Here is a 72,089-nt window from a genome sequence, read left to right as displayed (position 1 = left end):
TAAATATATATCATACCTAATGTATACTTAATTATAAAGTATATAGTATACTTAAGTATAATGTATACTTAATTATATAAAGTATACTTAATTATAATATATATGTATTTACTATATATTATACTTAATGTATATATATATATTTAGAAAACAAAGCCCTTATTATACTCCATGTATAATTTTGTGCCTAGCCTTTTCAGATTATTTTATTGCAAGCATTACCTCATGTCCTTAACTATTCTCTGAGTACATAATTCCAGTGTCTGCCTATTATCAACTTTTGGATGGGTCGTAATTTATCACACTGATCCCTAACCATTGGAAATGTAAATTGTGGGACACCTCAGTGGCTCAATGGTTGAGCATCTGCTTTCAGCTCAGGTCGTGAACCTGGGGTCCTGGGATCGAGTCCCACATTGGGCTCCCTCCATGGAGCCTGCTTCTCCCTCTGCCTGTGTCTCTGCCTCTCTCTCTGGGTCTCTCATGAATGAATAAATAAAATCTTAAAAAAAAAAAAAAGGAAATTTAAGTTGTTTTTGGCTCCTTAGCATTATGAGTGAATATATTTTCTATGTTGACGGTATTAACCCTTTACCTATCATAAATATTCTATTATTTCCAACATTGGACATTGCCATGTACTTTTATAGTGGTTTTGATGTCTTTCATATATACCCAAACTAATTTTTTTCATTGTTCTTTGCCTCGAATATTTTTACTTGAGAATTACTTTGGTCTTAGATGTTACTTTCTTTTTGCCGTTACAATTTTTTTTTCTCTCAAGTATTTGATCTATTTGGTATTTATCTTCTTGGTGCTATTTTGCTGTTCGTGATATAACTGATTTTTATAACAGCCAAGTTTTCCAGTAATATTTACTAATGAGTGCATCATTTCTCCAATTATTTGAAGGTTACTTCTATCATATATACTGTGGTTGCTATCTGTTCTCTTCCATTGCTCCATCTTGTGACACCACCACATTGCTTTGATTATTGGAATTTTATAAGCATTTTATCAAGTCTCCACATTGCCCTTTTTAAATAAAGTTGTCCATCCTTTTTCCTGTTATGTTTTCAAGTAATCTCCAGAATCACTTTTTCATGTTACAAATTAGTATCATTGTGAAATTTACTGGATATACTCCAAACTTACCTGTTATGTGGGGAGGAATTACATTTATTTATATATGTATTTATTTATTTATTCATTATTTATTTATTTTTGGGGGGGAATTACATTTAGAAAATAATGTCTCCTTCCAGGAATGAAGTTCCTTTCTCTAATATATCTTGATAAAATTGTGCAGTATTTATTTATTTATTTATTTATTTATTTATTTATTTATTTATTTATTTTTGCAAAGACCCTGAATGTTTCTGTTTCAAGGTATTCCTAGCTATTTTGTATATTTTTTCTTCACTTGATAAATTTCTTCTTTAAAAAGAATGTGCTGTTTGGCTTTTTGAAGGAATCACTGAGGCTTTTGTGGTAGTGGTAGTTGGTGCTTGTTTATTTTGTTTTAGCCAGTGTTCTGTGTAATTTATGAGTTTGAATGGATTTTTAGTGGCATCTCTTGGTTTTCCGAAGAAAAAAATCATCCACCACCTGAAAATGACAAAATGACAACTTTGTCTTATTGCTATTAATTATCCCTCTTTTTTCAGGTTTTTTTTTTTTTTTTTTGCTTTGGATAGAACTTCAAAATATAGTATAACTGTGGTGATGACAGGTGAATACCCAAGCCCGGTGAAAATTCTCTCATTACACAATTGTATGGAATCTTCACTGGGTTAAAATGTGTTCTTTCTTCTAATGTTAAGAACCCCCTTTTTTTGCGGCACCTGAGTGGCTCAGTCAATTAAGTATCTGCCTTCATCTCAGGTCATGATCCGAGGGTCCTGGGATTGAGTCCTGCATCGAGCTCCCTGTTCAGTGGGGAGTCTGCTTCTCTCTCTCCTTCTGCCTGCTGTTCGCCCTGCTTGTGCTCAGTCTCACTCTTTCTCTGTCAAATAAATAAATAATTAAAAAAAAAAAGAATCACCTTTTTTCTTCAGTTTGCTAATAGTGATATTTGATTTTATCTAATACATTTTTTATGATGATGCTTACATGATTTTTGTCCTCCTGGCTGTTCATGGAATAGATTTTCATTTCCTAATATCAACACATTCCTTCATTCTTTGGAAAACAATGCAACTTAGCCATGGAGCATGATTTGTTGACATCATATCATATTCAAATTCCTAATATTTTCTCTCTGGTTGGACAATGGGAAAGCAGTTTTTTTTTTTTCTCTTGTGCTGTGGTTGTTAAGTTTTAAAACCAGGGTTATGATAGCTTTATAAAACTAATTAGGAAGCTTTGGATGTTCTTCTATCCTTTCAAACAGTTTACAGAGTAGAAGAATTATCTGTTCTTCAAAGTTGGAAAAAAATTGTTCATGAAAACATTTGAGCCAGTGCCTTTTTTGGAGGTAAGTCTTTGACAACACTTTCAATTTCTTCTTCCCTAGTTATGTTTTCTATTCAGCCTGTCTGCTTCATCCTGAGTCAATTTTGCTCATTTATATTTTCCCAAAAAATTACCCATTTCATTGAGATTTTCACATTTATTAGCCTAGAGCAGCACATGATATTCTCTTATAATGCTTTTAAACTCTCTCTAACTCTGGGAAACGAACTAGGGGTGGTAGAAGGGGAGGAGGGCGGGGGGTGGGAGTGAATGGGTGACGGGCACTGGGTGTTATTCTGTATGTTAGTAAATTGAACACCAAAAAATAAAAAAATAAAAAAAATAAAATAAAAAAAAATAAAAAATAAAAAAAAATAAACTCTCTCTTAACTACAGCATCATTCCCTTGTAACCAACTTTGTAACCAATTTTGTACATTTGTGTTTTCTTTTATTTGTAATTAGTTTGTTTATATTTTTGATTCAGTTATGATTCTAATAAGATTCAAATATCAGACTTTTTGAAATAAATGTTTTCATTTTCTTCTCTTTCCTAATGAATGTTTGCTTCTTTATTAATTTTTTCCTTTCTGCTTTCCTTAAAGCACATTTTGCTATTCTTTTCACATATCTTAGTTGAGTGCTTAATTATCTTATACTCATCTCTTTTTGATAACAATGCAAATATTTAAGACTCTGCAGTTGCCCTGAGTGTAAATGGGGCAGAATTAGATTTCCCCTTTATAACTACAGACGTTATTTATATAGCATTTTGTCTTAATTTTATGAGTTTGGGTTTGTTTTATTTAAACTGGCATTAGTTGGGGTGCCTGGCTGGCTGAGCCAGTGTAATGTGTGACTCTTGATCTCAGAGTCATGAGTTCAAGCCCCACATCAGGCATAAAGATTACTTAATAAAAAATTTTTAAGATTTTATTTATTTGAGAGAGAGAGAGAATGAGTGATGTGAAGGACAGAGGTAGAAGGAGACTCCCCACAGAGCAAGGAGCCCAATGTAGCGCTCAATGACCAGACTCTAAGATCACAACCAGAGGACTTAGATGCAGATGTTTAACCCACTAAGCCACCCAGGTGCCCCAATAAAAAATGTTTTTAAATAGAAATAAATAAACTGGCATTAGTAGTTTATAGATTTTTGTTGTTTCCTTTATAGTATGTTTAAATCATGCTGTTATAAAATTTCTGCTTTGGGCAATATATATCCTAAGGTTTATTTGTAGGTAAATAAATGGCCAGTTTATATTAACATGTGATGGCATTTTAAAGTAAAGCGAATTCCATTTTTTAAGGGTTCAAATTTGGTATATGTGTATTATTCTCATTAGCTTTTATGCATAAATGCATTATTATCTTAAATATTTATGACTTCTTGCATTTATTAAAGAACAGAATGATTTATTAAAGTATTGTGGTTCTGTTCACTTCTCCCTGTATTTGTAGTTGGTAGTCTTTTATGGAATTTGATATAATATTAATTAGTCTTTATATTTTTATGGTGGACACCTTTTGAGATCTAGTGTGACATAATATTGACCATTGTTTTTTCTGTGTAAATTATTGTGTCTTTCATCTTTACTTCAACAGAAATATTTTCACTCATCTTTCTTTGATTATCTGTTTGTGGGTAAATCTTTATCAATTTTACTTTTAACTTTATGAGTTATTTCAGATGTATTGTCTTTAAAGAAACAAACAAAGAAACAGACTAAGAATACTTACTTTGTACAGGTGTTTTAAGGATTAAATGAGATAATACAATGAAAATGATCCCTGTAGTATTTGACACATAGAAAATGCTTATTAAGTACTAAGAAATAGTAATAGTAAACAGCATGCTTTAAATTTTTTAAACAAAATTATAATTTAAGATTGTACTTAAGACAGTAAAGAGCCTAATTGCTTTTATTGTCAAATGTCTTATTTGGGGCATATTTCTTGACATCTTGTTTCGTACTTTCTAGTTTTTGTATGCCCTTTGCTTTTTCCTTATTTGTTCATTACTTTCTCTCCAGTGAGTCAGGCACTATGATAAGTGCTGGGACGCTGTTGTGAGCACAGGTGCATCTAGCCTGACCTCAGAGGCTTGCATTCTAGCAGGCACACGTGAATCAAATCAACACTCAAATGACATGTACACACTACAACCACAGCAAGTGTTTGGAGGTTTGTTGTAAAAGTATAATCACAACTACCACCTTGGATTCATATAAATGTTGTCAAAGCCCTCTCCATACCTGATGTACAATGAGGACAAGATGGTGGCCTCATAGGTGTACAACAGTAGCATACGATTAAAGGGTAAATGGTTAATTCCTTTATAACCAAAATTTTCTGCATGAAGCGTCCCAGATGGCCCACACTGGAATCTCTCAGACTGGAAGACAAATAAATGTTGTTCTCTGATGTGATTCAATATTTCCAGGAGGAAAATCAACAGGACATTCCATTCCTTAGGTAAAAAATGTAAGGTTCCAGGCTGTACATCAAAGAGGAATAAAACCCCATGGAGTCACTAGGTATTTAATAACATGTGTGTCTTCTTTGTGCTAAGTACTGAGCTAAGCACTCCAAGTGCAATGAAAATAAGGCATGATTCCTACCTCAAGGAACTGCCAGCTGTAGGAGAGGCACGAAGAAGCATGGACAACAGAGGACTCAGGAATTGGACATCATGTTGGGGGCAGTCATAACCCTCTCCAAATATTGGAATGCAGGGAAACTGCAGCATCTTTGTCCCCCCAGTCAGAGCTGTGTAAAGATGGAATGAATTTCCTCAAGAGGAACAATGTTCTCCCGTGGGTTCTGTGAGCTGTTCCTCCAACTTCTTTATCTCATCTCACCTGTCAATTCAAGATGCCCTATATGTATGACTCTTGAATTTTTTTTTTTACGCTAGGAGTTCCCCAAGATGCAGAGAGGTACTGCAAAATATAGTACTTATCCATGTACCTAATATCTAATTTTATTAAATGTTAACATTTTTGCAAATCTACCTTGAAACTCTTTTTTTTTTTAATTTTTTAAAAGATTATATTTTGAGAGAGACAGAGAACAGGAGCAGGAGGAGAGGCAGAGGAAGAAACAGACTCCCCGCTGAGCAGGGAGCCTGACATGGGGCTCGATCCTAGGACCCCTGAGATCATGACCTGAGCTGAAGGCAGACACTTAACTGACTGAGCCCCCCAGATGCCCCTACCTTAAAGAACTCTTTAATTAAGGGGTAAAATTTTAAAGATCCAGTTGAAGCCACCTGTGTCCCCCTATTGATCCCATTTCCCTTTCCTCTGAGCTCAGAACCATCAACTGAAGCTAATGTGGTCTTTGCCATCAACATTCCTATATATTTCCTGAATCATACACCTGATTTTTTTTCCTAAAACTTTTCCCCGAAGCCTCCTACTTGCTCACAACTCTTCAGCAGCTCCCCAGCGGGAACCCCAATGTTCCAATGGCTTCTCAAATCACATTAGTCTTCTGGAATCCCCTTGAGAATTTCCAAATTATATAAAAAGATTCCAGGCTTGTCCTTGGGGACTTTACAATGTTCCAAGGATTCTCGACCTTGGCTCTGTTGTCGCTTGGGGCAGCACAGTTCCTTGCTGTGGGGCTGTCCTGTGTGTTGTAGAACATTTAGTGGCATCCCTGGCCTCTCCCCACTAGATGCCAATGGCACCCACCCCCGCCTCAGCGGTAACAGTCAAAGATGTCTCTGGGTATTGCCATAGTAACCCTGTCTTTTATTTTCTGTAGTTCTGATGCTCTGACATCTGGGGCCTTACTGCCCCTGGAGGGACTGGTCCTCCCAAGGGTTGACCATTCCCTAGAGATAATAAACAACTTGCCCACAAGTGTGCTTTTCAAGTACGAACCAACCAAACCAGAGCCTGCACCCCAACCACCTCCTCTGTGGAGCTCCCACACTCCAGGCTAGCTCCCAACTGCTCTAATCTCTCCAGGGCCAGGTGCCAGACAACTAGGGACAGCCCTGTGCCCCAGAGCCCACTGAAATCATTCAACTAGCCAATCCTAAATTGCTGGCTGGTTTTACCCCATGAAAACCACAACAGAAGCTCAGGTCTCGGGTTCCCTCTATCTAGTAATTCCCCATGTGGCCCTCCGGGTGTGACATGCCCTCTTCCCTTGGGACCTGAGAGTAATAAACTGTCTTTTCTACGGCAGTTGTTGCCTGACCTGTTGGCCTTACCATACCGCATATTTTCTATTAATGCACTTTATTTTCAAGCCATTTGCCAAGTGACTCCTGCTGCAAAACTGTCCCAGATGGAGAATGACTGGGTTAACCTAAAATCCGGATGTCTGTATATATTTTTTAAATTATCTGGGTGAATTGAGATCATCAAGATTGGGGAACCCTAACCTTTAGACTTCATGTACAAAGATTTGAGCCTGGCATTCAAGGCCTCATGCAGTCCGACGCCCTCTGGCTCAAATTCCTTCCTCTCTCCTGCCTAACACTTCTCCTGCTCTGGTCCTCTGGTCCTGCAGCCTGACCCTTGGCTACATGCTGATCCCTCTCACTTCCCAACTTTTGTTCCAAATGCAGACTCGAGCTTTTCTGAGGACCTCTCAGACTTCTAATCTCATATGTATTTTTTAAAATAATAAATGTTTATTTCTTGAAGGAATTAACTCACCACTTGTTAGACACATCGGAAACTGCTGAAACACTGCCCTGGTGCCAAACGCTTGACAACCCCTCATGCAAATATGAGGCAGTGATTGCAAATTGACTCTTGGTAACAAACGTCAAAGGACTTCTCATTGTTTAATTTTCTATGTTTCGGTCGGTGTTTGATTCCTGTCTCTCTGTCTTGAATTAGACTGAAGGCTTACAAGGTCAAAGACAAAGTCTATTTTTGCTTATCCTACTGTCCTCATTACTTCACAAAGTATCTGACAGTAAACATTTGGTGAATAAATGAATAATTGATTACTTAATTAACCAATTAATTACTGTGTTATCTTGTCTTTTCAACTTGATATCAGGCTCCTGCAGATTATTTGTTTCCATGTTTCCTTCCAGCCTCATGAATATAGTTATGTTTAAACAGCACATATTGAAACAATAAATGATAAGTATTATCTGAACTACATTAGCGTTATCAGTTGTGCAGTACAGAGACTGGGCAACAGATGCCAAGTACTCATTTGTTTTATTTTTAAAAATGGGCAGACTCCTTTTGAACAAGAAAAAAAAAAAAAAAACAAACACCAACCAACCAATTGCATTTGAAAAGAAATATGATGTTATTTGTGGCAATTATGTCATTGCTTACCCAGGAAGGACAGATTTCATTAAAACTGAGCACTGGTTCCTAAAACCAAAACCACCTCTGCAACTGATAAATGTCATGGTTCTCAGGAGGCTTCCAGAAATTGGAAAGAATTAGCAGAGAGTGCTTGCTGCCATTTTTATTTCTGTCCCTTATACCCAGATGCCCTGCAGCCTGGAAAGAAACAAATCATGTTTTCCAATGTCAATGTTTTCCCACTTTGGCATCCTAATTTCTCACAGACGAAAAAAAAAAAATCCTTTCTAATGCTAGTTTTTTGTGGGGTTTGTTTTTGTTTTTGTTTTTGTTTTTTTATTTCTGAGTGATAATTCGGTGCATGCTCATGGAATGCTAGCTTGACAGTTCACTGTGAAAATGACCAACCCCAGCCAGACTCCTTGCAGACCTTGTACCACCCAGAGGGGGCCTCTGAGGGTCAAGAGCAGGAGTAGTCAACAGGTTTGTGCCCCAAAACCTTCTCACCGTGCTTTCCACCACCACCGTACTCATGCAATTAAGATCTAATTGGTTCCCCAATTTGGGATTTAGTCTGTATCTAAAGGGCCTGAATACCCAAAATAAAATGCTGAATTATGAAGGTAGCCTACTGATGTGATGGAATGAGTCAGACCTCCTCTCTCAAAGAATAAATAGAAGACACCCTGACGGCTCTTGAGTGTCAAGGGGATTTTTTGACCATAGTTTGTATAATAACTGCCAGCGCCGAGATCCCGAGAAAACTCTCTGTTCTTTCTGTAATGTACAAACCTTCGAACTTCCTTGAGAAAATAAATCTGTACCTCAAAATTTATATTCCAAGGTTGGAAAACAAAAGCACAGTCGCCGTTGCTCAAAGCAGGATGGGCATGTTTGAAATGGGCCAAGGTAATGGCTGTCCTAAGAACCAGGAGCAAAACCGACTTTGCTGCCTCACCGTCTATGCAGGGGAGCTGCTTACTCCAGAGAGCAAGATTCACCTCAGGGCCACGCAGGGTTCCTGGCCCTGTCCTCTCCTGCTTCTTCCTCTGTGGCCCCTCCATCCTCACCTCTGCCCCAAATGGCTCTTCCCCTTCTTGCCTGTGATGCCACCTATCTCCTTACCTTGTGTCCCTGGCTCTCTCCCTTTCTCCCCTTTTATTTTTTTAAGATTTTATTTATTTATTCATGAGAAAGAGGCAGAGACACAGGCAGAGGGAGAAGCAGGCTCCCTGCGGGGAGCCCAACGTGGGACTCGATCCCGGGTCTCCAGGATCACACCCTGGGCTGAAGGCAGTGCTAAACCACTGAGCCACCTGGGCTGCCCTCCCTTCCCCCCCTTTGCCCCGCCCCCTCTTCTCTGAGCCCTGCAGTGAATCCTTTTCTGGCCTTTCCTCCTTCCTTAGAACTCTCTGCACCCCTTTTTATGATGTGAATCTGCCATAGATCCCTATAAATTAGATGCGCTAAGAACAGATGCATAGAGGCACCTCCAAGCCAAAGTCAGAGGAACCCAAGAACCTTGTCTCTGTCACGATACTCAAGCCTTCTTCAATGTTAACAATGGCTGCTTACACACCTAGGAATGGATGTACCATAGTTGGAGAACCATTCTGATAATGGGACTTCTCAGGCTCTAGGAATCCAAGATGCAACCACCCCGTCCACCCTCTGGTCTTTGATGAATTCATATCCATGCTACGATGGGAACTGGTCTCTCCAGAGAATACGGGAGGCAAGCAAGCTGCATCCCTGCAAAGAGATTCTCTAGCAGGGGCACCTGGGTGGCTCCATCAGTTAAGAGTCTGCCTTTGGCTCAGATCATGATCCCAGGGTCCTGGAATCAAGCCTCACGTTGGGCTCCCGGCTCAGCGGGGAGTCTGCTTCCTCTCCCTCTGCCCTTCTCTCCTGCTCATGTTCTCTCTCTCTCTGTCTCAAATAAATAAAATCTTTTTTCAAAAGACAGAGAGAGAAATTTTCTAGTAGTGGAGCAGAAATGGCTGCCCAAACACCTGGTTTGGTTTAAAAAGCAATGCGTTAACTGGAGAAAGAGTGAGCAGAAAGAGCCAGAAGTAGGGTTTCAAGCTCAGGCTTTCAGCCAAGAAGAAGTGAGCCATATCACCCAGTTGTTCCACCAATGAATGGAAGCCCTGTTTTCCCAAGGCTCTCCAGTCCCCAGGGCCCTGTCTGCCTGGCCCCTCGGGACCCTATATCCAGGACCCAGTTTGGTCTTCTCTGCTGCATGACTGCTGGCTAGACAGGCTCGTGGCTGTAGTCCTTTCTCCTGTCCTCGTCTCTTTAGAACTCAAGTCCCAGGAGTGCATAGACGTTTTGAAAAGGACAACACCTTCACTAGCCTTTATCAGTCCTTCCGTGCTGACCAGCCACCAGCTGGAGAGGCAGGGCTTCTGTGTCTAGTTAAGGCAACTGATGCCTAACAGAGAGACAAGTGGGAATTAACTAATCCTGTAAATTAAAAAAAAAAAATCATAGCTCTAAGTCATACCAGACTCTATAAAGGATCATTTCACTTTCTCTTGGCTTACTCCTGTTTTCTTTTGTGTGTTTCTATACCGAAATTTATGGGTCAGAGGCATTCCTCTGTTTTTCCTGGTGGAAAAATGCTACTGAAACCAGAGACCCTTCAACAGAATCTGATAATTATTTTATTATGGAAGAAGGAAAAAAAAAAAAAAGAATGCACAGAGATTCTGGTTTACATATAATTCACAATCGTTAAGGTCCCAGAATGTGGTGCTAGGTAAGATACATATGCCTGTTGTTAGGGATGCATTTTGTGGTATTTCCAAGATAGCTGACATCCAACGATCTGTTTATGAAAATCTCATAAATGAACACATGTATACATGTGTTGTGATGACAGATCACTTAATAAAACAGCTTTGAGGTATAATTGAAATATAATAAACTGTCAATATTTCAAGTGTCCAATTGAGTAAGTTTTGACATGTGTATACAATGTAAAACAACATCATAATGAGGATAATGAACATATCAGCCATCAAGTTTTTACTTGTCTTTTTTTTTTTAAGAGATTTTATTTTTGAGAGCAAGAAAAATGGAGAAGATACAGAGCTTTCTCATACACCATCTATCCCCACATAGGCACAGCCTCCCCCGTGATCAATATTCCCCCAGAGTAGTACATTTGTTACAACGATTGATCTACATTGACACATCATTATCTTCCAAAGATCATGGTTTACCTTAGAGTTTGCTCTTGGTGGTATAGAATTAATGGATTTGGACACATGTCTGATGACATGTATCCATGGTTATAGTATCATACGGAGTAGTTTCACTAAGCTAAAAATCCTCTCTGTGGACGAATAGATGAAGCACAGATCACTTTTAAAAAATTGTTTTATTCTGATTTGGCAAAGTGAGCACCAATATCGTTGGGTAGAATGTAAAAATCGAAAAGAGAAGACCTGGCTCCAAATCTCTTTCCTTCTGAAGTTAATGGTGATTCGTGAGCTCCTCCCATTCTCTCTTGCTCTCTTAATAAAGTTTTTGCTTTCTCCTGTGCAGTTAGAACATACAGGTTTTGTTTTGTTTTCGTTTTGCTAGCAGTGCACTGCATAATGCGGGAGAAATACCGTTATTTTCAAAGTCATCTATTTTACATCTGTAGACTATCATCAACAGAATATTTTTTGGCAGTATGAATTCAACGCATTTTCTTCTTTCAAGGCCTATACAATTCTTTTCCCCTCGGTTTTAGGTTCTTTTATTCCCCACTCTTTGCCTGGATATGTTTTTCTTATCTTCTAGATCTTAAGAAAATATAATGCCTGTCTTGCAACCATCCTGACTTGTGTTTTTCCCTCTAGATTTGTGCTGTCCAATAAGCAGCCACTAGCTGCAAGTGGGTATTTACATTTAAATGAATTAGATTTAAATAAAATGTAAAATTCAGCCCATCAGCACATTACCCACCTTTAAAGTATTCAGAGACCACATATAGCCAGGGGTGACTATTATATAAACAGTTCAGGTAGAGAATACGTCCATCATCACAGATGTTTCCAATGAGGGTACTTAATCTAGATCACCTCTAATTTCTAATTTTATGTTAATCTGCAAAGAATTTTTTAATCAGTCATTTGATGTTTGTCTCCTCTGGGCTGTATGCATTATGTGTACAAGAATTGCAAAATATTGGCCAGCGCTCTGGCCCCAAGTAGGAACTCAATATTTTTTGAATGAAAGAAGGCAGGAGTCAAAAATATGGTGCTGGAGCATGTGAGTGCAGGGCATTTTTTGGGCACTGGGAACAGCCTGAAGTCTCATTCCATGCTAGACTATGGCAGAGGAGCTGGGACTGAGACATATATTGCACAGACCCATTAGTTTGGAGGAAAGCCAGTGGCCTGGATGGCCAGATGAGAGAGCTAGCAATCACCATTAAGTGAAATGAAATGCACTTTAAATCTCTTCCCAAATTTATCACACACACAACAGGTGAAATATGAGGTCATTCTTGGTGGGAAGGGGGGAAAATGATTTTGAAACAGAGACCCACTCTAGAGCTTGGGGAAAAGCACTCATGCCCCCTGTATCATGTCCTGTATTCCTCATCCAATTCTTTAGCAAATGCTTGGCCCAGAAAAAAACTGCCCCCATTTAGAGACACATAATAATCAGAAATAAACATAGAAGGATAAAACCTACCAAACCCAAACAACAGAGAATATACATCAGAAGAATTACTTTGCAAAGCTGAACAACAGTAAAAATAAACATCTATCCACAGAGGCAAAGAACTTTTTAATGGTGTCGGTGCAACACAGAGCTCAAAGAAGAAATACAGGGATGGAACAAGACATGGTAAGACAATAGGAAGAAATAATAGAAGCTGAAAGAGCTCCAGGGAAAAAACAGAAGAGAGGGAAAAATCATTTAAAAACCCCAACCACACTGGAATGAACAAAAATTAAAATAAATATTGTTGAGAGAGAGAGACATGGAGGACAGACCCAGGGGAAAAAATGAGCAAAATATGGGAAAAGGAGCAAAAGCTACAGAGAAAATGAGACAGTGGATAAACATGCATGTCATTGGTGAATCCTCAAGAGGAGACTAAGCAAATGAAGTAGATAAAAAGTATTCAAATATACAAGAGGAGAAACATTTTATAAAACAAGGGTGGGGGTTTGTCTTTCGAAAGAGCCCACTGTGTCCCACAAAAAATTGGCATAGAATAATCAACCATAATATACACATTAAATTTGCTGGTCTTTAACAACTACAGATTATACTCCTGCAACACCTAGCTCTTGGTATCTCCCTGTCACCCTCCCTCATAAAAAAACTAAATAATAAAACACAAATTTTAAGAATTTTGAAAAAATTCAAACTGAGTTCAAAATTGTCTTAAGCAACATATGTCTGCATCCCCTCAGATAAGAAATGAGACCAAATGTTTTTTATACCACGACAGACATGTTCAAATATGCAAAACTAAAATAAACATAGGCTCCGTAAACCCTTCTGGAAAAAAACAAGTATTTGATAAAACCGAGATGAGATTTGCAAGAGATGAATGGGAGAAATGTGATAAAAACACGAGAAAGTGTTCATTAAATCAACCTAAACAAAAACTTGGCAAATTACCCCCGGGGTGGGGGAGCAAAATTTTCAGTAATGTTGAAAAAGTAGAAAGCCTAATAAAATGTTCTACTTGGAGGGTACTCTTTTGTAAGGTGAATTAGCAAAATAAAAACAAAGGTCTAGTTGCAATAGATGGCAGTGGGCACTCCATTCAGTAACAAGTAAAATGTATCTGCTTAACGCTGGAGTAACTGAGTCTTTATTTTTTAAAATTATTTTTTGAGTCTTTAATTTACAAAAGAAGAAATGATAAAGAAAAGCAATGCAAATAATGCAGGGATTATCACTACTGTGAACCAGCAGATTGTGGATGTAGGAAGAGGAGGATTTATTATATAGCCTGTGTCAATTGGAGAGGTTGTCTGCAGGGTGGCCCTCAGTGAAGATGTGGACGCGAGAAGATGCCTCACGGCAGGATGTCTTGTGTATCAGCCTTCCTGTAAGCCACGTGGAAACATCTTGTGGCAAAACTCTGTAAATGACAAAATCAGCTAGAGGTGAGCAGGAGAGAAGCTTAGGAGCCGTCTCTTTGATTTTCTCACCTTTCATGGAATTGATAGCTCCAGCCTGCAGGTGATAAAGAAACAGACTTATGTATGTAGTTAAGTGACCGTATAAACATTCCTCGCTGTCAAATGGGAAATGTACACAACAAAATAAACAGATATTGCAAAGTAAGGGGGAGGAAGGAAGTATTTATAAGGTGACATCTTTTATATATATAAATATATTTATATATATTTTTTATTGAAGTTCAATTTGCCAACATATAGTATAACACCCAGTGCTCATCCCATCAAGTGCCCTCCTCTCAGTGCCCGTCACCCAGACAGTGACCTCTTCTCACCAAGATTTCCCTGCTATCCCCAGAATAAATAGCACCGCTTCTACCCATTACCGGGCTCCTGACTCCCTGTTACTCTGTTGTTTGCCCGACACTTATCACGACCAATTACATGTGCACCTGCTGTTGTTACTGTTACCCTGGTTATTATCTGCTGCTCCTAAGTAGAAATTAGTTCCGTGAGGGCAGGAATCCCATCTTGTTCACTGCTCTAATTTCAGCATCTAAAATTGTACTTGGAATATAGTAAATGCTCAATAAATATTTTTAATGTACAAATTAAAATAGAAAATGTAATTAAAAATAGAATAAAAAAATAGAATCACAGAAATAAACCAAGCATGACAATACACGTGAATGAAATTAAATCATTTATTAGAAGGGGGAAAAAAATCCCAGATTGAGTCAAAAACGTAAACCCAATAAAACATAGTAGTTAAAATATACAGACTCTGGGGTGCCTGGGTGGGTCAGTGGTTGAGCATCTGCCTTTGGCTCAGGGCATAATCCTGGGGTCCTGGGATCGAGTCCTGTATTGGACTCCCCGCAGGGAGCCTGCTTCTCCCTCTGCCTTTCTTTCTGTGTCTCTCATGAGTAAATAAATAAAATCTTAAAAAAAAAAAATACAGGCTCTGAAGTAAAAATGCACATGTGATTTCCAAATCAAGAATCCATCAATTGCCTAGCTTAGGTAAATTAATCCATTCCCTTTTAAAGCCACATTTCCCCCTCAGAGGATTATTTTGAGGCTGTAAGCAGATAATCCATGTAAACTATGACTTTGAAAAGTGCCTGGTACATGGTGCACAGACCAGCCGTCAGCAGGGAACAGTACAAGTGGAGGTGACCTTGGTTTTAACAGAGTGACCACCCAAAACCAAGTGACTCAGAAGGGTAGCCACGGAATGGATTGATGTCCTGAGAGTCTAAAAGCCGGGGCTCATGTGGACTGCAGAGTGAGAGCAGTATTCTCCAAGAACTGGTATGTAAGCTGAGACCCAAAGGATACATAGGAACTAACCAAGTAAAGAGCCAGGCAGTGAGCGGCAGATAGAAACCGGGTTGTGCAAGCGGGTGAGGGAACACGAATAGTGTTCTAGGTGGCGGGGCAGCAGCAGGTGTGAGCAGATCATAAAATAGAGAAACACCAAGTAACACAACCTCGGAGAAAGCTATTATGCATCGCTATTGCAGACACTGGAGTCAACAAACACTGTAAAAGGGACTTTTTATTATTCGTTCATTCGGTTCACTTAACAGATACTTAATCTAAACTTTTATGTGCCAAGTACTATGTCAGGTGCAAGGGACAGGATCTCATTGGGCAGAGCCCTTCACCTCGTGGAGCTTAAGGCAGAGGGGGAGGTTTTGAAAAACTAATCATAAATACTGGTTTTGCTATAAAAAATGTCAGTCTGCTACAGAGCATATGATTCCTAATTTAATTTGGGGTCAAAAAAAAAAAACCTTCCTAGAGAAAGTATATTTTGGGAGATAACTTGAAAGAAAATTAATGGCTCTTTAGGTGTGTGAGGGGGAATGGTCAAGGCATCTGTGAAGGTACTGAAGGAACAAACATGTTGCATTTGAGCATCCAAAAGAAATGGAGTGTGTCTGAAACAGAGAAAACCAGAGAGAGAGAGAGAGAGAGAAAGAGAGAGAGAGGGAGAGAAGCTGGAGAAGTAGACAGGGAACAGTGACCCATGGTAAGGATTTTGTGATTTCCTCAAGTCCATAGGGAATCATCAAAAGGCGATTGACTAATGCATTTTATGTGTTTTAAAAGATTGTTCTGGTTATTGTGTGGAAAATTGTTTGAAGCAGCCAAAAACGAAAGTTGAGGACACCAAGTGTGTTTGTCAGTACAGGCTAAGTTGTCTTATAGTAACAAACAACCCCACATCTCAGTGGCTTAAAAAATAAATATGCTGCGGCCTGCACATCTTTTACGGACTGCCCCAGCATTCTGCTCAACATCGCCCTCACTCAGGAATGCAGACTGACAAAATTTCCACCATGGAGCTTTATTTGCCATGGTAGGGAGAAGGAAACAGGGCAAATCACTCTCCGGCTCTTCCCACAACAGAACACACCATATGATTTCTGCTGACATTTAATTGGCCAGAGCGCATACATACTTCATGCCAAGGGGCCGAGAGGTCCAATCCTACCATTCGCCTAGAGGAAGTAGAATAAGATCGTTGCAAACATCTTACAGACTATCACACCAATGAGAAAGATGCAACAGTATTCTAGGTAGCAAGTGACACATGAACAGTTAAGAGGAGATTTTAAAATTAGAATTACTGGGGCACCTGGATGGCTAGGTTGTTAAGCATAACCACTCTTGATTTTGGCTCAGGTCATGATCTCAGGGTCCTGGGATCAAGCCCCATGTCGTGATCCCTGCTCATCTAAGAGTATGCTTGTCCCTCTCTCTCCCCCACTTTTGTTTTCTCTCTCTCTCTCTTAAATAAATAAATAAAATCGTAAAATAAAATAAAATTAGAATTACTAAAATTTATCAATCAGTTGGTTGTGGGGGTTTGAGGGAGAGGGCTCATTTCCCTGTGAGGGATAGGGCAGCTGGATAGATGTTGGTGAGGTATTCCAAGTTAGTGACCACAGAAGCATATGTTGAATGAGAGGAAACATCCAGAAACGCATTTAACATCTAGCTAACACTTGAAGCCAATGGAACAAAAAGATTTTCAGAGTAGGGTAAGTAACTTATCCTACTTTGGGATTTTCTCAATTTTAGCACTGTTCTGTGTGATAGGAATGTCTTGTGGCCTGGACAGACTAACAGCTGGTTGCCCTAAGAGAAGGTGTAAATATGAGAGACACTTAAGATAGATTCTTGGGGAAGACAACATGTACTGGGTGGCAAGAAGAGAGCTGTCAGATGATAACTAAGAAAAGGAGCCATGAAGATAAAAGGCAAGTCACAGGAGTGTGAGTTCAGAAACAAGGGAAGGAGGTGTTTCAAGGAGAGAATGAGTGGTCAGCAGAGGCAAATAGTGCCACAAAGTCAGGTAGGACACAGGTGGAAAGTGCCCATCACTGTGAGATTGGAAAAGAGCTGAAATCGGAGTCCATGGTGTTGGGACACCTGGTCACTCAGTGGTTGAGCATCTGCCTTTGGCTCAGGTCCTGATCCCAGGGTCCTGGATCGAATCTTGCAACAGGCTCCTTTCTCCCTCTGCCCATGTCTCTGCCTCTCTCTGTGTGTGTCTCATGAATAAATAAATAAAATCTTAAAAAAAAAAAAGTCAATGGTGTTTATGCCTCCAAGCCAAAACCAACAAGGAGTAGAGAGCTCATCCAGACACAGGAGGCGTCTGGACTTGTCCCTGTGTAGTGACCAGATGGAGGAGATAACATGTCATTTTCTCACACAGCACAGAGAGTTGAAATGAGTTTCTTTTACACACCAGAGTTGGGCCTTTTGTAGTTCTTTTTGTTGTTTTGCTTGTTTATTCTTGTTTTCATCTTCACTGTCTTTAATTGTGTGCTTAGATCATTTACATTTAACATAATTTTAACTATTGATATGCTAAGGCTTAAGTCTGCTGTCTCATTTTTATGTTTTCTGTTTATCCATATTTCTTCATTTTTCTGTTTTCTTTTCTCTGCCTCCCTATGAAGTACTTGAACATTTTTTTAGAATTCCATTTAGAATTACCTATGATATTTTTAAATGTATATTTTTATACAGCTTTTATCATGATTTCTTTAGGTGTTACATTAGTTATGCACTACTTACACAGCTTAATGCATCATCCTTTTACCAATTCTAGCAAAGTGTAGAAACTTGACCTCTCTTTACATTTCTTTACTCTCCCTTATTTATAATATAATTGTTTTTTGAATATCCCCTGTACACACAAGGAAACCCACACAAGACAATGTTATAGCTTTTGGCTTCAACTATCAAATATAATTTAGAAAACTTATGAGAAGAAGGAAAATGTATTGTATTTACTTATACTTTTTTCTCCTGTAGTCTTTCTCTCTTTCTGATGTGCTCAGCATCCTTTTATTTTCTGTTTAGATGACTTCCTTGAGCCATTAATTTAGGGTAAATCTGCTGGTGACAAATTCTCTTAGTTCTTCTTTATCTATAATGTCTCAGTTTTCTCTTTATTCCTGAAGAATAGTTTCTCTGGATACAGACAGGTTTTTTTCCTTTTTTTTTTTTTTTCCAATACCTGAGAAATATTGTGCCATGTCTTTTTAACCTCTCTGGCTTCTGATATGAAATCAACTGTCATCCAAATTACTTTTCCCCTATAGCTAATATGTCATTTTCTCTGTCTGCATTTAAGAATTTTTTGTCTTTAGTTTTTATAAGTTTGATGATATGTCTTGCAGTGGATTTCTTGCATCTACACATTTATTCTTTTTTTTTTTTTTTTTTTACCAATTTGGATATTTTTCAGCCATTATTATTTCAAATCCTTTTTCAGCCCCGCCTCCTTTCTCCGTTTCTTCTGAGGTTTACTTACATCTTTTGTTCTAGAACCACATGTCTCTGAGGCTGTATTCTTTTGATATTTGTAAGTTTGTTTTCTCTCTGGTCATTCAGTCAGGATAATTTCTCTCGTTCTGTCTTCAAGTTCTCTGACTCCTTCTTCTCTCTTTCCAGTTTTGCCATTGAGCCCATCTGTTCATTGTTCCTTTTGGGTTATTGTTTATTTTAGTTGAAATTTCCATTTGGTTCTTTCTTATATCTTATATTTATTTTCTGTAGTGTTCTGTCATTTTGATGAAATTTTCTATGTTCTTGATATGATGAGTAAGTCTTTATTGAAACCAGACATTTGGCATATCATGCTATACAATTAAATCCTTCTCTGATACTACTCTGGTGAATGAAGGGGGGGTACCACCTCATTTCTGCCAGACAAGTAAGCTTGGAAGGCCTAGATTCTCTACTAGGCTTCTACTGACATGTGGGGGTTGGAGGGAAAATTTCCTTGTCATCGCTGGGTTGAGGTTGGGGTTGAGGTTCCCATTAAGTGTTCTTTTTCTAAATTGAGGGTGATAAACAAATCACAATAAATGCCACATTTTGTTTTGTTTTGTTTTTAAGAGACGAAGACAGCACACATGCATGAAGAGGGTAGGGGGAGCAGAAGGAGAAGGCAAGAGAATCTTAAGCAGGCTTCCTGCCCAGCATGGAGCCCAATGCAGAGTTTAATCTCACGACCCTGAGATTATGACTTGAGTCAAAATCAAGAGTTGGTGGCTTAACTAACTGAACTACCCAGGTGCTCCCATTACATTTTCTTTATCTCAGCAAAAAGGGGGTAGAATGCCATTACTGCTTCCCATGTGGTCTCTACCGACATCATAGTGGGGAGAGTGATGTCTTGTTACTACTGAGTGAGTATAAGCATTCGGACTCTCCACTAGGCCTCTTCTGACACCATCTGGCAGGGTTATTAGGACATCTCATTATAGACTGGCAATTATAGTCTGGCCTCCCCACTTGGTCTTTGCTGGAGGGTGGCAGGAATACTTTGTCTGTGGTGTTTGGGCTGGAGTAAGCCATTATGGTCTGAAAGTTTCCTATCTTGCAGGATTGTACCTTTCCTGATCCTTGGTTGGAAAGAACAGGCTTTTGTTAGGGTCTTTTCTTGTCTGTGCCTATTGGTGTTTATGGGTACAGGTCTTTTCAGTTCCTAGTCTGAAGTATATGAGGAAAAAAGAGAACCCAGAGGACTCAGCACCACGTTGTTCCTTGGATCAAGGAACCTAGCCAATTCATCTGCTCACCACCTTTGAGAGTCTTCTTATGCTTCTTTTGTATAGAATAGCCAAAATTTTTAGTTGTACTTAGAAGGAAGAATAGAAAAATGTATGTCTACTCGATCTTCCTGGAAGTGGATGTCCACGCTTTAATAATTTAAAAGTGTAAAATGTGAAAGTGTTCAATTTTGTAAAAGGAATGGACAGAAGAGTGAAATAAGAAAAAAAAAAAAACTTTAAAAAATCAGTAAGAATCCTCAACAAATGTTGAGGAATTCCTGGCTAACCTCCGAGAAGGCAGAATTAGATCTCCATATATATAATACTCCAAAATAAATTCTAGATAGATTAATTATATAGTTAGTTTTAAAAATAAAAATATAGAGCAGAATATACATAAGTGCATTGTGTAATCAGGATAGGAATAAATTTGAGACATTCTCTCCACAAATGATAGCTGTCTTTAAAATATGAATAATTCCTATAAATTAAGAGAAATCCAAGTACTATAAGTAAATAGAGAAAGGCCCAAAGAGATAATTTGCATAAAATACAAGTAATGCTAAAAAGTGCTAAATAACTAAGGATCCTAACAATGAAGAATTGGTTCAATAAATATTGGCCTATCCAGAGAATAGAATACCACGGGGCTCTGATAAACCGTGTCATGCAGGGATATTTAATTCCATGGGGAAAAGCTCGTAATTCGTCCTTAAGTACAAAACAAAAGGCAAATTACAAAGCAATTTAGACACCAATGCTATTTTAATAGGTTAAAATGGTCAGAGAAATAGCGTATTAGAAAAAATAGTATCAGTACTGAAAATTAGATATTGGAATTATGATTACTTTGTATTTTTACCGTTGTATTTTCCTATTTTCAAAATACATTTTTAAAAAGCACACTTTGATATTTAAGATCAAACACTAATTGTATATTAGGGGATTTCTGGGTCTTGGGGATGACTTTGACTGCTTGATGTTGTCATCTGAGACAGGCCATTTGTGGGTTTTCATTCTGCCCCTTAGCTTGTTGATTTTCATTTTCATGCTTGTTGCTTCATTGTTACAAGAAGGCTGGTGTGCCTTCAGGCATCACATCAACACTCCACGTGGGTAGAGGGAGGAAGAGAACCCACTTCCTGCATCATCACCTCCATCTCATCAGTACTATTTTCCAGAAAACCCCTTCAACAGACTTGCTTACATCTCACCCGGCCGACCAACAGGAAGCTGAGGAATAAGTAGGCAATTTTCCAGACATCACAGATGATGCATGAAAGAAGGGGCTACGAATAGATGCCAAGTGAGCCCACTGTGATTCTTGCATAGTATTTTTATATAGAAAATTAAAAGCATATTTCGTAGAGTGTAATCAATCGAATGTAGTGACATCCAAAATATGCAAGAAGTATGTTTTGCAAGGCCTTGTAAAAAGCGTTTGTGACATCTGACCATTAAAAGGAGTTAGGGGATGTACTTACAAACTATTCGGGCTCCGATCCCTGCATTGCAGGGGTGAGACATTATAAATTACATGTCTCTACACTGAGAAAAGATGAGAAGGTTGATGTTGGGTGCATGTATCTCTACCATAAACTCTTTTACAGGCACTTCGTTATATGCGGCAGGCAAGAGTGCTTTCAAGCTGTGTTTGCTTACATGAAATCTGAGTCTGAGTCAGCCATCCAGCAACTGCAAAAAAATCATCAAAAAGGAGGATTGGTCATACAACTGAAGGCAGCAAGCTGTCGAACAGAGAGCAAAGGCTGGGCGGGTGTGGGGGTGGTCAGAAGATCTGAAGGTTCCATCACACTCTTCTGCTAAGCAGCTGTGTGCCCTTGGACACATCATTAACATTGACCAACTTGAGTTTCCTAATCTATAAGATCAGGGGTGTGCAGATGAGACCGCTTAAGCACTTGGAGCATGAGATGACTGTATCCTATTATAATTGATATCTTCTGAAAATTAATAACCACAAAGGTAATGAATCACACTGACCCTCTCACTGTGAGCCGACAGGAAGGAACACAGAGAGAACGGGAGGAACAGAGATGTGGGGAGGCTTTGGCTCTGTGTCAACTGCCATCATTCATGATAGATGGTACAATCCACAGGGGAAATGCAGCAGCCATAAACCCTGAGAACCCAAAGATACTCTAGCGACATTATTTTTGTACAATTTTTGTACAATCGGAGAAATGGCCTAGCAACAAGGCTGAGTCCGCACTCCAGCTCATGCCTTGGAGTCCTTGTTGATCTCATTTCACAAACTAGAAAGAATAATACACCTCGAGGGTGAAATGAATCACAATGCTCAGGAAGTGGTCACTGGTAGTTACTGGAAATCTTTCAGCCCAGAGATCAGAGGCTACACAAGGGACCCTATATGGGTACCATCAGATTGTATCAACAACCTCCCTATGGGTTGAGATGTAAGCGATGCCTGTCAGCTCCAGCTCTGATGCACCACCCATAGCTCTGTGACATTCATCAAGCTACTTAACCTCTCTGTGCCTCCGTTTCTCATCCGTAAAATAGGAGACAGTAATTGCATCTGCTCCTTAGAATTGGGTGAAATTGAAAAAGTGTAGGCCAATGCCTGGTCTCAAGATAGTTATTATCAGAGGTAGGTTTTCATTCTTTAAGTGAGTCAGTGAATTTGCAACTAAGCTTAAAAGTTGTGATATATTAGTGCCTCGTGGTGGATTTCTTAGTTTTGGGAATAGATTCTTTATTGCAGAAAAGGCAAAAAGTAGGGAGTTTGCCATAAAACTTGGCAAAACTTTTAAATACACATTCCAAACGATGGGTGCGGCTTTGCAAACAGTTGCTGCCTAAAGTCCAGAGCTGCTCCCTAGGACATGCAGCTCAGGCACCTGTAGTCCTGGGGAGAAGGCATAGAATGAGGGAGGATAAGGTCTGGGGGTCAGACAGGAATAGAGATAGTATGTTTGAGTTTGGCATGGACTATGTCTTTCAGCAGAAACTGACGATGTAACTGGAAGTGGTCATGGAAACAGAACTGGAAGCATTTTCAGCTATCCTCTCCTCCTATTTCTCTGATTGAAAACCTCTCCTGGACTCTTAACAGGTGGTCCACTTGCAATATCTTAATATGGGCTGTTAGAAGAGGCTTTCAAATCCGTGGGGAAAAAAGCTGGGTTGTTCATTAAATGGTATTGAGACAGCTGGCTAACCATTTGGAAAAACAAAGTGAGAACCCTATCTCAAACCAAAATAAACCACAAAGGGGTTAAATATTTAAAGAAACACGGAGACGTGCAAGCCTCCGAAGAAAATACAGGTGAATAGCAGCAGAACTAGATTACGGGAAAAGATTCCAATGATACCTAGAGCCGAAATTATAATAGGAAACGCAATTGGTGATTGCATAAACAATTGTAAATGTCCTTTTATATTAAAACAAATACCATAGACAAAATAAGGAGAGTAGTAACTTAAGAGAAATAGCTCATCAGGCGAAAGAAAGGGTTATTATCCTCAATACAGAGAAAGCTCTTATAAATAAATTAGGAAAAAGATGACCTGTCCCCATTTCTTTCCCCTACCATTATATGGTAATGGCCATAAACAAGACATTAAAAAAAAAGATTTTATTTATTCATGAGAGACACACAGAGAGAGGCAGAGACACAGGCAGAGGGAGAAGCAGGCTCCCTGCGGGGAGCCCGATGTGGGACTTGATCCCAGGACCCCGGGATCACACCCTGGGCCAAAGACAGATGCTCAACCACTGAGCCACTCAGGTGCCCTAAAAGGACATTTTAAAAACAAGAAAGACATATGGCGAATAGAACATAAAGCAAAGCTACTTACACAGTCTTTCATGTAAGCAGCTACTTGTGATCCATCAAGTTGTCAAAGATGAAGAGCAGCCATACTCTGTGTCCATGTCAGAGGAAGCATTGGTCAGACCATAGGCAGTTGCAAGTTGCAAACATACAAAAACTTCTTGGAGAGCTCATGGGCCATGTGGGTAATTTTTTTTTTTTTAATGAAAAGTCTTTGACAGCCTCCAATATTTATCCTTAAAAAATGATCATCACCATGCCTGGAGACTTATACCAAGGGTGTCCATTGAGTGGATGTGGGAATCTCAATGTAGAAAATTAAGGAGACATCTGCCATCTGAGGCTGGTTAATAATTAAGATTGAGTTTCCACAGTGGGATACTGTGGAGTTGTTTCTTCAAAAAGGAATGTTCCTCAAAATTGTGGTACATTTGTCAAAACCAAGAAACCAATACTGATACGTTGTTCTTAACTAAACTCTATAGACTATTCAGGATTTTATCAGTTTCCCATTAATGTCTTGTTTCTGATCCAGGATCCAATCCAGGATAGGTTGCATTTAATGTTCACATCTCCCCAGAATTCTCCTCAGTCATTCCTAGTTTCTTATGACTGTGACACTTCCGAGGAATACTGGCCTGAGGGGCCAGTTGTTCTTCACCACTCACTAATATTTTTCCATGTATGTGTGTTCACATGCTAAACATAGTAAGGTATAGAATTTTAATATAAATATACTATACTCCCATTTTATGATTGTTTTAATGTCAATGTCATTCTGCATCATATTGTAAGGTGCAAACAATGAGGAAAGCTGGGTGAGGGGCATATGGCAAGGCCCCATATGATCTTTGCAGCTTTTATGAAATTCCAAAATTATTCCAAAATATAAAATGTATTAAAAATATCAGGACATTTTAATCATTTTTTAATAGGCTCCACGCCCAGTGTGGAGCCCAACACAGGGCTTGAACTCACGACTCTGAGGTCAAGACCTAAGCCAAGATCAAGCATCAGATTCCCAACTGACTGAGGCACCCATTGCATATGAATGCAATGAAGGATGAGCTGACTTAAAAACAGAATATTATAGGAGTATATTTGTGAACATAGAGTAATAATAGGAAAAAACAAATTAAAATATGGCATGCTCCTATTTTAAATGTTTTAAAAGTCCGTGATTTGTTTGCTTCCTATTTGAATAATAAGAACAAATACATGTTACCTGTAAGAGAAAAGTAATTATGGTTTAAAAACATCCCTGAAGGTGGGCATGGGAAGCTGCAATTCTCAAATCTCCAGTCTTACAAGTTGGAATCAGAGGTTTCCCAGCCATGTGCCTGCTCCTTGATACCTTGAGGCCACAGAACCTTTGTCCCTTTCTTCTAGCAATAAATTCAAGTAAATATTTATTCCTTTACACTTATTATGATCCAGCATATCTTGTCTCTGTTCAGTTCAGACCATTCAAGACAGAAGGATAAAGATGAGAGTCTCCATATAGATAAAAAAGAGGGAGAGAGAGAGAACAGTTTCACGCCATGAAATACTTTCCACAGGGCTGGTTATTTAAAATACAATTTTCAGAGAAAACGACAGCCAGCTGACAAGAAAAAAAATACAAAATCGCTCAACTTCAGCGCTGCCGTTGGAAAACGGAAGACAAAATATAAACAACCATTTTGCCTATATTACGTTCATCCCATAATCACAGCACTTCCATATTTGGAATAAAGAGCTTACCATTTGAATGCACATACAACTGATACTTATTGTAATATTTTGGACATGTGCCCACATACTGCAATCTTTTCGTGGGCTTGTCTTACCCAGAAATGAATTCGCTGGATGCTTTCCAAGCTGGAATTTGGGTTTCTAAGAATGTAAATACCACATTATAATCGACTTCCCAGTAACTTTTAAATTCATGGAGATTAAACAGTAGCAGGCAAAAGTGGCTTCAGAAGCCCTGGAGACAAATCTGCCTACGTCACCTCCTCCACCACCACAACCCCACTCCCAGGGCTCCCACTCTCCTGTCATATTTCAGAATTCATTTTTGTGAGCCTGAGAGATTTGATGGTTTTCCAGAACCTTCCTCACAAACACAGTGCCTTATGCCTGCTGAGAGTTACCGACAAGTCAATTGATAATTATAAAATAGTGCAGAAAGCATTCTCACTGGGAGGAGTGAGAGCTGTGGGGAAGGAGCAGATATTCAAGGCCTTAAAATCATGAAGGGCCTTGAAAGTCATATTAAGGAGGTTGGACTTTATCTCAGTCATCTCAGTGGGTGAATTGTGGTCCTCTCCTCCCAAAATCCGTATGCTGAAGTTCCAATTGCCTGTAACTATATTTGGAGATAAGGTACTTAGAGAAGTAATTAAGTGAAAAAGACACTAGGGAGGGCCCTGATGCAACAGGACTGGTGTCCCTGTGCGAGCAGATGAGGACACACAGCCGGAAGACCACATGAAGACCCCGAGCGAAGATGGCATCTTCTAGCTGAGGAGCGAGTCCCCGAAGAAACCAACCCTGCGGAACCTTGATCTCGGGGCTTCCAGCCCCCCAGAATGGTCAGAGAAAGCCACTCAGTCTGCGGTCCTTTGTTCTGTTACTCAAGCAGACTCACACTACATTGTGTTTTGAGCAGCAGGAGGAGGATGGTAAGATTTCTCTTCCTGGAGCATTGCTCTGGCTGATGGACAGAAGGGATCGGTGATGATCACAGCTGCTGGGGAGACCTGTACATGCCAAGCTCAGCACAGACATGAGGGGCATCTTCTAAATAGGTGCTCATTCAAATAATGTGCACACAGGTTGTTTCATACACGCTTTGCAAAGGCACACCCATAGGGAGCCCTGATGACAGAGCGCAGGTTAAAGGGATTGGAAAGAAGCAAATAGGTTTGAGAGAGATTTAGAAAACAGCCAGTGGTTTCTGAAGATTGGTTGGCTGCTCCTAATGAAGATGGCAAAGGCAAGGATAAGGTTGCCTGTATTGGCTTTGAGCTTGAGGGACTGAGTGGAGGTGTCCAAGCGGAGGCTTTCCATAGGGAATCAGAGATATGAAAACACGAATTTTTAGATGCATCGCAATTTCTAGCCCACTCTTAAACTATAGGCATTGATAAGAATGAAAAGAATAACGTACAAAATAGGGAAGCAGCATAAGAGGAATAAAAATAAGTATTATGTTTGTAATTCCAACCTCTAAATTGTTACGGGAATGTAGCATCAAAATAAGAAAAATGGTGCCACCATTTTCCCTTCCCTTCTTCTGCATACCCATTAGTTCCAGGCTTCCCCTGTCTAATTCCTGGAGTCCTAGGAGTGGCCTGGATATAGAGATACTGCGTGCATGGATTTCATTATTCATCCAGCAAATATTAGTACGCACGCTATGTCATATATTGTGCTAAGCTTCTGTGGGCCACTAAAAGCCATCGTGTTCCCCCCTTTTCAGAACAATCCAGGTGTTTGATCTATTGCAGGCCCCCTAGAATTGTAATTCTATGGGCAGCACGGAAGAGCAAGCCTAAGTTCTTGCCAAATGCATAGCCAAAGTTGCTTCAAGAATACGTGTAGATTTGAAAAGGATAAAAGCAAAGCCACTGCCCCTTCCCCTTTATCATCAACATAATCAAGGGTTGACCAAAGTGTAGCTGAGGGTGGTACTTTGCATTTGGCATTATGTGCATTGAAGTTCAGATAGTCTAGTTATTACACATTCCCCAGATTTTTTTTTATTTCATGAATATGCCGGAATGCTTTTGTTTAGTTAGAAGGGAAGATGGGTTTAGGAATTAGCTTTGCAACAGGACAAGCTGAGACAGAAGAGGCTACATGGAAGCCACAGCTGGCTACCTGGTTTGTGTACACCTGGGAGGAACCCCTTTGGGACCACCTGAAAGTAACGGATGAACGGGAGAGGGGGATTTACTCTTGCTTGAGCTCAAAGTATTATCATTTGGGCACGGATATAAATGTAACCCTCTTACCGGCCCCAGGCTGGTGAGGCCCAGAAACATTTGGGCAACATGAGATAAGTAAACATATATTCAAATCCTTCTGGGAACCTGGAATAAGATTGTCTTGCTTTTTTAAAAAGAATACTTATAACATGAAATAATCATTTATGTTGATATTTGACTTAAATGGCAGTTTATTCAGCTTAGTAACTCCATCAAGAACAAAAAATTCATATGTAGGAGATTATAGGAAAGCAGAAAGCTTTGGTCTCTTGGCAGAAAGGAAGGGAAATAAGGAGCTTTGGCCAAGAAGTCAACAATCCTTAAGCGAGTTGTAAAATCCAGTCTGGAAGCAATGCGGAAATCCATCGTCACCCAACCGTGTCCTCATGAAAGGATGATGACACCGAAAGAGGAATGGGACTCTAATGGGAGAAGACATTTGAAGTGATGTCTCCCAACTCTGGTCAAATTTGATTCTACAGCATCCCAGGGGGCCACCGCATGTCCTTTTATTGTTTCATTCTTGTTCAACACAGTTTCAGCCCAAAGGAGATATCAACTGGGGCTAGCAAAAATTTTTTCCAGTCTGTAGGGAGAAGAAATCCACAAGTAGAAATCAAAATTCCAGGAAACATACTCTACAGAGATGGACATGTCCCCATCCAGCATTCATCTGTCTTTATTTTCTTGTCATGCTCCCACAGAGCCAAGCTGCCCCAAAACAGCCAGAAGATTTGACTGAATGTACAGAGATTGCGCATCCCGTTCCTACAAACCCATTACGAGGAGGGCAAAGCTATTTGTCAAAAGCCTATTAATAGTAGACCGATTCTTCTTTGGCCGCCCTTTGAGCAGTGCTTCTCAACTACAGAGTGCACACAGATAGTCCGGAAGATATTGGTAAAAATACAGATTCTGATTCAGAAGATCTGAGATGGGGTGTGTGATTTTATACTTCCAGGTGACACTGATGCTGTTGGTTCACATCACACTTTTGCAAGTTGAGTTTTCCTATAACATCCTCCGGATGGAGAAAAATTGTGTTGCCTTTTCCACCTAGCACTGCAGGAGAAAACTGTCAGCCACAGATGCATTCGGCATGGGTTCAATTCTAGGCTGCCTGCACACGATGAGTGAGCCTTTACAGATAAGTAGCAACTTAAAAGAAAAGAAAGAGAGAAGAGAGGAGAAGAGGAGAGGAGAGGAGAGGAGAGGAGAGGAGAGGAGAAGAGAAGAGAAGAGAAGAGAAGAGAAGAGAAGAGAAGAGAAGAGAAGAGAAGAGAAGAGAAGAGAAGAGAAGAGAAAGAGAAGAGGAGAGGAGAGGAGAGGAGAGGAGAGGAGAGGAGAGGAGAGGAGAGGAGAGGAGGAGAGGAGAGGAGAGGAGAAAGAAGAGAAGAGAAGAGAAGAGAAGAGAAGAGAAGAGAAGAGAAGAGAAGAGAAGAGAAGAGAAGCAATTTACATGTCACCATTATAAAGCCACTTTGCTATGTCACCATTATAAAGCACCATATTATGCAATGCTGAATTTACTCACAACTCCCCCAGTTACTGGCAAACCATCCATGCTAAACATCTAATTTCAAGTCTGCTTAGTTGAAAAGCATGACATTGCATTGCATTACTTCGTGGAAGAGAGAACCTGCCTGGGATTCAGAAGACTTGAAGTCCTAGCTCTATCATTCACCTGTTGCGTGACTTTGAGTAATGCCTTCCTCGCCTCTGAAGCTCAGGTGTGAAATGAATAGAATTGACTAAATGCCCACAGGGGTCCTTTCAGCTCCAGGGTTCCATCTGCTGCACATCATATTGAAACATCATTTAAGCTGTCGCCAATAATTAGGAAGGTCCCGGGTACGAGGCTCATCATTAGTATAAATGCTCTTGGTCTCATACTCATGACAACAGGACCGAGAGTGTGGTGGTTGGGGCACTGGCTTTGAGGTCACACAGAGATGGACTCCAATCTTTCCTGCTCATGTCACCAGACTTGTGGTATTGCAGAAATGACTGAATTTCTCTGAGCTTCAGTTAGGTCATCTGTAAAACGCCCAATGAGACAGCTTCATTGGAATATTCTAACTAGAGTGAAAATTCTAGTTCTGGTTTGCCCAAGATTGAGGAGTTTTCCAGAAGTGGAACTTTTACTACTAAAACCAGAAGAATTCCAGGCAATAGGGTCATTGGCCATTCTCAACTCCCAAGGGCCAACCATGAGAAGCCTGTAAAGCACATAGAGAAGAGTCAATGAATATTAGATATTAGCCTCCATTACCAATATTATAAAAATCTACAGAATTCAGGGTGAATTTGTGTTCGATAAGAACCATAATCCCGAATTGTCTTTCTGGGTCCTGACATCACCTACTTGGAGGTTATATGGAGGTTATATCACTAAAAAAGAGAGAGGACTTGAAATTAAGTCCAGCCAGGAATGTGAGCAGTTGTCCTTTCTAGAACTGGTGTCATATGCTGAGGCAAGACCAACATCTTTTTCTTCCATCAAACACCCCAGGGCTCATCCTTGTCAGGAAAGTACGGATATGTCCCCTAAGATTAGCATAAGGCTTGTCTCACCATTGTCCTGGGAATTTTGTGCTCATCCTGCTGGAAAGTCTGCCACGAACTAATCTGCATAGACAGTTAGAGAGAACTCAGTAACCAGATTTTCTTCTTACAGCCACTTCTGCTCTACACCCTGTGCTTTTCCCTTTCTTCTCACTCTCAGTGCCACCCTGACCTGTTCCCATGGGCTCCAGGTTCCAATCAGCCAGCCTCCAGGATCATCATTCTGGTTGCAGTTCATCAACTCCTTGTCTTTAATTAGTCCTGGTGGTCTCACTTCTCCATAAGCTTTCCTGTGGTTTCCATGTGAAATCATATTGCTCTATCCAACAGAAGCCTCTTCAGCTTCATCCCAGAGCTTGTGTACCCTGCCCACCCTGGTTTGTTCAGGGCAGTTTCAGCTTCCATTTGCTGTCCCAGGTTAGTAATTAATTAATAGGAAGTAATTGTTCCCCTTGACTCTAAAAAATGTCCTGGCTTGGAAAATAAACTATGTAAACACACGCTGTAGAGTATGATTCAGTGAATGAGTCAACCATGTCACAGGGAGCGAAACATTCATAAAACTCATCAACACTAGTTAGGGTTTGAGGAGGAAATTCACCAAAAGACATACAAGTAGAAAGCTAACATCATGCTGACGAATATGTGCTCCTGGGCCAGACTTCATTGCTTTGGGTGAAAAGATGCTGCAAAGAACAAACTTGTACCTTATGAGTGAGTTGTATTTCTTAAGAAAAGGAAAAAAATAATACAAAGAGACTTATTACCAAGCAAATAGACCATCAACATGAACATCCATGCTTCTGCCTTACTAGAAGCCACTGGAGACAAGGCTCTTATTGTGGAAGGTGGGCAGCATGCTTGGCCTCATGGGAGGATCTAGGGAAATGGGATAAATCAGACCAGAATTAGAATACTGACTTTTTTCAAAGTGTAACCTTGGGTAAATGACTTTATGTGTCTGACCCTTAGTTTCATTTGTTATGAAAGGAGAGAGTTCAATTAGCCATTGGTTTTCTAGCTAGGCTCTGCAGAGGCTAAGGATTTTAGTGGAGTTGCCTTATGGAGTCTTGAGGGAAAAGGGGTAGGTCAAGATTTCCTACCACTGCTCAAATAGAGTTCCACTTTCATCATTTTTCATCAAGTAATGAGCTGTCTTAAGATTTTGATACTTTGGAAGGAAAGATTTTGGTGCTACAATAAAATGTAAGCACTTACAGACCAGACAGTCTCAAAGATCCCTTCCCAACTCTGATAGATGTGGTTCTGATGCCTCGGAAAATGTCAACAGTTAGTGAGCCTACAAATGGAAGTAGACAGGAAAGTCCTCTGATGCCCTCAAGAGAGCCACAGTTATTAAGTACAAACCAAGTCAGCCTTAGGTGTGTACACTGGTTTGTTGGGGAGGCTGATGAAGACAGGTGTGACCAAGGAACGTGTGGTTATAGACAGGTGAAGGTGTGCCCAGGAGATGTCTTCAATGGAGAACTTTCTAGGCCTCTGACAAGTGTTCTGTTCCTAGCAGTGATCTTTCTCCATTACTCATAAAGACCCAGAGATTCTAAACTGGTCCTAGGCTGATTCTAGATTATTAGGGGAAAGCCGGGTGTCTGAAAAGCATTGCCAGTATGTCCAAAATTCTTGATAATAGTAATAATAACAATAATGAAGTCTGTTGTGCCCATCACTTTGGGGATTGAGCAGCACATCTAAATTTAAAGAGAAAAACATCCTTCTTCCTGCAATGAATATCAGAAATCTAAACATTTAGATATGACACCTTATTGAGAACAAAGTAGGGAGAGGTAACATGGTCTCTTTCCTACATGCTGGATGTTCCAGAAGCCAAGAGAAAAAAGTAGGCAGTGGTGAGGGGATGATGGAATCGCTTGCTTTCACTGACCCGGAAGAAAATGCAGATCTTGAACCATAAGGAAAAGATCCACACCATTGAGAGGATTTGTGATCCCACTACCTATATAGCCAGGAGGCCCCTGGGAATCAAACTAGGAATCTGGGAGACTTGTTTCCTTTTCTGTCTGAAAGCACCAGATAAGTTACACTTAAGATCAAAGTTGAATGAAAATCATTTGTGCTCTCTTTTTAATCTTGATCCAAAAAAAGAACAACAACAACAAAAAAAACCAAATGAGATTTCTTCCATTGTATGTACTGTTAGCCTCATATCTGAAACACTTTCAATTTTGGTTTCAGTTTGGAAATCATTTGAATCTCGTTTTTTCCATACTCTGTCATTCCAGAATGACTCACTTGATTGCTGTTCCTTATTTCACCAAACTCCTAATCATGCCACAATACTATTTAAGAGTATCCCTGGGGGACGCCTGGGTGGCTCAATGGTTGAGTGTCTGCCTTTAGGTCAGGGCGTGACCCTGGAGTCCTGGGATCGAGTCCCACATCGGGCTCCCTGCACGGAGGCTGCTTCTCCCTCTGCCTGTGTCTCTGCTTCTCTCTGTGTCTCTTGTGAATAAATAAATAAAATCTTAAAAAAAGAATATCCCTGGAATTCCACCACATGAGGGATAAAGACCAAAGTCTTCATATGATGGATGTTCATGATGGCCACATCAGCCCTTAATTCAGGCTCATGTCTTTATGACCCAGAAGCACCAGATTGCCCAGTAGTTGCCAAGCACATCTTGTTCCTTCCATTCATTTACCTTCTTCACGAAGCTTTCCAAACAGGTAGAAAGAATCACTTTCCTCTGCTCCCAGAATCCTCTGTGCCTGGATGCTCTGTGCCCATTGTTGGCTCAGCATGGATCCCACTGTGCCTCATAAACCATCTGTGTAACTCTCCTGCTACGTAGGCAGTGAGAAGCATGAGGGCAGGCCTTTGCCTATTCACTTTTTATACTTCTGGCACCTAATAAGGAGCCCAGTAGAAAAGTCCTTGATAGATGCTCAAGGAATCTCCATAGGAAAAAAAAATTTAAATGAATGTATTCTCGGTTGCATCTCAAAATCAAGGAACTGCATAGTCCTCGAAATGGTGGGTGCTTCTTTTGTGTGTTTTAAATATATAAGCCTATTTTACCGGTTGTAAAACAAAGGGTACCAGAAATCTTTTAAAGCTAAGTCTTTTCAGTTTAGGATGACTGGTTAAGCATATGTTTTCAATCCCCTTTTCTTTCCAAATGTCCATAGAATTGTCATTCTCCCATAAAGAAAAATTAGCAAAAAGTCTGCATTGGCTCTGAGAAATTGGGAAGGGCAGGATCCACATGCAGACAATTCTGAGAAATTTCTGTTAAATGTAGTGCAGACCAGGAGACATTAGATAGAGCTTGCCCACAATTTAACAAATGCCATGCAGCCCCCACCTGAGCGGTTAATGGAAAACACCCTTGAGATGAGCCCCTGTCAAGTTCCCTGGCTCAAAGCTTCCATGGACCAATCTCTAAGGGAGTGTCTGAATGTTGCTGGAACAAATGGGAAAGTTGAGGCCAGCTGACGGCATTGACACAACCTTTTTTTTTTTTTTTAAGAGTTTATATATTTATTTGAGAGGAAGGGAGAGAGAGCAGGAGCAAGGGAGGGGCAGAGGGAGAAACAAGAGAAACAGACTCCCCACTAAGTGTGGAGCCCGACCCAGGGCGCCGTCCCAGGACTCTGAGCTCATGACCTGGGCTGAAGTCAGACATGCTTAATCGACTGAGCCACCCAGGCATTCCGGCATTGACAAAATCTTTGAAAGGAGATTCAAATAATTCTATGTGAAAAACAAATTATGTGACAGGGAAATGTGCATGCATATTGGATATTTAATGATTGCAAGTAAGGACTGTTAGTTGGTGTGTGTGTGTGTGTGTGTGTGTGTGTGGTTTTTTTTTTTTTTTTTTTTTTTAGATATAATAATGAGACATGGACTTTGGTGATGCTTTTTGAAAGTGTTCCTGTTTTCTATCCATTTGATCCTCATTATTCATGGATTCCAGCTTTGGGAATTTGCCTACTAGCTAAAAGCTATTGGTATCCTCCAAATCATTACTCAAGGGGCTTCCGCAGACATCTGAGGACAGGAGAGTGGTGAAGTTGGAATCACCCAAAAATGCATGGCCCACCGGGATTCAACAAGTGACACTCTGTCTTCTTGTTTCAGCTCTCATTATGTAAATCAATATCCTTTTCACTGCATAGTTCTGTGTGTTTAGCATTTTTGTGCCTTTTGCTGGTGACTTTATTGTTTAAAATGGCCCCCAAGCATGGGACTGAAGTGCTGGCATGGTGTTCCTAAGCTATGATGTGCCTTATGGGAAAAATAAGCATTAGATCGAAGCTCCATCCAGGCATGAATTATGCTGTTATTGGCCATAAGCCCAATGTTAATGAATCGACTATTTATTAAATAAGGTGTCCTTAAACAGACACACACATTTAAAAAGGTGGGGAGGGGGTTATGTATTAATCGATTGACAAAAATCTTGTGACCAGAGGCTCACAGGAACATAACCCTGTATTTGCTCAAAAGCAACAATTCAGGATTTGTTATTTCAATGTTCACAAGACTTTAAGGAGCATAACTACCACAAATAACAAGAATCATCTGTAAACAGGGATGAACTGATATATACACATATATGAACATATGTTCATATATATGTATGTGTGTATTATGTATGTATGTATTTGCTCCAAAATAATCTAGAGGACTGGAAGTGGGAATAGAAATGAAATAAGTTGGCCATGAGTAAATTGTTGGAAATGCATGACAGGTATATGAGTATTCATCATACCATTCTCTCAACTTTTGTATATATTTGAAATTTCCCATAACCCAAAGGTTTTATTTCTTAAAGAGAGAGAGAAAATAGCATAGCAGAAACACAAGTTTGGCTTTTCTTCAGGCATTAAAAATCATGTAGTGTATTATTTAAGGGAAATATAATTATTTAGAAGTAGAATGAATTAAATTTCATGTGAAGTATAAATGATCCAGTGCCACGGAAAGTTAGTATATACAAATCGGCCAATGCAAAAGATAGTGCACGAGTGTGGGCTTTATAAATTGTAAGGTAATACTGAAACTTGCATGTCGTTTTTGGAAGTAAAAAGAGAAAAGCAAGAGACATGTATAACAGACTACCTTTTGCCATTTAGGTGTAATAAGGCTCAGTTTCTAACCTGCACTCCTGTTTATCCCATTAATAAACCTGCTTCAGGCCTCCCAGGAGGCTCTGACCCCCCGTGCCCTGGCTCAGTGTCCGAGAGTTCATAACAGGTCAGGTTCAAGGGCCAATGTGCTGCTCTATCACTGCAGGTTTCCCCAATGCCTCACCTTGCACTCAGGCCCTCCGACATTAATTCAACAGTTAATTCAAGCTAAAGCCTCTGTACCCTTCTTTTTCTCCTTCATCTCCTACAACAGTGTGTTCCAAATATTTTCTGAGTGGTCTCAGTGCTCCAGGGAGATCTCCCCAGAGATCTGGGGCCAGGGTAAGCTAGGAGGCTGCCCCGGCAGCAAAGAGCAATGCCTCTTTCATCTACTCCATAGTATGGGTTTGGCAAACGATCTTGCAAGGGTAAAAAAGAAATATTCTCTTCTCAGGGAAAAAAATTGCACAAGCCACACTTCTGAGACACGTTTTACGAGGAGGGCGCAGGAGGCCTATGCATGTGGCACCTGTTCCTCATGAACCTGACTGACTTCAGGTGAAAGATTCACACTTACTCAGCATGTTTGGTTGGAGAAACGAGGCTCTCTTGCCACCCAGATCAGCACAGGTTCTTCTGAAATGCTTAGCACTGGCCAGGTTTTCTGCTCAGAGCCTTGTGTCATTTAGGTCTTCAGCTTGAGAAGGATTGGGAAAACCCCCAGATTTTTTTGAGTTCTCAGGCTCGTCTTCACTATCATTTCCTGAGAGCCTGTCGTATGCTATTTTATGCCTGTTACTTCGCATTCATTATTTTATTTAACCCTCTCAGTAAACGTACAAAACAGGTGGTAGCTTCCTCGTGTATGAAGTACACTCTTTTATGGGCAAGTGACAAACCCCCAGCTCTGAGCCTCAGAGGCTCACAGAAGCAAGTGTAGGGAAGGCTGGGTGGAGCCTGTTTCTGGAAGGAGCAGAACCCAGGGCCCCAGTGCTGAAAAGACACTTGTCACCTTCTCTCCTCTTGCCTCCTATGTTCACCTTGGCTTGTGCCCCGCAGAAGTGGTCACTTTACATGCTTTCTGCAAAAGCAGGGACCCTGCTTTTTCTCTGCAATAGTCTCAGCCGATAGAACAATGCCTTGCCCATGGAAGGCACTCAAAATTATAACTACAGAATAAATGGATGGGATGAAATCATGGTATGGAATGTTCTAAATCCCTAACTCTCAGCTCATACCAAAGACACTGTGGCATTTCCTGCTGTGCAGTGGATCATGGTGAACACTGAGCAAGTGAATCACCATACAGTAGCCTCTCTCCAGCCACTCTTCAGAATGGTCTCCATTATTTATCATATCTTCTTTTTCACTTTTAGCTGAGTTATTCCAAATATATTTTTACATGGTATGTATGACACAATAGGTAAAACAAGGCCAGAACATTCTCTTTCTATGAAATGTATGGGCAAGTGTGTACCCTTGGCTGTCCTTGACTTTGGGTTACTGTGAGCCCCTGCTATTGTTTTTTTCTTTTGTTTCGTTTTGTTTCTTTAGGAGAAACTCCTCTTAGTTAACAGTCTACCAAATAATCTCATTATGCTTCTATATTTCAGAAGGGAGCATCTTTGCATGGGTTGGGTCCTAAAAAAAGCACTCAACCTCAGATCTCCAAACATAAAATGAAAGATTTGGACAAAACATTCAAGGAATCTTCTGATTCATTCTGAACTTTCTATTGCTTATCACTCCACCCACACTTAGGCTTAGCTACCATCACTATTTGCTTACTACTTGGGTCCAAATCCAGTGTATTTTCCTCCATTGGAGATCCAAGAAGGTATAATAGGTTTTCTAGGTCAGTCTCAAGAAGGCATTCCAATATTAGTACTTAAGAAAATATAACACCCTAGTAAGCCTTCTATAAAAGGAAGCAGATAATAAACAAATGATACAAAATATTGATGTTGTCTGATACAGAATTCATTAAAATTTGTAATGTCAGGTAGTAACAAGGCAAAGGTTTAAAGCAATGCTGTCCAGTAGACGCTTTTCATTCCTAGCAGTCATGATTATAAAGTAAAAAGAGGGGTACTTGGGTGGCCCAGTGGTTGAACGTCTGCCTTCGGCTCAGGTCTTGATCCTGGGGTCCCGGGACCAAGTCCTTCATAGGCCTCCCAGGGAGCCTGCTTTTCCCTCTGCCTGTCTTTCTGCCTCTCTCTCTGTGTCTCTCATGAATAAATAAAATCTTTTTTAAAAAAAGTAAAAATAAAGCAGTGAAATTAATTGTAATAATATATTTTATAAAACCAAATATATCCAAGATATGATCAACATGTAATGAATATAAACGGAGTTTGGGGGTGTTTTTTTTTTTTTCATTTTCTAATTATTTATTCAGGTTAGCCTGAAAATTCAAAATGGCCTTCAGAATACTTCTTAAAGTAATTGTTTCCCCATGTTTTATGTTTACTGTTTTTTTTTTTATTGGAACATAATTGCCATACAGTATGATATTAGTGTCAGGTATAGAATATGGTGATTGGACCTTTATATACATTATATACATTTATATATGTTATATACATTACATTACCAGAGTCTTTGTACATGGTTATTAAAATATAATTGGCCAGGGGCACCTACGTGGTTCAGTCTGTTTAGCCTCCAACTCTCGATTTTGGCTCAAGTCATATTGGAGTCATGAGATTAGCCCAGAGTCGGGCTCCATGCTCACTGGGGAGTCTTCTGGGGATTTTCTCTCTCTTCCTTTCCCTCTGCCCCTCCCCCACACCTCTCTCAAATAAATCGATAAAATCTTTAGAATTTCATCGGTTCTATTCTCAATGCTGTGCATCTCTGTAACTTACTGCTTTTCTTTTTTTTTCTTTTTTTTTTTTTACTTACTGCTTTTCTAACTGAAAATTTATACATCCTCCTCCCCATCACCTATGTCATCCGTACCCCCCCCCCCACCCACGGCCTCCCTTCTGGCCATCATCAGTTTGCTCTCTGTATTTATGAGTGTTTCTGTTTTGTTTTGCTTGTTAATTTGTGGGTTGTTTGTGGAGGCCAAGAAAAATCAAGGCCATTCCACCTCAAGTTTAGCATTAGCACAACTACAGCCATCTTAGGCCCCTGTGAATAAAAGCTGAACTTTATGGGGAAAACTGCAGAATGTCCTCAATGTCCTCGGCAGGTAATCCCATATCAGAAAGACAACAGAACCCACGCCCGTGGTAGAAAGTCCCGTATTAGAATGAGAACAGAGCTCAATGCCCTTGAAAGCCCCATATCAAAATGTAAACAGAACTTGAGAAATTCCTCCATCCCTTCTGAAAATCCCCTAGACCAGCCTATAAAAAAACCCAGCTGTAACCCACTTCGGGGTCCAAGTCCCTGCTCCGCTGTGTCAGGTACACTTGGACCCAAGCTCGAGCTTGCAAATAAACCCTCGTGCGCTTGAATCGGTGTCAGCTCCTTGGTGGTTTCTTGAATTCGCAATCTTGGGCACAACATTGTTGTTTTTGTTTGTTTGTTTGTTTGTTTTGTTTGTTTTAGATTCCACATATTAAGTGAAATCACATGGCATTTGTCTTTATTATATATCTCAAATATGTGAGATTTCTTACATTACTCTTTTTTTCATACTAAACCTTCAAAAGTCATTAAGGGTTGTTTGAAAGTCAAATGTATGTTACACTTAGGGTATACATCAGTTCAGATGCTAAATTTTGAACAGCTAACGTCCAATTTATAGTCCCATCGAGCAGCACAGTTAACTAACAGGAAAATCTGTTATATTCCTTCAATTTTGAAGTTATAAGCAATTAAAAATTGATTGGCACTTGTCCCCTGAGGCCGTGCTGCTACCTCGGGTAGCAAAGAACGAGGAGTTTCAGGGCAGCAGGAGGCTGTTTTAGATACAGAAATCAGGAAGATCTTGTGTGGAGTGACACTTCAGCAGAGACACGAATGGAATGAGAGAGGGAGGCTGCCAAGATGTGAGAGAACAACATTCCAGGAAAACAGAAATACAAACTGCAAGGTCCCGGAAATGGGATCGTAAATATCAAAACTCATGTATCACCTTCAAAGTCTTGACCTTGGGGAGTCTCTCTGCTTGTTCTAAGGATGCCACGTGGTGCAATATCTCTTTCGTGCTTAGAGTGCAAAGCTCCCAAAATATGCATTGCTTCCCGTTTCCATTCATTCATTAGAACAAAACATGAGATTTATCTCGATTATGAGAAAGAAGTCAAAGGCGTTTAAAGCTCTGAGTCTGGTCTCAGGATGGAGCCAGTCGTCTCCCCCCTGCCTCTGTGGTGAGAAGCCACTAAAGAGAAATGACAAGAGCAAAATTTCTGGGTCAGGCCTGGCACCGAGGCACTGCTTGCCCTCACCTCACCTCTGTCCTTGAGGATTCATGGTGGCCATCTGTACGTAGCTAATCTCTGTGTTATTTTCCTCTTGGCAGTTTTCTGGACAGCTGACACCTTTGACAACGATATCAGAAGTAGGTTTCCAAACAGCCCTATCCAGAGCCCACTCAGAGAATCTGAGCAAATGGATTAAAGCCTTCCTTATCTTTGCTCTTTCTTAGGCAAGTTAGACCGAGGTGTGTCAGCAGCTGAATAATCTCCACCAGGGACAAAGAGTCTAGGGGGGAACCAAACAATGAAAAGCTGGAAGATCTCTCAAGTGAGCCCTGAACTCCCTGAGCTTAGAAGAGAAATCAAGGGATAAATTCTTCCCACGCTCACACGTCCATATCCCTCAAGCAGAAAGCAAAATACTGAAATGTGTGTGCAATATTATGGAAGGGAATTAGAAAGATTGAAAGGTTAAAGATAACAAAATACGGATTTTGTTAGGGTGATTAGGTGACAGGCCTTTTCTTTCATGACAGTTGTCTTCAGTAATTAGTATCAGTTAGATGTTGTAACACAATGAAAAGATGCCCAATATCATTAATCCTCAGGAAATTGCCAATTGGAAGCACGATGACACGTCACCTCGCACTTGTTAGAATGGCTAGTACCAAGAAGACAAGAAAGAACACGTGTTGGCAAGGATGTGGAGAAAAAGTGGGAGCTGTTGATGGGAATGCACACTGGTGCAGCCACTGTGGAAGGCAGGATGGAGGGTCCTCAAAAAAATTAAAAACATCAATATCACATGATCCAGCAGTCACTGCTCTGGGCAAATATCCAAAAGGGATGAAATCATTGTCTCCAAGTGATATCTGCACTCTCGTGTTCACTGTAGCATTATTCACAGTAGCCTAGACATGGAAATATCTCACGTGTTCGCTGACAGATGAATGGAGCTTTTTTTTTAGTGCAGTATATATCTACCATGAAATATTATTCAGCCATAGAAATGAAGGAAATCCTGCCATTTGTGACAACCTGGACAGAATTTGAGGGCACTGTGCTAAGTGAAATAAGTCAGACTGAGAAAGACAAATGCTGTACCATTTTACTTACCCGTAGAATCTAAAAAAGCCAAACTCATAGAAACAGAAAGTAAAGTAGTGGATGCTAGGATCTAGCATGGGTGGGGGAGACAAGATGCTGGACAAAAGGTACAAACTTCCAGTTAGAAGAATCAGCTCTGGAGAGCTCGCGTACAGCATGGGGATTACAGTTAACAATTCTATATTATATATTAAGCAGTTGCTAAGAGAGTAGATCTTTTTAATTTTTTAATTTTTTTTTTGAGAGAAAAAACATGAATGGGTGGGATGGGGCAGAGGGAAAGAGAGAGAGAATCTCAAATAGGCTCCATGCTCAGCATAAAGCCCAACGCAGGACTCGATCTCATGACCCTGAGACCCTGAGATCACCACTTGAGCCAATATCAAGAGTCGGATACTTAACCAACTGAGCCCCCCAGCACCCCAAGAGAGTAAATCTTAAGTTCTCAAAAAAAAAAAAAAGCAAAAAAAAGCAACAGTCTTTAATGTGACATCATGAAGATGTTGGCTCAGTCTACAGCAGAAATCATTTTGCAATCTATAAGTGTACCAAATCAATACATAGTACACCTTAAACTTACACATTGTTATATCTCAATAAAGTTGGGGAGGGGGAGTTGCAAAACAAAAAAAGCTTGCAGCTTTTCATTTAGAGTGAGTCCTGTCCAGGTTCTCTGGCTCTGTTGGCTTTGATGAGAATAAGTCCACAGATGGTTTGCTCAGGCTTGACTCCACTTCCTCCCCTAAAATAAAGGCTTGTGACTGTGAGTGCCCCTGTCTCATCCACTAGGTAGCCCCAAAACCTCACATAAAACCTCAGAATATTTGTTGAACACTGAAGGGACCATGTCATGTAGGGGGTCACTGCCCAGACTCTGGAACAAAAGAAATGTAGAGAAAGAAACAGTGTGCCTCAGAGGGGGGAACATGAGATTTTAGAAAATGCGACCCTGAACATGTTTCTGGAGTCAGCTGGAGAAGGAAGTTCCAAGCAGCAGAGAAAGTTGCTTTGAAGTCCATTAGATGGTTCTCAATTTTTATATCTGGGGACACAAGAGACTGGGGGTGCAATAGCACCTGCCCTCAGAGGTTTAAGGCACTCTAATCAGCAGATATGTCCACCTGAGGTTTGGGAGGTAAGACAAATCAGGCACTGGACTCAGCCCTGTGTCCTCATTGACCATCTGGTGCTAAGGGTGAGCACGCGACTCTCATCACCCAGACAAGCACTGTGGTGCTGGAGGAAACTCATACCCTCGCCTCCTCTCTGCCCTCAGGGGAGAATCCAGAGAAAACAGGGAAGCAAATGATTTCTCCTGACTCTCCAGTCCATCCTCTCAATTCCTATAATTACATCTCACTGTTGTCAGGAGGAGTGAGAGCAGACTTCCAGAGCCCCTCCAGGAAATGATTACAGCTGAGTCTAGAGAAGACCATCAGAACCATCAGAGCTACGTATAGAATGGGCTGCCTCCCCAGGCAGGGTCCCTGAATGAGCCTGAGGGACTGCATCAGTGGCATCGTCAAGGGGAGTCTCCACTGGAGGGAGCTTGAAATTGGTGACTCCCTGCCACCCTTCCAATAACAGCACACTGTTGCCAGCATTGCCAGCACCCACGCCCAATGTCAGCTGACCTGGAGCAGGTGCACTCACACCCCATTCCAACCTCTGAGCTGAGTCAGGACCGCAAAGCCAGGTGGCTCTTCTATCCTCTGTGGTAGGGTGCTCAGAAAACTTATCACACAAACTAGGACACTCTTACAAATGAAAGGAGACGGTCATAATGTGGTGCATCAGAGCAGGGAGGGATCTATGGTATTCTAATTAGACTGTGCCATTAACAAAAATCCCAGACTTATAGTGGGGTCCATGATTCTGAAGCATAGTGTTTATTAATGGCCTAAAAGTCTGCCTGGTACTACTAAAGACCAAGAGTCTTCAATGAATTTAACAATAAATATAGCAGGGATCCCTGGGTGGCGCAGCGGTTTGGCGCCTGCCTTTGGCCTAGGGCGCGATCCTGGAGACCCAGGATCGATTCCCACGTCGGGCTCCCGGTGCATGGAGCCTGCTTCTCTCTGCCTGTGTCTCTGCTTCTCTTTCTCTCTCTGTGACTATCATAAATAAATAAAAATTAAAAAAAAAAACAATAAATATAGCAGTGTGTTGTCATATAAAGACTCTTGGGCTGGGAATTCCGGTGATAGAGAATACGGAGGGGAGGTGGTTATGATTCAAGGGGACTCCTCAGGTCTGAAGAGCAGAGATAAAGTACTGAGGAGACGAGAGTGGGAGGAGACATACTTCAAACTGCATTTCCCTAAATACTTTTAAACATCCTTAAAAGAAGACCACGTCTGGGTGGCTCAGCGGTTGAGCATCTGCCTTCAGCTCAAGGCATGATCCTGGGGTCCTGGGATGGAGTCCCACATTGGACTCCCTGCATGGAGCCTGCTTCTCCCTCTGCCTGTGTCTCTGCCTCTCTCTCTGCATCTCTCATGAATAAATAAATAAAATCTTAAAAAAAAAAAAAAAACCTACAAAAAGTCTCAACTGTCCATGTCAAATTATATGATTTTTTTCCTTTTGTTTGCAGTGGCTTGAGGGTGTCTGGAATAGAATGTGGGGGGAGCTAAATCTCCCTGCTGCACCAGGCCCCCCACAGCACCATCCCCAAGTCACACACCACACTGGCACTGCCAGGATTTACACACATCCGAACTTCAGGTCTTCACCCGAAAAGCCAGCACAGATGCCTTTGCCCGTGGGATTCCATCCAGCTCGGCCCACTGAGATTTCACTGGCCTGTTGACCTACAGCAAAACAGTGGACATCATGCCAAGCCCTGCGGACCCACCAGGGTGATTCATTAATAATATTTGTAATCTCTGAAAAATGATGTTGCACCATAGAAGTGTCAGCAAATAACCATGGCTCAGTAACGTGTCAGCATACGTACCTAGGAGTCATTCCTGACCAAACAATTTTATAAGCATCTGCTCTCTTACTTGCTTCCACTGGCTTCCTATTTTTCTCCCCTCTTTAGAGCTCCTAAAGTCAGACTCACACTGGAATAGCTTGCAAATTCCCGTCTTTTCTGATTGGGCCCATCTGAATGGGGCCGTCACAGTGTCTTCTCAAATGGCATTTCCATTAACATTTCTATTTCTGTCCATTTGGGGCACCTAAAGATTTCCCACCAAGATCTACATTGACTATTTTAAGAAAGTGCTTTTAAAAAGCCAACGCGTTGGCTAAGTTTAAATTTGACTTTCTCAGGGGATGTTTAAAAGAAATACACTAGGTTTTGTTGGCTTTTTTTTTTTTTTTTTTTTTTTTTAAAGAACCTTTGTAAGTTCAAAATAACATTCCAAAAGGAGTCACTAGAAAAACATTCAGGGTAAGAGGGAAAAAAAATTTTTTTTTTTTTTTTGCAGACCTCATGTTTTTTTCTACGTTTGCTTTTTGACACAGAAAAGTCAAATAGCCATAAGAGTCAGATAATAATTGAAAGAAAAATGGGTTGTACTTCTCAAGTCCAGAATCTTCACAGAAGAAGGAGGAGTCAAGCCTGTCGAGATCCATTATTCAGTAGGCCAGGTAGAAAGGGAAGATTTTGACAAATGGTAGATCAAAGGCAGGGCTTCGGAGATTCTCTTAGATCTTGGAGGAGCAGCGTCACAGCCATACTTGAACCATGCCAACTGGAACTTTCCATCAGGCTGATGACCTGTGACCTCCTGGTGCCGTAGCCTGGTGAAATGCCCTAAATATGCTTGGACAGCTGCCAATCAGGAAGATAAACCACGGATGACTACTTCGACAAAAACGTAGAGCCAAAGTGGTGATTGTTTCCCTAGGCATGGAGACAGATCTCTGCTGGCAGAGCAACATGAATGGTGTATCAGTGAGAATTGGTTGTGTTGCTAAAACTAAAAACAAAACAAAACAAAACAAAACAAGAACAAAAAAAAAACCCTCTCATAGTGTGGCAGCACCACAGCATCATCAGGGACCCAGATCTTGACTGTTTTCCACTGCCACCTTGAGCATGTGGTTTCCATGTTCCAGATTTACCTCGTGGTCCTATAGAGCTGCCAGCCTGCCATCCATCAGAACTGCATTCCAAGGAGGAGAGAGAGAGGAAGGTGGAGGGGGAAGTGCGGTCCCTCTCTTTCAGGGGATGTCCCAGGAATCCCACACAGCATTTCCATTATACCTCATTGGCCAGAGTGTGGTCACGCGGCAATCCTTAGCCACAGTGCAGAGGCTGAGAATTGCTCTTCTAGCACAGTGCTCAGCCATCTCTTTCACATATAGAGCCTGCAGTGAGCCTTTTCTTCTCTTCCAGAAGCACCAGCTGGCCTCCACTCAGCATGTTACACCACGAAAGACTTGATGAGTGTTTGCTCATCTTTGGACACAAGGAATAATCTGGATGTCTGAAAAGAATGCCATTAATTCATGCCCTACAAAAAAATGGTAAATGTTTAGTCTTGAAAATGCGGGTAAGAGTTTCTCTTATGCTTTGAATGAGCAAAGAAAGCCCATGGTGTAGTCTCATAATCATGTGGTGTCTTAAAGTGACTTAAAAAAAAAAAAGATTTGATTTGATTTTACCTTAATAATCTCCCTACACCCAACATAAGGCTCGAACTGGACAACGTCGAGATTGAAAGTCAGATGCTCCACTGACTGAGCCAGCGGGGCATCCCAAAGTGACCTTTAAAGGAAACTGCAGGTGGCTCAGCAGTTTAGTGCCACCTTTAGCCAAGGGCCTGATCCTGGAGACCCTGGATCGAGTCCCACGGTGGGCTCCCTGCATGGGCCTGCTTCTCCCTCTGCCTGTGTCTCTGCCTCTCTTTCTCTGTATGTCTCTCAGGAATAAATAAATAAAATCTTTAAAAATAAACAAATAAAGGAACCTGTAAAAACCATTAGCTTCCAGAGAATGGCTCCCCAGTGCTTGCAGCATTCATACCCAGAGATCCCAAGATCTAACTCTATTCAGAATAGTTGCAGAGGCATCAGTCTGGTGAGAAGGGCAACATAGGAGGTAAACTCGACTCAAAAGGGTATTTCCGGAGCAAGCATGATGTCCGGGATATGCTCAAAATCTGTTAATTTCTGGCCTAATCCCATTCCTGTGATGAGGCAATTTAGCCACATGAGGCGAGGTGGTCCTGAGTTGGAAGCTTTCTCGATATTTCCACGCAACCGATGTGTACAGAGCGGGTGCCAGCAACGATCGGACTGTATTCAGACATCATTCCATATGGGGCCTGCTTCCCGGGATTCCACGAGATCCCTGGTGAAAATGCTAAGTGGGGTTTTCAGCTTTCAGTTTTTCTTTATGGCCCTGGTGGTGTTTAAAAAAAAAAAAAATTCCAGCTTTCTGGAGGTATAATTGACAAATAAAACTGTAAGATGTTTAAAGTATACAAGGCGATAACGTGATATACGCATAAAGGATGTACCCTGTGGAGTTAAGAAACATGTCCCCTCATTTACTTAGGTAGGATTTATTGGGGAGAATATGTAAGTACTTCTCTCTTAGCAAATTTCAATGATGCAATATCGTGTTATCAATATAGTCACCATGGTATACATTCAGTTCTTATATCATATTCACCTTCTAACTGCAAGTCTATTTCCTTTTACCAACCTCCAGAGATTTCCCCCATCCCCAGTCCTCCTTTATTATTATTATTATTTTTTTTTTTTAACCATTTCTGAGTTCAACTTTTTGGAGGTTTGTTTTGAGATTCCGAGTATCTGACACCCCCTCCAGTAGGCAGATCCTGGATGGAATGAACAGGAAAGTGTGTCCATCCTGGGTTTTCTTCCTCGTCCCCCTCACCCTTATGCCCAGAGGCACAGAATCTAATGTGCATAAGTAGGTTCATGAACCTCTGGAAACCGCACGCCAGGTTATGTGTATTTGTGTATTTGCAGTGAGGGCGCTCATCAGATTCTCTACAAGATCTGTGGTCCTTAGAACTGCTGCCCTGGTATTTTATACTCCAGCAATGCAGACACCACCACCCCACCCCCCGGCCATACACACAAGGTTACCTCATGCCCCCACATCTGCCGGGGCATTCCGGGTAGAGAGAAGCACCGTGAACCTAGCATTCTCCTGCTGGGCCTCAATACTCCAGCACAAAATCTGTCTTCTCTGTAGAACCGACTCCTCCAAGCAGATAGGAGTTTTGCTGCTTGCGCCCTGGTTCATCGTATTGTGTTGTAGCTGTTTGCTTGCCTGTGATAACAAGGCAATAACGTGATAGACGTTCCGAGTATTTCTCACCTAGTATCACAACTGGCATGTTCCAGTGAGTTCCCGGAGGGTGAGTGGGTAGACGGATGGATGGATGGATGGATGGATGGATGGATGGATGGATGGACCCTCTCTTCTCATTGCTGATTTTGCTTTATCCACCGATCCACCTCTGGTCCCTATCAGATTAGTCCTTTCCTCAACTGCCATGCTAATGGCAATGCCTGAAATCGCTGAATGTTTAGGCTTTGAAACAAACAATGTTGATGAACAGAATTTTGCTCCATCCATTTTGGTTTTCTCTGGACAAGTTCTAGAGCCACAGCTGTATTCTCTAAACAGGCCTCGTTCGGTTCCTAAGTAACAGGTCATGTCTTCTTATTGAGCGGGGGGTAGGGTGGGGGGCTGCCTCATGCCTCTGTCCTTTTGCAGAAGGAAAAGAACTTCTGGACTCTGTCTGACCCGAATCTAGCACCATGTCTCGCAAGTTGTTTCTGTCTTGGCAACTTTACACGGCTCTCTATCATCAGGCCCAGCTCTTGACAGTAACTGGATTTTATAACGGTCCATTGGTCGCTTCCTGGGGTTTTGACTAAGTTTTAACTTTGCAGTGCCGAGTGGCATGTCTTAGATGTGCCTAGCTCCAAGCTTATGCCCAGGAGCTGGTGGATTTTCTCTTCCATGCCCATCAGCCACAAAAGACCGAAGCACAGGGAGAGGCAAGAGTTACTGTCTCGCCAGCCCCAAGTCTGCCTGCCTGGAGCAGCGTTTTGGATGAAGCTCATTATTTGTGGAAATGGTGTGTTCCACAGGCAAAAATAACTTTTTAAAAAAAGAACCAATCTGTACCCTCCTGAAGTCATCTCAAAATGGATGCAAGATTTCTCATGAAGAGAAGAACCTGTTTTGTTATGGCTCGAAGGGTCCTCGTGTACTTGGCCACCCCACATGCAGCCTAATCTAGGAGGCTTTAGGGTCCAGAAAAAGTTAATAGAGGCTTAATGACGAGGTAATGAGAACAGAGGTCAAGGGTGGGAAGCAGGTTTTCTATTTGGAGCCACACAGCCATGGGAAAATCTCATTTGCAGACTGTAAACTACCAACAGAAACCATTGAAACAGAAAAATATGGGAGCTGTCCCTCACCTGATCTTGTATTAAGCACGAAGGACACCATGGTTTAAATAATAAATAAAAACATAGAGGGCAGCTCCAAATGAGAATCAACTAAGATAAAGACAAAGAAGGGGGAAAAATAGAGGAGAAGGGAGGGAGACCTGGGTGGCTCAGTGGTTGAGCATCTGCCTTCAGCTCAGGTTGTGATCCTGGGGTCCTGGGATCGAGTCCCACATTGGACTCCCCACAGGGAGCCTGCTTCTCCTTCTGCCTGTGTCTCTGCCTCTCTGTGTCTTTCATGAATGAATAAGCAAAATCTCAAAAAGAGAGAGAGAGAGAGAGAGAGAAGGGAGTAAATCGAGGAGAGAGAACAGCATCTGGAGAAATGACCAGCACTTACTTTGTGCCAGGCACTGTTCAAAATCTAATGTCTCGTGGTTGTTTTGATCGTTCTAACAATCCACAAGGCCTGTGTGGTTATTATGCTCTGTGAAGGAGTGAAGCACAGAGAGGTGAAGTGACGTGCCCAAAATCAACCCAGCTAGCTGGGAGAGGAGCTGGGATGTGAACCCAAGCAGCCAGACTCAGGAGTCCACAGTGATGCAGGTGTGTGGACAGGTGTGATAGAAGGTTCGGGAAGGCTGAGTGCTCCCACCCGGAGCTGCAGACCCACTATTCAACTATTGTTATACCTTCTGGATTCACGAGTTGACACCTGACTCCAAAGGTGATGCTAATTAGGAGGCGGGGCCTTTGGGTGATGAGGTCATGAAGGTGGAGCGGGAGTGCCGCTCCACCTTCTTATAAAGTGTCTTATAAAGGCGGCCCCTTCCGCCATTTCGGGACGCACCAAGAAGACGGTTATCTGTGAACCGGAAAGCAGGCCAGCACCAGGTCCTGAATCTTCCAGCATCTTGATCTTGGGCTTCTGACCTCCGGAACTGTGAGAAATAAATCTCTGTTGTATTTAATCCCCCACCACCCTGCCTAGGTTGAGAGCCCCTGGAGCACCCATTCCAAATCCCACCAGTCCAGCTGCCCACCCTTTGCACACACCATGGACTTTTGATCCACTATTACTGAATGCCCAGTTCAGCCCATCACCTCTCATCCGGGGATGACCCCACCTTAATCTCCTGACCTATGTGACCTTGTGTCCTTCCCTCTAGGGGCCTGGTACCCATCTCCAATGGGCATGTTGGAGAGCTCTCCATTGCCTTAGCCATACCTCCTGCTGACAGCACACCTGGCCCATTGCTTGACCAATTGGTGCCTACCTTCTTGTCTTAAGCTGATGGAGTCCCTGGCAGGATAAGGTGAGACAAACATAACTCAGCACTTAGGGGTTCAACAAAAACAGATGCTGAGAGAAGCAAGAGTTGGTTCTCCATGGGGATGTGCATAGTGGGATTGGATGCTGATGCCGAATGGACTCAGATACTTCTGATCTCATCACTGTTGAAAACAAGAAGTTTCGGCAAAGCCAGTGAACTCTGCAGGGTGTACGTTCTAGCCTCAGTGGTAGGACCTCAGTAGAAGGGAACAGCACGTGATGATTTGTTGACTTGATGTAGAAAAGTTTCCAACACTGAACATCTACCTTGATAAGACCATGCTATATTGGAAAATGTTGTTTTGTAGACCATACCCTCTAAGTAACAACTTCTGTTTCCTAAAAGTTCTTGTATAATCACAAGCTTTGCCTCTAGTTCAGAAGACACAGTTGGGAAAGCCCTGAGTTTGAGTTAAGTTGTGTTGAGCTGCATAGTGAATATAGTAATGTAACTTCCTGGGAGTGTTGGGCACTGGTGGATCTCACCTGAATCTTGCTTAGGCATATGCTCTCAGCCAAACAGAATTACCCACAATTTCATCCTCTGCAGGGCACGTGTATCCACTGCCTGCTACTCAAGGATGGGGGATGAAAAAGCCTGGTCTTATCCCCTGAAGGCAGGACAACTCCAAAGGACCATCCCAGTTCCAGAGCTGGCTGGGGTCCAGGACTAGGACCTGCGTGAGTGGAGGAGGCACTGACTCATCTCAGGTACAACGTGAGGCACCAAAGATCTCAGTGATCACGATGGGTACAATTTTAATGCACATGTTTCTTAAAGCCCCCCCCCCCAAAAAAAATCAATGGTAAATATCAAAATTTCAAATATATACTAACCTCAACCAGGCCAGGATTAGGATAAGGAGATTGAAATAAGTCCTTACAGGTGCAGGGTGAAATTTAAAATTTTGTTCATCATGGATTTTTTTTAATGTCAGCTTAAAATTATTTATTTATATTAAAAAGTTTATTTAATTTGAAGAGCACAAGCATGAGTGGGAGGATGGGTAGAAGGAGAGGGAGGAGCAGACTCCTCACCAACCAGTGAGCCCAATGTGGGACTGGATCCCAGGATCACGACCTGAGCCGAAGGCAGACACTTAACCGACTGAGCCACCCAAGTGCCCCACTTAAAATTATTTAAATGCTGCATTAAAATATTATGCATCTTAGCTGCTGAGTTTTCTGGCACCCCTTAGGTATTACCCCAAGGCAAGGCTTCATGCCCCCTGGTCCCAGCTGGGATCTGCTGGAAGCTTCCACTGCAGTCCCAGGTCACTGTAACTCCCCCTTGCATGGTCCTGCCCACTTTCTGCTCTCCTTTCAGAACTTTTCCTAAGCCATGCCCAGTAAGCCTCCTACATCCACATATAACGACATCCCCAGCAGTTTCCTAGAGAACCTTCACTGAGGACAGGGAGTCAACTTGGTAGGACAGAAAACTAGAGGGTGGGCAAAGCTGAGTTTGAAGCTCAGCCCCACGATTTACTGAAAGTGTGATCCTCAGCAAGGCATGCAGCCTCTGCAGCTGTTTTACCCCAATGCAAAATGAGAACAATAATGCCTCTCATTCCTTTAATCCTGGAGCACTTTGAGGAGTAAATGAGCTAATCCAGGTAAAGAATCCCGTTTCATGTCTGGCAAATAACAGGTGTTTGGGGAAACAGAACTACCCCTCCCAGGAGGAAGTGACAAGCACCGTGACCTGGCACAACAAGGCTGGAAACTTTGAGTGAAGAGATGACACTGTTGCACTGGTTTTGCCAAAGCTGCCTGGGCGCATCATCCTACAGCTAAATCAACACGCTTTATCCTTCTGGCTGCTGATAATCCGACCCAGTGCTTCCTGGTGAGATCCTAACGTGTGGGGTCTTGCTTCTTAGCCATTTCTAAACATCTGTGATTAGGGACAATTAGAGACTAGGCGTGCCTGCCATCCTCCTTTCTGGCTGAGGAGGAAGTCCCCATGCGCCACTATCAGGGGCGAGACAGCATCTGTCAGCTGGTCTCAGGAATCCACGGGCTCATTCAGACCCAGCACCAGTCCTGCTGACTTTATCTCAGTTCCCCAAATGCCTCAGACTGTTTGCTTCTCACTGATAGGGGAATCTGGCGTCTCGTTTTCTCAATGACCAGAATGAGATTCCTAAATAGCAAGAAACTGAGATAGGTGTTATGGAATGTCAGGGAAATTGGGAAAACCAAACAGGATACAGTCCCCTCTCTCAAGGAGCTTCCAACATTCCAGTAGGGGAGAGAGAATAAACATAGACATGAGACAAGCAAAACCCATGACTACAGACTTACGATAGGATGTACCCATGTCCCTGCACGCTGCCTGTCAAAACCCTCCAGGGCACCTGTGACACCTCCACCGTTAAGTGTCCCGCTCTCCTGCACCAGCCCCTCTTCCCCTCCCAGACAAAAGCCATTTCTATTTCCACAGCCTATTGCAATCCTATTACCATAGCATATTAGCATATACAACAGCGTATGTATAAAAGCATATTGACGTGCCTTCCCATTTCTAGGAGCTTTGCTTCAAATTTGGATAACTGCACCTTCTCCCATGTATTTTTTCATTTGTCTCTTCTACAGTATTTGTGCAAAATAGGTGCTCAGTAAATGCTTGCAAAGGAATGGCACTGTTAGAAAAGTCCAGAAGCCCCCATTTCCATGGGGGGGGGTGGGGAATGAAATTTTTTTCTGACACAGCTTTTTTTTTTTTTTTTTTTTTTTTTAAGAGAGGGAAGGGGAAAGTGCAGAGGGAGAATCCTAAGTAGGCTCCATGCTCAGTACAGAGAGGGACACAGGGCTTGATTTCATGACCCTAAGATCATGATCTGAGCTGAAATCAAGAGTCAGATGCTCAACTGACTGAGCCACCCAGCTGCTGTTCTGACATAGCTTTGGAAGGAACACAGCAACATGTTCCTCTGGCATTGGAGCTACAATCTGGAGCCTCAAGGGCCACATTCAGCCTCCCCACATGTTTACTGGGTTGGCAGGATGTTGTGAGGTTTGAACTTTAAATGCCTGTGGCCAGCATATACAGCCCCCAACGGAGACCTATTTGCCATCGGTTCTTGTTCTCTACAGCTAGGACAGATGCCTGGCTTCCAAGGCCATCTGACTTCATCTCCTGCTCTGCAGCGGCCAGTCCATAGCTGCTTCCCTTTCTGGAGTTAGATGACTCTGGCCAAAACACCTGGAAGATTAAGGTAAATTTCCCTCAATTTCTCAGTCATGTCCCTAAATGTAAGGTAAGCACTCCTCTTTCTGAGCCAAAAACAGATCTGGGAAGTCAAAGGAGAGAGCTGTTTTTGAGTGCAGACCATAAAACAATGCTTTTTTTTCTATTAATCCTGACAACCACCTTGAAATGAGTTATTACTTATCCCCATTTTACATAAGAGCACACTGAGGCTCAGAGAGGCTAAATAACTTGCCCAAAGCTACAGAGCTGGGAGGAGGCAGAGCCAGATTGCAGACCTAGATCTGCATGGAGCCCTCACCCCTAATCATATCCCAACTTGGAGCTGCCAGGGAGGGGCAGTGGCGCCGAGCCTCCATTTCCAAGGGCAGAATTTGGGAGGAGGGCGATTCATGTTCTGAGCAGCATGGTGGTTTGCATGCAAGTAATTCCTGTTTATCTGCAGTAAGGCAGGCTGGTCATGTGCAGATAATCCAAAAATAGTTTCTAATTTTTCTTGGGATAAATATAAATTTTTTGGCAACAGACACCCCTTTCAAAGCGTGTTTTGATTAGAGTTACACGAAAAGGCGTTTTTATTCTCTGAGGAGTTGCCAACTCATGGGCAAAAGGGAACTGAGAAGTGTGCCAGCCGACCTTCCTCCTGCCCACCAGTAGGACTGTGTGGACAGTCCACACAGCTGTCAGCGAAAGGACACTGGTGGAGGAAGGACATTTGGGCTCTGGCTGAGTCCCTGCCACTCTTGAACAGGAAACTCAACTCAACCTTTCTCCTTTCACAGACAACATTGCTTAGGAAACTAAGATCTGGTTGTGAAGTGTCTTAGCCAAGGTCGCAAGGCAAGCTCGTACAGAATTGGAACTTGGAATGTGGAGCCCTTAACTTTTCAATACTAACCCGCCTCCCTGATGCTAATGTGGGACTTCCCCAGAGTCAGGAATGGCCAGGAATTGAGATAAAGAGATGCCTGCATATGATTCAAAGTATGGCCCAAAAATATGAGAAGCAGGCAATGACGGCTTTGCAATACTCTCTGTTCTAGGCTTCCTTGAATACCTTATTTCTGAAGAGTAATGAGCAACTTGTAGACAACAGTGAGGTGGTGTGAGTAGTGTGGACAGCGCTGAAACTTGGAGTTAGCCAGACCCTTGAGATTTGGGGAACATGACTTAATCTCTCCTGGCTTTCCCTCAATGGCAAATTTCAATTACCAAGAGAACTCCCAGGAGAACTTGACATATGGAAGTATTCAATTAATGAAGACAAGTGGTCTTGCTGAGGGTGAAGGAACCCTCTTCCTCTGGTCCTAATGGATGCATCTGGCTTCTGTTAAGTGATTTATTGGTTAAATTTAGTGACTTACTGGTGGATCAATTTTCTTTCTTCCAAATATCTGCAACAGATGAAAGAGAATTAATAAACAGTCACACAGAAAGAAATAAGATATATCCTTCCTGCCCCTCAGACTCAAAACCCATGCTCTTCTGTTCCACAGTTAGATGCTGATGGCAGAAGTTGCAACACAGCTGGATGAGGGATGTGGGGAAAGGAGGAAGGAGGAAGTGAAGCAGCCCTAGGCCATCCTTTTGGGAGTTCACCAGCTCCAGTAGACCAAGGTTGACCAAAATCATACAGCACAAACAGGAGAACCATCCTAGCTAGAAGAGCCAAACCAATGGGCACCATATTTCTGCCTCTACGATGGGATCTAAGAGAGGCAGGAGTTTCCCATCAACATAGTATTAACTGTCACTTACTTGATCTTAGCTGATCCTCAGGAATAACCCAGGAACAGTCAGCATGAATTCAGTAATTTCATTCTACAGATAAGCAAATTGAGACTCAAGTTAAATAATTTCTCCAAGAAAATAGGGCAAGTAATGATAGAGCGGCTATTAGAACCTGTTATGGATTGTAAGGGACAATTCACACACCTCATTACTGCTTTAGGACAATCTGTATCTCATTTATCTTGTGACCTCAGTGCTTAGCAGACAATAGGGCTTCTTTGGTAAGCATTTGCTGAAGGAATGAATTTCCTATATATTACGCTACTATGCATGTATTTGAGAATCTACTATTACAAATCCCCATGACTTGTCATCCCAACAGCATGACTTCAGAAAATCTGTGTCCAGAAACAGCCAAGTATAAGCTAGTACAACAGATCTTTAGCCATATTAAAGAGGTTTAGTATAAACGTTGTTTTTTAAAAGATTTTATTTATTCATTCCTTAGAGACATAAGAGAGAGAAAGACAGAGGCAGAGACATAGGCAGAGGGAGAAGCAGGCTCCTTGCAGGGAGCCTGATGCGGGACTCAATCCCAGGACCCCAGAATCATGCCCTGAGCTGAAGGCAGACACTCAACAGCTGAGCCACCCAGGTGTCCCACAAATGTTAACTAATCATAGTTCATCAATCATTTAAGAAGTTATTGTTTGCCCAACTTTGAAATATAATCAAGAGGTCTGAATTATAATTTCTTATAAGAAATGGAAAGCGCATCACCCAACAACATAAATCTGATGAGCTTAGGTGGCCATAAGATGAGAAGCTGGGCATGTGTTTGTGATTAACAATGCCAACTTTGGAATTTCATCTCGGATCCACCATTTTCATAGTCCTCTACAATAGTGTATTTTGGAAAAAGGACGTTCCTTTCAACAAAAGAAAAGGAAGGAAGGAAGGAAGGAAGGAAGGAAGGAAGGAAGGAAGGAAGGAAGGAAGGAAGGAAGGAAGCCATTTGTTTCTTATTTCAAGATAACTCTGTCCATCATCTTTGAATCCATTGCCCCTTGCCTTTGGTTTGCATTCTTGCCTACATGTGATGCTTTCCACAGCTCCATTCAGTCCCTTGCCAGATAGTCCATGCAGACAAAAACTCTAAAGCCAAGTGTAGGAAGACAAGGGGAGGGGAGATGTCAGTAGTTTTGCACTATAAAAGAGCACTGACCTGACCCTTGAGCCTGAAATCTAACACCACCAATTCAGCATGTAAGCTGATAAGTAGGAAGCAGCCACATTCCATGATTCTATGCTATTCTGTTAGGATTTAGAGCTGACATTTTAGTGAGGAAAAGGGCAAGGTGGAATATGAGATGGTATAGCATTACCAGAGGGGATGTCTGAGTTTGCTTGGGCTGTCATAACCAAATACCACAGGGTACGGGACTTAAACAAGAGACATTTATTTTTCTCATAGTCTGGATACGAAGTCTAAGATCAAGGTGGCCACAGGATTGGTTTCATCTGAGGCCCCTCCCCTTGGTTTGCAGGTGGCCGGCTTTCCCGTGTCTTCACTTGGTTTTGTCTTGTGGCATATATGCCACGGGTATCTCTCTGCATGTCCTAATCTCCTCTTCTTATAAAGACTCCAGCCAGTTGGATTAGGGCCCACTACATCAGTCTCATTTAACTTAATCACTTCTTTAAAGGCCCTGTCTCCAAAGGCAATCACATTCTGAAGTACTGAGAGTTAAAGCTTTGACATATGAATCTTGGGAGGATAGAGTTCAGCCCATTATCAGGTGATGTTTACATACACCACAATCAAGCTTCATCTTCATCACCAATTTTTTTAAAGATTTTTATTTATTCATGAGAGACACACACACAGAGAGGCAGAGACACAGGCAGAGAGAGAAGCAGGCTCCCTATGGGGAGCCCAATGTGGGACTCGATCCCAGGACTCTGGGATCACAACCTCAGGCTTTGCAAAAGCTCAACCACAGAGCCACCCAGGTGCCCCAATCACCAAATTTTTCCAGGCATATTTAGACATTGGACCTGGGAAAATGAAAAATGAATACATTTTCTAAGAGCATTGTATGCTAGTAAACATAACAACCATCCTTTGGGCAAAGGGGAAGCCATGATTTGTAGTGTTTGTCAATTTCTGTGGTGTAAATATTCCCAACACCGGATATTTCAAGTTAGCACTGTTATGTCACTGAACACAGGGCTGGGAAGAGATTAAAACAATCAAGATCTCACCAGCCAGTGTGAGTAGGCTCCAACACACTTGTAAAAATGGAAAGTGAAGTGATTGTGTCGTCCTGGCCCGATTCCTTCTTGCCATAGTTGTCTCTGGCTTGAAGTCCATCCCTACTCTCTATAAGCTACTGGTTTTCTAATCTGGAAATTTGAAGATCTATACATGTAAAAATTTCCTGTTTTGCTTCATCTGAACCTGAAATATTTTAGTACTGATACACAAAATCCTCACTAGAACCTATCTCAACTCTCAGTACTGGACAAACCATTTCTAAGAATGACCATGGGGGGAATGCAGTAGATGTATGAAAATGTTTTACCATCTCTGAAAAGGGAACCCATCTGATAAATCAAAGGAGATGCCCCTCCATTTCAGTAACAGTTACTGCAATAATCATAGGCAACCTAATCTCTAAGGATGTATTTTCAGTACTTTTCAGGAGGATTTTACATTTCTGAAGCTGCTCCTGAAAAGAAAGCAATCTGACATTAGAAAATACTTATTAGCCATTTTAAAATGACAGAGACATTTTAAAATGCAGTATATAGCAAATGGATTCTGTATAAAAAATGAATAAATATAATTATAGTACAAGTTCAAAAGATTCCCCAATCTTGGAGGAGGAGAAATGTTCTTCAACATTCAGACTTTAAAATTGTACCAGTATAACCATCCTTGTAAAATAGACCAGAGAAGACGATTTCACAAAAACAAATAAATAAAATCAAGAGACAATGCATGATTGAAGAAGGCAAAATACAAATAAGTGGTGGTGAGTAGTAACAGTAATATATAGACTACGGTTTCATAGTTTTTGTTAGAATGATTCTGAAACTGAATGCAAATATAAGAACAATTCTTGCCAAAATAAAACAAAACAAAACTGTATAATGGAAAAATAAATTAAGCCTGATTATTCAGGATTTAATATTCTTGATTATTTTAGCAAAAACTAGAAGAGGGAGAGTAGTAGAGGTTAATGTATACTCTAATTTGAAGAATGAGTGAGGGGTTCCCAGAGGGAGCACCATTTACCCAAGTTCTTACAGAATGTCTAGGTGATAAAAAGGAGATTACTTTTAACAGAGGGAACATGTAAATGGAAGCCTAGGGTGTAAATAGGGAAATATATGTTTGACTATTTTTTAAATAGATCAGATAGTAATAAAAGGATAGGAATAAGATCTAGAATTTGAAAATCAGGGGCGCCTGGGTAAATCAGTCAATTAAGCATCTGACTTTGGCTCAGGTCATGATCTCAAGGTCCTGGGATTGAGCCCTGTGTTGGGCTCTCTGCTCAGCGGGGAGTCTGCTTCTCCCTCTGCCTCTGCCCCCTCCCCCTTGCTCATCTCTCTCAAATAAATAAATAAACAACCTTTAAAAGAAATGTTTTGAAAACTTGAAAGTCACTATAGGAAAAAATATTAAGGAGAAAATTAACTACTATGGAATCATAGAAAAGCAGAAAACATAAAACAAGGTGAAAGAAGTCATGTTTACAAACAATGTATCACAATAAATATTAATAGGTTAAACCTTCCTCATTAACAAAGACTCTGAAGTTGAATCATACTGAGAATCCAGATTGTATATTTTTATTAGATAAGTACCTAAGACAACATGCCTTGAAAAGGTTAAAATAAAAAGATGCACAAAGGGGTAACTTGCGGAAGAAAACAAAATACAGGGAGGAGCAAGATGGCGGAGGAGTAGGGTCCCCAAATCACCTGTCTCCACCAAACTACCTAGAAAACCTTCAAATTATCCTGAAAATCTATGAATTCGGCCTGAGATTTAAAGAGAGACCAGCTGGAATGCTACAGTGAGAAGAGTTCGCGCTTCTATCAAGGTAGGAGACGGGGAAAAAGGAATAAAGGAACAAAGGCCTCCAAGGGGGAGGGGCCCGCGAGGAGCCGGGCTGAGGCCGGGGCGAGTGTCCCCAGGACAGGAGAGCCCCGTCCCGGAGACGCAGGAGCTGCACCGACCTTCCCGGGCGGAAAGGGGCTCGCAGGGGGTTGGAGCAGGACCAGGAGGGCGAGGAGGCCCTCGGGCTCCCGGGGACAGTAACAGAGCAACTGCGCGCCCAGGAGAGTGCGCCGAGCTCCCTAAGGGCTGCAGCGCGCACGGGGGACCCGGCGGGACCCGGAGCAGCTGAAGGGGCTCGGGCGGCGGCTCCGCGGAGGGGGCTGCGCGGCCCCGGGAGCAGCTCGGAGGGGCTCGGGCAGAGGAAGAGGCTCCGTGCGGAGGGGGCTGCGCGGTTCCAGGAGCAGCTCGGAGGGGCTCGGGCGGCGGCTCCGCGGAGGGGGCTGCGGCCCGGGAGCGCGAATCCAACAGCGCAGGCTCCGGAGCACAGGGCGCCGGGACACAGCCCAGGATCCGGCCTCCCCCGGGACAGGCAGAGGCCAGGAGGGCCCAGGACAGCGAGGACGCTCCTGCCCCAGCTGAGCACATCAGCGGTCCCGCCCCGGAGCCTCCAGCCCTGCAGACGGAGTTCCTGCCGGAGCTGAATCCAGGTTTCCAGAGCTGCCCCGCCACTGGGGCTGTTCCTCCTGCGGCCTCACGGGGTAAACAACCCCCACCGAGCCCTGCACCAGGCAGGGGCACAGCAGCTCCCCCAACTGCTAACACCTGAAAATCAGCACAACAGGCCCCTCCCCCAGAACACCAGCTAGACTGACAACTTCCAGGAGAAGCCAAGGGACTTAAAGAACACAGAATCAGAAGATACTCCCCGGTGGTTCTTTTTTTGTTTGTTTGTTTTTGTTTTTGTTTTTGTTTTGTTTTGCTTTTTGATTTGTTTCCTTCCCCCACCCCCTTTTTTTCTCCTTTCTTTTTCTTTCTCTTTTTCTTCTTTTTTTTTTTTGTTTTTTTTTCTTTTTCTTCCCCTTTTTTTTCTCTTTTCTCTTTCTCTTTTCTTTCCTTCTTTCTCTCCTCTCTTTTACTCTTTTTCCCAATACAACTTGCTTTTGGCCACTCTGCACTGAGCAAAATGACTAGAAGGAAAACCTCACCTCAAAAGAAAGAATCAGAAACAGTCCTCTCTCCCACAGAGTTACAAAATCTGGATTACAATTCAATGTCAGAAAGCCAATTCAGAAGCACTATTATACAGCTACTGGTGGCTCTAGAAAAAAGTATAAAGGACTCAAGAGACTTCATGACTGCAGAATTTAGAGCTAATCAGGCAGAAATTAAAAACCAATTGAATGAGATGCAATCCAAACTAGAAGTCCTAACGACGAGGGTTAACGAGGTGGAAGAACGAGTGAGTGACCTAGAAGACAAGTTGACAGCAAAGAGGGAAACTGAGGAAAAAAGAGACAAACAATTAAAAGACCATGAAGATAGATTAAGGGAAATAAACGACAGCCTGAGGAAGAAAAACCTACGTTTAATTGGGGTTCCCGAGGGCGCCGAAAGGGACAGAGGGCCAGAATATGTATTTGAACAAATTCTAGCTGAAAACTTTCCTAATCTGGGAAGGGAAACAGGCATTCAGATCCAGGAAATAGAGAGATCCCCCCCTAAAATCAATAAAAACCGTTCAACACCTCGACATTTAATTGTGAAGCTTGCAAATTCCAAAGATAAGGAGAAGATCCTTAAAGCAGCAAGAGACAAGAAATCCCTGACTTTTATGGGGAGGAGTATTAGGGTAACAGCAGACCTCTCCACAGAGACCTGGCAGGCCAGAAAGGGCTGGCAGGATATATTCAGGGTCCTAAATGAAAAGAACATGCAACCAAGAATACTTTATCCAGCAAGGCTCTCATTCAAAATGGAAGGAGAGATAAAGAGCTTCCAAGACAGGCAGCAACTAAAAGAATATGTGACCTCCAAACCAGCTCTGCAAGAAATTTTAAGGGGGCCTCTTAAAATTCCCCTTTAAGAAGAAGTTCAGTGGAACAGTCCACAAAAACAAAGACTGAATAGATATCATGATGACACTAAACTCATATCTCTCAATAGTAACTCTGAATGCGAACGGGCTTAATGACCCCATCAAAAGGTGCAGGGTTTCAGACTGGATAAAAAAGCAGGACCCATCTATTTGCTGTCTACAAGAGACTCATTTTAGACAGAAGGACACCTACAGCCTGAAAATAAAAGGTTGGAGAACCATTTACCATTCGAATGGTCCTCAAAAGAAAGCAGGGGTAGCCATCCTTATATCAGATAAACTAAAATTTACCCCAAAGACTGTAGTGAGAGATGAAGAGGGACACTATATCATACTTAAAGGATCTATTCAACAAGAGGACTTAACAATCCTCAATATATATGCTCCGAATGTGGGAGCTGCCAAATATATAAATCAATTATTAACCAAAGTGAAGAAATACTTAGATAATAATACACTTATACTTGGTGACTTCAATCTAGCTCTTTCTATACTCGATAGGTCTTCTAAGCAAAACATCTCCAAAGAAACGAGAGCTTTAAATGATACACTGGACCAGATGGATTTCACAGATATCTACAGAACTTTACATCCAAACTCAACTGAATACACATTCTTCTCAAGCGCACATGGAACTTTCTCCAGAATAGACCACATATTGGGTCACAAATCGGGTCTGAACCGATACCAAAAGATTGGGATTGTCCCCTGCATATTCTCGGACCATAATGCCCTGAAATTAGAACTAAATCACAACAAGAAGTTTGGAAGGACCTCAAACACATGGAGGTTAAGGACCATCCTGCTAAAAGATAAAAGGGTCAACCAGGAAATTAAGGAAGAATTAAAAAGATTCATGGAAACTAATGAGAATGAAGATACAACCGTTCAAAATCTTTGGGATGCAGCAAAAGCAGTCCTAAGGGGGAAATACATCGCAATACAAGCATCCATTCAAAAACTGGAAAGAACTCAAATACAAAAGCTAACCTTACACATAAAGGAGCTAGAGAAAAAACAGCAAATAGATCCTACACCCAAGAGAAGAAGGGAGCTAATAAAGATTCGAGCAGAACTCAACGAAATCGAGACCAGAAAAACTGTGGAACAGATCAACAGAACCAGGAGTTGGTTCTTTGAAAGAATTAATAAGATAGATAAACCATTAGCCAGCCTTATTAAAAAGAAGAGAGAGAAGACTCAAATTAATAAAATCATGAATGAGAAAGGAGAGATCACTACCAACACCAAGGAAATACAAACGATTTTAAAAACCTATTATGAACAGCTATACGCCAATAAATTAGGCAATCTAGAAGAAATGGACGCATTCCTGGAAAGCCACAAACTACCAAAACTGGAACAGGAAGAAATAGAAAACCTGAACAGGCCAATAACCAGGGAGGAAATTGAAGCAGTCATCAAAAACCTCCCAAGACACAAGAGTCCAGGGCCAGATGGCTTCCCAGGGGAATTTTATCAAACGTTTAAAGAAGAAATCATACCTATTCTCCTAAAGCTGTTTGGAAAGATAGAAAGAGATGGAGTACTTCCAAATTCGTTCTATGAAGCCAGCATCACCTTAATTCCAAAGCCAGACAAAGACCCCGCCAAAAAGGAGAATTACAGACCAATATCCCTGATGAACATGGATGCAAAAATTCTCAACAAGATATTGGCCAATAGGATCCAACAGTACATTAAGAAAATTATTCACCATGACCAAGTAGGATTTATCCCTGGGACACAAGGCTGGTTCAACACCCGTAAAACAATCAATGTGATTCATCATATCAGCAAGAGAAAAACCAAGAACCATATGATCCTCTCATTGGATGCAGAGAAAGCATTTGACAAAATACAGCATCCATTCCTGATTAAAACTCTTCAGAGTGTAGGGATAGAGGGAACATTCCTCGACATCTTAAAAGCCATCTATGAAAAGCCCACAGCAAATATCATTCTCAATGGGGAAGCACTGGGAGCCTTTCCCCTAAGATCAGGAACAAGACAGGGATGTCCACTCTCACCACTGCTATTCAACATAGTACTGGAAGTCCTAGCCTCAGCAATCAGACAACAAAAAGACATTAAAGGCATTCAAATTGGCAAAGAAGAAGTCAAACTCTCCCTCTTCGCCGATGACATGATACTCTACATAGAAAACCCAAAAGTCTCCACCCCAAGATTGCTAGAACTCATACAGCAATTCGGTAGCGTGGCAGGATACAAAATCAATGCCCAGAAGTCAGTGGCATTTCTATACACTAACAATGAGACTGAAGAAAGAGAAATTAAGGAGTCAGTCCCATTTACAATTGCACCCAAAAGCATAAGATACCTAGGAATAAACCTAACCAAAGATGTAAAGGATCTATACCCTCAAAACTATAGAACACTTCTGAAAGAAATTGAGGAAGACACAAAGAGATGGAAAAATATTCCATGCTCATGGATTGGCAGAATTAATATTGTGAAAATGTCAATGTTACCCAGGGCAATATACACGTTTAATGCAATCCCTATCAAAATACCATGGACTTTCTTCAGAGAGTTAGAACAAATTATTTTAAGATTTGTGTGGAATCAGAAAAGACCCCGAATAGCCAGGGGAATTTTAAAAAAGAAAACCATATCTGGGGGCATCACAATGCCAGATTTCAGGTTGTACTACAAAGCTGTGGTCATCAAGACAGTGTGGTACTGGCACAAAAACAGACACATAGATCAGTGGAACAGAATAGAGAATCCAGAAGTGGACCCTGAACTTTATGGGCAACTAATATTCGATAAAGGAGGAAAGACTATCCATTGGAAGAAAGACAGTCTCTTCAATAAATGGTGCTGGGAAAATTGGACATCCACATGCAGAAGAATGAAACTAGACCACTCTCTTTCACCATACACAAAGATAAACTCAAAATGGATGAAAGATCTAAATGTGAGACAAGATTCCATCAAAATCCTAGAGAAGAACACAGGCAACACCCTTTTTGAACTCGGCCATAGTAACTTCTTGCAAGATACATCCACGAAGGCAAAAGAAACAAAAGCAAAAATGAACTATTGGGACTTCATCAAGATAAGAAGCTTTTGCACAGCAAAGGATACAGTCAACAAAACTCAAAGACAACCTACAGAATGGGAGAAGATATTTGCAAATGACATATCAGATAAAGGGCTAGTTTCCAAGATCTATAAAGAACTTATTAAACTCAACACCAAAGAAACAAACAATCCAATCATGAAATGGGCAAAAGACATGAACAGAAATCTCACAGAAGAAGACATAGACATGGCCAACATGCACATGAGAAAATGCTCTGCATCACTTGCCATCAGGGAAATACAAATCAAAACCACAATGAGATACCACCTCACACCAGTGAGAATGGGAAAAATTAACAAGGCAGGAAACAACAAATGTTGGAGAGGATGTGGAGAAAAGGGAACCCTCTTACACTGTTGGTGGGAATGTGAACTGGTGCAGCCACTGTGGAAAACTGTGTGGAGGTTCCTCAAACAGTTAAAAATATACCTGCCCTACGACCCAGCAATTGCACTGTTGGGGATTTACCCCAAAGATACAAATGCAATGAAACGCTGGGACACCTGCACCCCGATGTTTCTAGCAGCAATGGCCACGATAGCCAAACTGTGGAAGGAGCCTCGGTGTCCAACGAAAGATGAATGGATAAAGAAGATGTGGTTTATGTATACAATGGAATATTACTCAGCTATTAGAAATGACAAATACCCACCATTTGCTTCAACGTGGATGGAACTGGAGGGTATTATGCTGAGTGAAGTAAGTCAGTCGGAGAAGGACAAACATTATATGTTCTCATTCATTTGGGGAATATAAATAATAGTGAAAGGGAAAATAAGGGAAGGGAGAAGAAATGTGTGGGAAATATCAGAAAGGGAGACAGAACATAAAGACTGCTAACTCTGGGAAACGAACTAGGGGTGGTAGAAGGGGAGGAGGGCGGGGGGTGGGAGTGAATGGGTGACGGGCACTGGGTGTTATTCTCTATGTTAGTAAATTGAACACCAATAAAAAAAAAAAAAAATACAGGGATAGTTATACGAACATTAAAGAATTCAAGGCAAGAAGCATTTAATGACACAAGATTGGGTACCTTTCTGTTGTTCTTTCCTTAGTATAAAATGCAGAAAATTAGAGATAGTAAGAAAGTAATGGAGAATATAATGAGTCCTATATGAATACTAAGTGAGATGTTGCTTGAAAGTACTTAGCACAATGCTGCCTGGCACGTAGAAAGAGTTAAATAAATGATGATAGAGAACATAAGAGACATCATTGACCAGTTCCTTCAAAATTTCTTTCATATCTCTCCTTTGCTCTCCAACCTCATCTCTACAACTGTACTATAGTCTCTCCTTATATTTCTACTGGATTACAGAAATAATCCCCTAACTGGTCTCCCTGTCTCCAATCCCACACATTTCAATCTGTCCTGCACAGATTAATCCTCTTAGAACACTATTTTTAGTATGTCACTCTTTGGCTCAAAAGTTATATACAAGAAGAAATCCAAACTTTCCAGCCTATTATTCAAACTCTCTACAATATTCCATGATCCTACCTTTATTTACAGGCTTATGTTATATATTTTCAATATGAACTCTCCAGGAACATCCACCTTTTCAATAGCCCCCCAAAAATATTTTAATCATTTGTCTCTGTGTCTTTTTTCCTTCAAACTTGAAAGCTCCTTCCACCCATCTCCATGTTGACCCTCTCTGCTGCCAACCCCAGTACCAGTCTTAATGAAAACAGAGTTTAGCCTATTCCACAAAGAAACTTTCCCCTTCCAATGACCAAGGAATTAGGTCCTGTATTCCAACACCTAAATAAATCCTCCCTACTACCATTCTTACCTTATTTCATCAAATTTAAGACTCGTGGTTGTAAGAGAAATCATAATTGTATGTTCAAGAAAGAAAAAAACCCTGTCAATGACAGTATGACATTCCATTAATTTTTAAGAGCCATTACTTCTTTGGTGATAGTGAAAAATGGGAAAATGTGCATCTTAGGTTCAATAAAATATGATGGTTATTTCATTCATCCATCCATCCATTCATTCAATCAGTATTTTCTTATTGCCTACCGTATGCTCAGTATTACACAGATATTATCTACAAATAATACCAACAAGATGCCTACATTCACATTTATATTCTTGCACATGCCTTTTATCACCCCTGCTCCCCAAAAAGTATGGTAACGTCCTCAAAGGTAGAGATCAATGTCTTATACTTTACTTCCCACAGTAGGTAGTACCTTTCCTATTTTGCACATAGTAGGCATTTAGTATTTAGCAAGTGAGGTAACGGCTGAAAAGAAGTTGCACTGAATGCAGTCAGCTCAGTTCTAAATTCAGACATGAGAATATGTGATCTGTTAAGAACTAGTTATAGACCTCTCAGTGTGAATGCCTTTACACTAGTTTACAAAGGAGGGGTGGGGGTACAATTTGAAAAGTGTAGGATGGACTTACTAAGGCTGTTATGTAGATGAGACTGGAGTCTGTCTCAAATACTCTCCGGGCTAAGCAAACGAACACAGAGGATTATTATGCATTATTTGCACTGCTTTATGAAACTACTGACTTGACGATTATTTTGTCTATGTAGCTTTTTTTTTTTTTTTTTTTTTTTTTTTAGAGAGAGAGAGAGAGAAATCGCGTATGTGGATGCCTGAGTTAGGGGGTGAGGGAGGCGAGGGAGGGAGAGGGAGAGAGGGAATCTTAAGCAGGATCCAAGCCCAGTGCAGAGCCCATAACAGGTTGGATCTCACTACTCTGAGATCATGACCTGAGTTGAAACCAGGAGTCAGACACTTAACCAACTGAGCCAACCAGGTGCCCACCCAGTTATTTTGAATAACATATCAGTAGATCCTTGTCATTTGTTGATTCAAGATGTCTGTGTTTTACCTCATATGAGCACCCCTAGAACCCATGATGTCTATCAATTTGCATTTTTCTGGAAACTACATCACCCTGGAGATAGATCTGCAGCCAAAAGCCACCAGGCCAGGAGTGATCACTGCAGACTTCCACCCAGAATTCCAGAATTTCATTGCAGACTTGCCTTCCCCTTTTCAACATTATTCAGAAATCTGAGGATTCCAGAGATCACAGGATATGTCCCTTAAAAATACCCATTGTGGGTTTTGATCAGCTGGGGCCCCTCACTCTGGAAAGTTCCTACTTTTTAGTCACACTCCTTGGAGAACTGAGCGGGGAGAAGGCCACTGAGCTGCCAACAATGCTCATTTGATCAATCTACAAACATATAAAGAGATTTACAATGTGCTGGGCTCAGTGTTAGTGGATCACGTACAAAGAAGGGTACACTCTGAATGAATGCAGCGCTCCCCCAAATGCACACAGTCCACTAGAGGGCTTTTATACTTTTAGCTGTTCAGTCTGACTTTCCTTTTGGATCCTCATCACCACCCAGTGTATTAGCCAGGGTACCTCTTATTAGTTCCATTTTATACTGATGAAAGCACCACCCAGAGAGATTTATACAACTGCCCAAATTCAAGTGGCTAAAAAGGTTTCCTAAATTGCAATTCCCAAATTACAGCCTCTTGACTGCAATTCTAATGCTCTTTGCCAGGATTATACATGTAGAGAGTCAGGGATACCAGAGAGGTGGATGGATTTCCAGATAATTCCATGTAAATCCTGGGGCACCTGGGTGGCTCAGTGGTTGAGCTTCTGCCTTTGGCTCAGGTTGTGATCCCGGAGTCCCGGGATCGAGTTCTGCATCGAGATCCCCGCAGGGAGCCTGCTTCTCTCTCTGCCTGTGTCTCTGCCTCTCTGTGTGTGTCTCTCATGAATAAATAAGTAAAATCTTTTTTAAAAAAATTCCATGTAAGTCCTGATAATATTCCAGAAACATCACCCCTCTCCCCTGCCACCAAACACAAAAATCAATGAATTGTATCAGAGTACCAACTGAACTGAACATCTAAAGGTTCAAATATAAATGCCACACAGAAGCTCTGTACAAACCACATTAGCAATGGAAGACAACAGAGAAATTTCAGATGCCCCCATGTTCCGTTTAACCCTCTGCTCTTGTCCATGCCTTGGTCCTGACCAAGAAGCTCCAGATGGAGCAGATAGTGCCTGGGGCCAGGCTTTGGGGTTGTGTTATGACTTCAAGTTGGTGTCTTGCCAGGTTGGGCCTTCACCACATCCTCCCCCGTGACCCTGGCCCATGTCGGCTGGCCAAATTATTTAAATATTGTACATTACTAGTTAATAGACACAACATATTGAAAGTTTTACAATCAAATATTTATGCTGCTAGAAAACATTTTACATTATCTTTAAACAGCCATGTCATCTATTTATTTTCAATCTCTGATCTTTCTGTTTTGTATCAGAATTAGAGAATTTAGCCTATTTACCCAGAAGTAAATATTATGATGAAAACATTGGGCAGCTCAAAAGTAGACTTTAGTAAAGCGTGGAAGTATTTTTTGTTAGGGTCAATTGCACAACAGCCCCTGCATGGCAATACATTGAGAAATTTCCTTGAGAAGTTTGAAGCATGGAGATTAATATTTCATGGCTAGTCGTTGCTCCTACCTTGCCTTTGGTCCCCCTTTGATGGAGCATCCTGACCCTACTTTCTGGCCATTCATCCCTTTTCTTAGCTGGAAATATAAACCTTCTGGGGCACAGAATGGGCATTTGCAGGTGACTCTGATCAAGAAAATACATTTCATACTTAACCTTGGGTGTAAGCGTTGACACATGGCAGTCTAAAGTCATCTGTTGGGCAATTAAAGGCCACATAGCCTCAGCTTGGCCTATTCTCTTCATGCCAGATGCTCCCTTCAAATCTTCCAAATGTTTCTCTCTCACTCTGTCCTATGTTGCTGCTTTATTAGGCTTCCAAAACTAGTCACCGTGTCTCAGGGGCAACTTATCTCTGCCCTAGAGAGGGTCCAGCCAGTAAATGCCTCTCATCATTGACTCAGAAAGAAAGACCCTCCTTGAATATCAGGTGTTTTGGTTTTTTTAAATCCTTGTCATTTCCAAAGAATACTCTTAAAATTACAGGAAAGGTGCCTGGACATCAAGGGGCCAGAAAGCACCATCTTTCTGATGAGCTTTGCCTCCTTGTGTCTGCCTTGTGATGATTAAGATCTAATTTCTGTCTCTGAGTTTTAGATTAGCTCTTTTGAACTCTCTGTTCCTTGAGCTTCACTTCTTCACCCATCTCTGATTTCTTAAGCTCAGGCTAAACTCCCAATCAGGGTGTTAGTTGTCTCACTCCTCACTTTGGAGGCTGAGTAACCTACAGATCCCTCTCCTGACTTACCAGACTTATGTCAGAATCTATGCCACTTTCTTGAAAGCCTTCTAACCTCCTTGAATGTCAGCTTCCTCCCTAAAGAAAGAGGAAAGTGGGGGCACCTGGGTGGCTCAGTGGTTGAGCATCTGCGTTTGGCTCAGGTCATGATCCCAGGGTCCTGCAATCAAGCCTACTTCTCCCTCTGCCCGTGTCTCTGCCTCTCTCTCTGTATCTCTCATGAATAAATAAAAATAAAATCTTTTAAAAGAAAAGAAAGAAAGAAAGAAAGAAAGAAAGAAAGAAAGAAAGAAAGAAAGAGAAAGAAAGAAAGAAGAAAGAAAGAAAAAGAAAGAAAGAAAGAAAGAAAGAAAGAAAGAAAGAAAGAAAGAAAGAAAGAAAAAGAAAGAGGAAGGTATATAGGTCTTAGGATTGCTATGAGGAATAGGTAAGAATTTATGTGTACATTTATGAATTATGTGTAAAGTACCTCATACTATGTTTGGTCCAGAGCGCATACTCATCGATTAAGTAGTGATATCTGTGATTATTACTATTTGTGCACAAATGGCCCAACTTCCTCAAAGATCTCCCAGGTCTTGATTTCTCCAGTTGCTCTGCCACATGAATATGGTTTTCCCCACATCAGTATCTAACCATCAGCTCTCAGTGCTTCCTAGCTACAAGGTATAGGACATGTCAAAGAATATAGAGAGAGAATAAAGAAAGATTGGGGAAATGCACAGTAGAAAATCCATGCTCTACAAGAAATTACTCATTGCATTAAAAACAGATAAATCCAGCAAATTTAACGTAAAGAGGAGAGGTCCCTTTCTACAGAAAAGACAGGATACAAATAAAACAGGAATTCAAAAAACAAGAAGGACAGCCCTAGGTCACAGAAACCCTGATTCAAGGCCTCATGTTCAAGACCCAGACAAGGTCTATTTCTAGGGATCTCAGCTTCCTCATTCAACAAACACTTAGCAACCATTTACTGACCATCTACCATGTGCAAGGCACAGTTCTAGGCACTGAGGTTCCATTGGGGTGTAAGAGAGACAAGATTTCTGCTCACTTGCCTGTATCCTCCAGAGTGAAAGCTGGGATAGAGGAAGATCGTTCTGACTTCTGTGTAGAGAGTGACTTCAGAGGTGCAAGAATGGATTTTGGGGAGAGTATTTAGGAGGTCATTAACACCATCTAAGTAGGAAATGCATATTGGCGTGGTCTGGCATGGTGGCTGAAGATAAAGCAAAATAAATGGATAGACATTGGAAAAAACATTAAAAAAAAAAAAAAAACAGTTTCCACCATTGGCAAGAGCTAAAGGTGACCCTTCTACAAGTCTAATGGGAAATAAAAATGCACATATATTGTCACTGCTACAAACTCTGGAACTTCAGCACCAACACCAACAAATGTGGCTCTTAATGTGCAAAGTGCATTAAATGCATTAATACCCACTCTATGCTGTTTTTATTTATAAGAAGGAGAGAGAAAATAAGGAATATCCTAAGCCTGGCATGTAGAAAAATGATTTGTCTAGTTGACCCAATAAATAACAAATAGTAAAGTATTCCAGTTTTATTGTTGGCATGATCATAAAGAACGTGCTGTGCTTATTATCTGGTTAAAGGGGTTTCATCCTGTGTGATGTTGAAGTGAGTTATAATCTTTAATAAACAAATGTCAGAAATTTTTAATTCCGCTGTCATGAATGTTTACGGAATTGTTGTATTTTTTTTTCTCTCTCTTTGGTGACACTTTTGTTGGACATCGGAAATGCCTTTCTGTGTTCCCAGAGGTGGTATCATTTCCAACTAAAGATCTGAAGGCCAATCCTAGGAATCCATCTATGTCTCTTCAAGGATCAGGCCACACCAGTGACAAGCAGCTTAAAGGCTGGTGTCATAATACCAACCCTAAACCATTAATTCACTCCTGGAAAGCCCCATAAATAAACCTGAGGGCACTATTAAATTCATATTTGTATGTAAGGTAGAACTAGAATGGAAGGTGGTCAGAGACCAAAGAGAATTGTGGAAAGGTTGTTTGATTATTCTTCACATATTAATATTGCTGAAGGAATTGATCATTTTTGCAAAATTTACACATACAAATCACAACTCCTAGTACTTTAAAAATAAAGAATGAATATGCAAGTGCCTCTGACATGCCTAAGGTCGAATAACAGCCCTACCACTTACCCAGCTGGATGATTTTGTTCAAACTGCTTTACTTCTCTAAGCAAGGCTACCCACCCCTAGGAAGTACAGGAGCTTTGGAGAATTTTTTTTTTAGTAGGGCTCCCATCCAAATAATTCATCTGAGTCACTCAAAATCAGCATGTCAGCATGATTCCTGGCAGCCTAATAACACACAAGTCAGAGGAAGTGATCAGCTCACCAGGCTGTCCTCCTAGAATCAGGGCTGGTCAAGGGAACACAGACCTCTCATTAAGTTCCGGTGCTAGAGCTTATGTGGACATCTGGTCAACCTCACTCCATACACATGGGCTAGAGGGTTAGAGAACACCCAGAGGGGAGAAAGAGAGAGGGAGTGGGCCCAGCTGGTCTGATTTGGGCTCACAGCTCTTAGCCAGGGTAGTACTGCTGGCCATAAGACTTAAAAGATTTCGGGCAGCCCCAGTGGCTTAGAGGTTTAGTGCCCCCTTCAGCCCAGGGCGTGATCCTGGAGTACTGGGATCGAGTTCTGCATCGGGATGGAGACTGCTTCTCCCTCTGCCGTATCTCTGCCTCTCCTTCTCTGTGTGTCTCTCATGAATAAATAAATAAAATCTTTTAAGAAAAGAAAATTTCAAGGGAGGCACTCCAAAGCAAGGGGGTTCCCTAAGATATGGCACCTGGGGTAGGACCCCTTGTCTAAGAATAACAGTCTTTCTGAATCTCAGTTTCCCTGTGTGTAAAATGGGAATAAAACTGGTACTACTTCCCAAGGCTACTGGGTGTATTAAA

At 41.5% G+C, this 72,089-nt stretch overlaps 2 long non-coding RNA genes across 8 annotated transcripts; one reads left to right on the top strand and one right to left on the bottom strand.

Moving 5' to 3' along the window:
• Nucleotides 1-27,929: 27,929 nt before the first annotated feature.
• LOC144310901 (uncharacterized) lies at nt 27,930-33,101 on the bottom strand. Of its 4 annotated transcripts, none has more exons than XR_013376560.1 (4): nt 33,015-33,101; nt 31,101-31,212; nt 29,453-29,987; nt 27,930-28,907 (listed from the first exon to the last, which is right to left on the bottom strand). It is a non-coding gene; the product is annotated as an uncharacterized LOC144310901 (long non-coding RNA). The 4 variants fall into 4 exon arrangements; XR_013376562.1 differs by lacking the exon at nt 33,015-33,101 and adding an exon at nt 31,702-32,817; XR_013376559.1 differs by lacking the exon at nt 29,453-29,987.
• A 3-nt stretch (nt 33,102-33,104) lies between these two features.
• LOC144310902 (uncharacterized) lies at nt 33,105-71,108 on the top strand. 4 transcript variants are annotated; one of them, XR_013376565.1, is made up of 6 exons: nt 33,105-33,346; nt 45,277-45,407; nt 50,204-50,364; nt 51,305-51,502; nt 52,753-52,874; nt 70,917-71,108. It is a non-coding gene; the product is annotated as an uncharacterized LOC144310902 (long non-coding RNA). The 4 variants fall into 4 exon arrangements; XR_013376563.1 differs by lacking the exon at nt 70,917-71,108 and adding an exon at nt 53,911-55,084; XR_013376566.1 differs by lacking the exon at nt 70,917-71,108 and adding an exon at nt 53,650-53,904.
• Nucleotides 71,109-72,089: the final 981 nt, after the last annotated feature.

This window comes from Canis aureus, chromosome 3 (assembly GCF_053574225.1).
Source record: "Canis aureus isolate CA01 chromosome 3, VMU_Caureus_v.1.0, whole genome shotgun sequence".
In the NCBI taxonomy this organism is placed as follows: Eukaryota; Metazoa; Chordata; class Mammalia; order Carnivora; family Canidae; genus Canis; species Canis aureus.
Note: the sequence above shows the minus strand (reverse complement) of the source record. Positions and strands in the feature narration are given on the sequence as shown.